Source organism: Mirounga leonina, unplaced genomic scaffold, assembly GCF_011800145.1.
Source record: "Mirounga leonina isolate KUSES-001 unplaced genomic scaffold, KU_Mleo_1.0 Mir_268, whole genome shotgun sequence".
In the NCBI taxonomy this organism is placed as follows: Eukaryota; Metazoa; Chordata; class Mammalia; order Carnivora; family Phocidae; genus Mirounga; species Mirounga leonina.
The window spans coordinates 9,683,679-9,755,767 of NW_023270649.1; the positions used below are offsets into that span (position 1 = coordinate 9,683,679).

General features: G+C 42.6%; 1 protein-coding gene, 1 long non-coding RNA gene and 1 pseudogene across 2 annotated transcripts; 1 reads left to right on the forward strand and 2 right to left on the reverse strand.

Moving 5' to 3' along the window:
* Window positions 1-5,440: 5,440 nt before the first annotated feature.
* On the forward strand, window positions 5,441-24,657 carry LOC118026720. The gene is made up of 5 exons (XR_004683664.1): window positions 5,441-5,869; window positions 6,034-6,238; window positions 20,960-21,068; window positions 21,234-21,507; window positions 24,603-24,657. It is a non-coding gene; the product is annotated as an uncharacterized LOC118026720 (long non-coding RNA).
* A 4,552-nt stretch (window positions 24,658-29,209) lies between these two features.
* LOC118026648 lies at window positions 29,210-52,817 on the reverse strand (annotated as a pseudogene).
* A 777-nt stretch (window positions 52,818-53,594) lies between these two features.
* Window positions 53,595-54,526, reverse strand: LOC118026655 (ER membrane protein complex subunit 2-like). The gene is given in 2 exon segments (XM_035029619.1): window positions 53,595-53,813; window positions 53,816-54,526. Coding segments are annotated over 2 exon segments (879 nt in total). The 5' UTR covers window positions 54,510-54,526; the 3' UTR covers window positions 53,595-53,628.
* Between the last annotated feature and the right edge of the window lie 17,563 nt (window positions 54,527-72,089).

The following is a 72,089-nucleotide window of genomic DNA, read 5'->3' on the forward strand; positions in this document are numbered from 1 at the left end:
CCTCTTCTTCTTCCTCCCCTCTCCGTCTGCCCTTCCCCCCATGTGTGTTCTCTCTCTCTCTCAAATAAATAAATAAATAAAATCTTTAAAAATAAAATAAATAAAAACAAAAAGACCTGGGGTTTCAGGCATTATATGAGCATCTGATCCCAGCCATTAATTCTTTGTTTTGTGTTTTGGGGTAATTTTTGAGCTCCATGCCTTTCATCTTTTCACTATGGACCAATACTATTAGCTTGATTGTTCCGTTTTTCAAATATCCAGCTCCTTGCCTTTTACAGCTGGCTTTGGATTGTTTCAAAGGTTAAATGAGGTACTTTCCATGATTGGAAAAATACACAGCAGAGGTTGGGGATGCTGTAAGCTTAGGAATGCAAGGAGATGACACTTCAGGTAATAACACAATTCATCGAAACCCCTGATAAGTGCTGGGGGGATATCTATAAAAATTAATAGGTTATCTTTACATTATTTGTCTGTTTTAATTATTTGCCTTTTTCTTGAGTCTTCATGAATAATGGTACTGTGAGCCTGACCCTTTTAGAAAAATGCTACACTACTGTAATTATATTTTAGAGATACAATATTATGTGAAAAGTCACCTTGATACTATTCAGACATATTGTATTATGTCCGGGACAAAGATCTTCGACGAATGCAAACTTTCCTGACATTACTCATTACATTTAGTGTAGCTAGGTTGGCTGTGTGCGTATTTTTAGCTCCACTAGATAAATTAAATTGGATTGTGTTTTTTATGTTTTTGCATTTCCAGACCTTCAGGATTTTCTGAAGTCCAAACTCTGCTTATGTGGTAGCTTGAAAATATGTCTACAAATTCTTTGGTATTGCTTCCTGAAGAGGTTGAGTCTGATTCCTCTCCCCTTGAGGGTGGGCTCTACTTATGACTCACTTCTAACAAATAGAACGTGACTAAGGTGATGGTATGTGACTTCCAAGACTAGGAGCTAGAAGTATGGCCTCTCCTTGCTCTTCTTTGATCACTCATTCTCAGGGAAGCCAGCTGCCATGTTGTGAGAACACTCAAATAGCCCTATGGGGAGGCCCACTCAGCAAGGCACAGAGGCCTCCTGCCGACAGCCATGGAAGCAGATCCATCGGCCTCAGTCAAGCCTTCAGATGACCGCAGCCTTGCCGATGTCCTAACTACAAAATCTCGAGAGACCGTGAGTTGGAATCACCCAGGTAAGCTGCTCCGAAATTCCTATTCCACAGAAACCGTGAGGTGGTAAATGCCTATTGTTTTGAGACACTGTTTTGGAGTAATTCGTTAGCAGCAATAGATAAATAACACAACTTACCACATAACTTTACTGCTGGAAAACTCTCCTGAGAGATTTTATATCCACACCATGTAGTGCCTACCATAAGTAGGGTCTGAACTTCATGGTAGGTTCATAGTGGTGAGGAAAACCAACCCGGGGAGCGCCTGGGTGGCTCAGATGGTTAAGCATCTGCCTTCGGCTCAGGTCATGATCCCAGCGTCCTGGGATCGAGCCCCATTATCGGGCTCCCTGCTCGGCGAGGAGCCTGCTTCTCCCCCTCCTACTGCTCCCCCTGCTTGTGCTCTCTTGCTCTCTCTGTTAAATAAATAAATAAAATCTTAAAAAAAGAAAAAAGCCCGGAATCTGCTATGGGGCAGCTTATCTTTGAATTCCACAAACATGGAGTAAAAGAAAAGGAGCCAAACCTTTGTGATGTTGAGGAAGTTACTTAATATCACTTGCCCTTGATTTATGAAATAGAGAATAATATTTACTTTGCATTGTTGTGAGGCTGAGAAATGATATTCAAGTACCTAGCACGAGTTGTCACTCATAAGTGCTTGCTATTATTAGTATAGAGGTGGATTTTCACCGGCAGCTTTTTTTTTTTTTTCAGACTTCTAGTTAGAGCCCCTGCATGATGCCAAAAATGTCCAGTCATTGCATGACTGTGGAAGGCAGCTTTGTCATTGCTAGGTTTGAAGAGTTAGTAACTTTACTAGGAAAAGCTCTCCGCTGTCTTTCTCAGAACTGTTGGTTTGAAAACCTCACAGGTAAATGATGGTGCCATGGTTTAGATTTGACTGAGTACCTCTCACAAGCTGGTTGTAAATATATCTTCTCGCTACGAATCATTTCGAATAATAAATAAGCAAAGTTGTCACTCTGACGTGCCAACATACTAAATGCCATCAGCCATTTTGTTGAAAGGTAGAGGACTATTTCTCATGCTGGACCATGTGTGTGACATTTTATTCCAGAGCCATCCTTTCACCATTTAGATAAGTACTTATCAATCATCACATTATTTAATCCAAAATTGCACGGGTTCCTCCTTTCCTCAATTATATTGTAGGTTCAACTCCATCTCATCAATTATATCGATTTCTTAAGCTGTTGAGACGAGGGGATCTGACACGTACTCACTTTATCCACCTCTGCTCTAATATTGCGGGAATTATCAAGAGAAAAAGCTCAGAACCTAAAGTTTAGGTCGAAGATCAGCAATTTTAAGAACCCAAATGTAGATAATCGGTGCACAAGGTGAAAGAATTAGATGGTGAGGAACAAGACTGTCGCTTCTGGCCGGAGGGCAGCTCTCCCTGGCTGCCAGGTCCTTATATGCATAATCGCAGCCCCTGGTTCGCTCTGTTGTTATGGCAACCACCGCTGTATATCACACTAAAATCTGGTATTGAAATGTACTAGAAGCACAAAGCATACATTTTTCCTATTTTTCCCAAGTTCTTTTTTCATGGGTTCATGTAGCAATCCAACATGAAACATTTATTGGAGCTTTAAAAATCATAAATCCATCATCTCCCACTCTGAGATTTAGAACTAGCTTCTCCGACTGTAATAGCAATTCCCCACCAAACGGATGGAATACATTTCAAACCATTAGACTTTCTTTGCAAAGAAACGGGGGTGGGGGGGGAGGGATTGCCCTTGGCGATCTTCTGTGAAGCTCATCTACATCACTCGTTCCCTGATGTAAGCAGAATTAGTCTTCAGATTCCAAACTGCCGAGAGAGAGAGAGAGAGAGAGAGAGAGAGAGAGAGAGAGAGAGAGACGATGTGGGGGGATTTTAAATGAGGGGTGACAGTTTTGCTTCTTTTCCACAAGGAACAGGTCAATGTTGAAATTCTCGAGCTGCTCCGTTTAATTCACACGGTAAAGTCAGAGGCTTCTTGAATGAAGAGAGCAGCCACTAGCTATGAGACAGACTGTTATCAGAATTGCTGGCATTCAAATAATGCGGAGAAGGCTGTAGATTAGAGTTAGATACAGAGCACTAAAACTGATTTAAAACAAAAAAAAAGCTTTCAGTGACCTAATTCAGGAACTACCTAGGATGCCTCCCGGAAAGAATTTTGCATTAAGCATTCAGATCAAGAGAAAGACCCACATCCATTTATCTGACACATTTAATTCACAACATTATTCCTCTTTCTCTAGGGAAAAGATTATATAACCGAAAATATCATAACGAATGGAAGTAGGACACAGGAAAACCCCGTTGTCGAGAACATTGCTGGTCCGATGTGAGTTCTTGCAAACATTTCTTAGATGCAAACCTAACAGCTGTTTTCAACATTAATATTATTATAATACTCATTGCCAAGACTAGACTGTATTGCTAAGAATTTGTGAAGAACTCAAAGATTTGGAGTTTTAAATCTGCTTTTTCAATATTGGAGATAATCCGCTGGTTGCAACATCCTTGCCTTATAATTTTTTTTTCATGGAAAGGCCATTGCAATCATCTGGACAGTCTCATCAGAATACAGCTTGAGAGGAAGGAAAGATCTTCTTTTAATAGCTAAACAACCCTAGGATCGCATTTATAAACTTTAGGAATGGAAATAAAATTAAAGGTTGAATGAATTAAAATGTCCTTGAGCTAGAAAGTAAGATAGGATGGAGGGGAGAATGTCATCCGATTTATTTTGCTTCCGTTCAAATACCGTAAGCAAACTCCAGCTACTCAGAGGCCTCCTTAAGGCAATATCCCCAACTAGAGGTGGTAGAGAACGGAACGAGGCCACAGCAATCCCCAGTTGGGCCACTGTCGAGGAAGCTGCTGACCTAGTGAGTTTCTGGAATAGGTATGCGGTGTCATCAGAGAAAATCGCCCTCTGCCTGCACAACTAACATCTGACTTTCCTCATGAGGAGTCGCGTCAAGCAAGCTCTTGATTAAGCAGGTTCTGCATTCCTACTTGGTCTATTAAACCAAGGACTGTGCTCTTGGCACTGGGGTACCCAACCTGAGCCTGAGCACAGATCAAGGCACACCCTGGACAGTGTAAACTAGGATATTTTCATCATAGCCAAAAGCTCTGTTCTAAATGTAGAGCAGGTGATAAAAATTAATCAAGATTAATGGATTGGCTTTAGAAAGGTTCCTTGAGATAACATGCAAGCTTTGGATGCTTTAAATTATACGACATCTTCCAAATGAAACATCACATGTTTTGGTGGCTAAGGGAGAAATCAATAAAGAAATAAAGGCTGCATCTAATCATAGAACCTATGGGATACTTTTCAGATTTTTAAAAATTTCTTCAACAAAAATGCATGGCTCTTCCCCATACCAGATACTGTGCCGGGCATGCATTCAAAATCAAAGAGGTATACATCCTAGCCTCATGGTATGCTCTAAAGAAGGTCAAACAACGAGATATGAATGAGCAATACGGGTGATCAATACCACACAGGAGACCCTCCTCTGGGTGTGCAGAGGTTCTCTGGACCCCTTCGCAGTAAGGGGGCATTGATGCCCCAGCTGTTGGGAATGTTCCCTACTTACTGCTTTCAGCTGACGCCCTCCCCAGCAGGAGAGCGCACTGGATTAGCCATGTTTTTGCATAGTAAATCTATCCAGGTATAAAAGGAAGGATTTCTTCCCTTCTCTGGGACGTCTCAGAATTTTCAGGAGACATAAACCACTGGGCAGCCATAAGCGCAAAGAGAAAATTCAAGGGAGGCAGTGATTAATGTTTAAGAGAGGGAGGTCATAGCAAAGCAGGTTTTCCTTATTTGATGTAACTGATTTTGCGACGTTTGGGGCTTGGGGTTGCAAAGGAAACAGTGTTTAGAGACATGGTGAGTTCAGAAGGAAAATCCAGTGTTGGCCAGAAAGAGATTAAAGGCTCAGCTGGGGCAGATAGAACAAGGCACCCTTATCCCTGTGATTGAGAAAGGTCTTCCTTTCTTTTAAGATTTTATTTATTTATTTGTCAGAGAGAGTGCGCACAAGCAGGGGGAGCGGCAGAGGGAGAAGGAGGCTTCCCGCCGAGCAGGGAGCCTGATGCGGGGCTCGATCCCAGGACTCCGGGATCACGACCTGAGCCAAAGGCAGACGCTTAACTAACTGAGCCGCCTACGCGTCCCTCTTTTGGTGTTTTAATGTATTATTGCTTATCCTAGAATTTTGAGATTGAATTTAAAGCTTTCTGGTTTGAGCCCGTTCTGCACTTAAATTCAGGAATGTCCTCTCTGCTTCTTTCTCCACCTCTATCTGTGTGTGAAGAGTAAAACCCACAGATAACTCAGTCTTCTGACTGGAGGGAAAAAATCATCCAGTTCCTTGCTGGTCGGAGTGTGGTCCTTGGACCAGCGGCATCGGCAGCATATGGGGGCTTGTTGGAAATGCATGCTTTCACGCCATACTCTGCACTTGCAGAATCAGAAGGTGCACTGTAACAGGACGCCCAGGAGATTCGTGCGCATGATCAGGTCTGAGAAGCAGTGTTCGGATTCAGGGGTCCTCAAAGTTGAATGTTCAGCAGAATCAGAAGAACGAAGGGTGACCTGTTGGACTGCAGATCGCAGGGAGCACCCCCAGACTTTCTGATCGAGTAGGTCTGAGGTGGGGCCCAAGAATGTGCATTTCCAGCCCATTGCCAGGTGCTCCTTCTCCTCACTAACTGGGGGACCAGGGTTCCTCTCTGCCGCTCACCAGCTGCGTGATGCCGGGAGCTCTCCTGACCTCTCCAAGACCAAGTTGCTTTTTGTGTTACAGGGAGTGATGCTAACTTCATGGTGAGAATGTGAAGACCTTTTGAAACGCCAAGCACCTGACCCAAGTCCCGTCACAGAATACGCTCTTCAAATTGGGGTCTGCAGACCAGCAGCACCAGCGTCCCCTGGGAGCTTGGAAGACCTGTGGTGTCTGCCCCCACCCCAGACCTGTGGCAGCAGACTCTGCAGCATCACAAGAGCCTCAGGTGAGAATTATGAGTGTTAAAGTCTGAGCGGAGTTCTACAAGCACGTGGGTCCTCATTTCCCAGTTCCATGTGAGGGTACTGAGGCTCAGAGAATAGGGGTTTCTAGCCCCAGACCAGGCATCGGAAGCTTGAACCCCTAAATCTCCCCCATTGTTCCCACTCTCTCCGATTGCAGCTGCACCCCGAGGATTTGATTCCCCATCTCAGGTGGGAACGCTCACCCTCACCCCAAGCGCAGGTTTGCAGCGCCCTGGGAGGCACCCAATGCAGAGAACGCGTATCCACAGTGAACTTGCCTCCTGACCTGGGGCTCCTCCAAGAAATAGATCGAGCCTGAGAGGAGAGAAAGGATTTCTGTACCTGAGGGTTTGCTTGTTGGACTTTGTGATTTTTTTGTGTTGGATCTTCACGCTGAGGTTCTACGGGAATCCTCGTGGGCAGGAGAGGAGTAGGAAAGAGAAGGTATAAAAGCAAAAGCCACACAGGGTATAAGGAGTCCCGTGGGGAAAGACAGACTCTGGGCTGCCAAGGAGAATGACTTGCTCACAGGGAGAAACTGGGTTCTTTTAGAACACATGGTGCAGCTAAGTTCCCACCACAGAAGTCAGCCCCCTCAGTGTTCTGGTGTGGGATTCTTTGCGAACAAAGTGCTGTTTGGGAATCATTACCATTTGTAGCTCTTTTATTGTACGAACCAAATGAATCCTTCCTGAACATTCTAACGAACACAATACAGAAGTGACTTTAGCAGAGTTAGAAAGGTAGCATTTCTTTTTTTGCATACTGATGAGTACTGACATCTGAAAAGTAATCTGACAGGAAATATAAAATAACCAAATTTATTTGATAATAAAATTCTGGAAACTGTCCTTCCCCCATAAGTGCATGGCTAATTTTGTCATCGAACTTTCTCTTTGACACCTCTTGCGTTGTGACTGAAGGAGTCTGCTTTCATTTCATTAGACCTCATGGACCCGGGACTCCTTGTTCTTTCCTTGAAGCTGAGGGAGGCTGGATGCACATAAACAAGCCGTCATCCCAAATACCATGGCTACAAGATTTACACTGCCCATTATAGTGGAAATCAGTACAGCAATACTCATTTTAGAGCTAGAAGAAGTTCAGAGATGGGAAGTAATTTATCCAAAGTCATGGCCTGTCCAGGTTGGGGATATGCTTAAAATTTAGATCCCTAGTCTGAAGCCTCTTCATATAAAGCATAGACATAAAAATGGTGAGTTCCAAGTAAGAGCTAGATTTTAAACTTTGAGTCTTGATTTCTTTGCCTAGCTATATTTTCTCCTCCCTGGCCCTTAAGCATTGACATCTCCTGGATATAGCTTCCGCCCAGAAGCAACTTTGGGGAAAATGGATTTCAGCTGGGCCTTAATCAAAAGCCCCCTTGTGAAAATTTGGCCTCCAGTTCAAGACTGAGCAGAGCCCCTTTGGATGAATCCACAACTCAACTCATTTAATGAATGAGGGATCTCAGAAATTTGCCTCCTCCCACTCCAATCCCCAAATACACTCCGGGATTCAGTGCGATGGGAAAATCAAACAGTGACTGCCTCTAAGCAGGAGAGGATAGTGATTTTTGGCCGGGAAGGAAGGAGCAAGGGGGGAATTTTCTGGAGGGAAAGTAATGACCATTTTCACCGGGGTTTGGATTAGGTGGCGCGGCGCACATTTGTCCAAACTCACAGATACACTGAAGATTTGTGTGTTTCATTATATGTGAATTTTAGCTATCCTAAAACCTTGGGTAATGAAACAAACTCCCCGGGAAAATATTTGGGATGGTGACAGGGTTAAGAGCTAGAAATGTTAAATTTGCATTTTTATCAGCTCTGTCATCATCCTCACCAACCACAAAATACAAAAGTCTTTAGACCACGTCTGTAGAGGGTGGGGTGGGTGGAAGTAAGAAGAAGCCAAAACCTGTATCTAAAGTACACGATGCATGTTCCGGGGCAATTGTCTTTCTGCTGGCACAGCCAGGAAACCAGACCTTTGCCCTGAACGGAGCAGGCTTCCTTTAGCAGCTACTCCTTAGGTAAAAATAATCACTAGGGTTGTGGGGGGGTGTGGAGGGCGGGGAAGCTGAGGGGCGGGAACTCCGTCGTGAAGCCCCTGGAGGAAACCCCGTGTAGGGTGGTGGGAATTGGGCATCTCCGATTCTCTGATGTCTTCCCCTAAGTAAACGTAGAAATGGGTCAAAAACTGGCAGGGAGGAGAGGCCCTGCTTCAGGATAAAATCCATTACATTATGGGTTTGGGAAAAATTTAAAAAGCATGTGGGTAAAGAATAAATGTTACTAAGACTGTATTGTTTGAGGGTCTTCCTGTTCGCACTTTGAGAATTACTCTGTTTCCCCAGTTTACCAGTGTGGTGCGCTGCTTTTATTATCATGCAAATTTCAAGCCTAGAAAACACAGAGAATAATATAACAAAGAGTAGTATACCCATGATTCAGTCTCGGAGCACCCAGCTGGCTCAGTCCGTGGCACTTGTGACTCTCAGTCTGGGGGTCGTGAGCTCGAGCCCCATGTTGGGCGTGGAGCCTACTTAAAAAAAAAAAGTATGTTTCCATGATCCAGTCTTGTCGGATTACTGTTTTTTTCTTTTTTTAAGATTTTATTTTTGGGGCGCCTGGGTGGCTCAGTTGGTTGGGCGTCTGCCTTCGGCTCAGGTCATGATCCCGGGATCCTGGGATCGAGCCCCGCATCGGGCTCCCGGCTCAGCAGGGAGCCTGCTTCTCCCTCTGACCCTCTCCCCTCTCATGCTGTTTCTCTCTCGCTGGCTCTCTAAAAAATAAATAAAAAATAAAATCTTCAAAAAAAAAAAAAGATTTTATTTTTAAGTAATCTCTACACCCAACGTGGGGCTCGAACCTACCACCCCAGAGATCAAGGGTCACCTGCTTCACTGACTGAGCCAGTCAGGCGCCCCGGGATTACTTCTTTTTCGAGATTGCAAGGGTGTTTTACTTTGTGATCAGTGATTATTAATAACTAAATAGTTCAAATGAATCAGAGTTGTCCTTCTATGAACACTTATATCCTCTTGGCTTTTTCCTCACCTTTATGTTATATGTACTTGGATATAGGCGTTTGGACATGATAATTGGTAATTGGATACTCTCCTGTTTTCCTAAACAGGTACATATATCTCTATGAGTGACTGCTCTTAGCTTTTGCTATTTATAATTTATAGAGATTTTTTTTTTTTTTTTTTTTTTTGCTTAAGAGACTTATTGTTAAAATACTTGAGGCATATCTGCTTTTTTGCTCTACAGACTCTACAGTCTGGTTGCTTTATAATTTTTTTTTTCAGCTTTATGGAGATTTAATTGACATATAACACTGAGATTAAGGTGTACAACATGATGATTTAATACACATATATATTGTGAAATGATTACCACAATAATGTTAGCAACACCTCCATGATGACTTTTACAAAAATTTGTTGTTTACTTTTTGTTGTTGTGATGAGAACACTTAAGGTCTATTCTTAGCAACTTCCAAGTATATAATACAGTATTGTTAACTATAGTCACCATGCTGTACATTAGATCCCCAGAAATTATTCATCTTATTACTGTAAGTTTGTACCCTTTGACCACCATCTCCCCATTTTCTGTATCCCCTAGCCCCTGGCATCCACCAATCTACTCTCTCTTTTTTTAAGATTTTTAAAATTTATTTATTTGAAAGACAGCACACACGAGCAGAGGGGGGAGAGGGAGAAGCAGACTCCCTGCTGAGCAGGGAGCCCAATGCGGGGCTCGATCCCAGGGCCCTGGGATCATGACCTGAGCTGAAGGCAGATGTTTAACCAACAGAGCCATCCAGGCACCCCACCAATCTACTCTCTGTTTCTGAGTTTTGCTTTTTCAGATTCCACATATAAGTGAGATCATATAGTATTTGTTTTTCTCTGATATATTTCACTTAACATAATGACCTCAAGGTTCATCAATGTTGTTGCAAGTGGCAGGATTTCCTTCTTTCTCATGACTGAATAATATTCCATTGTGCATTTACTTATGTATATAATATAATATCCATATAGAAACATCTTCTTTATCCATTCATCCATCCAGAGATACTTCAGTTGTTTCTGTACCTTGGCTATTGTGAATAATGCTGCAATGAACATAGAAGTTCAGATATCTCTTTGAGATCCTGATTTCATTTCCTTTGGGTATGTACCCAGAAGTGGAATTGCTGCATTGTAGGGTAGTTGTGTTTTTAATTTTGTGAGAAACCACCATGCCGTTTTCCACAGTGGCTGCACCAAGGGATACTCCCACCAACAGTGCATGAGGCTTCCCTTTTCTCCACATCCTCTCCAACTTCTGTTAGCTCTTGTCTTTTTGATACTAGCCATTCTATCAGGTGTGAAGTGACAGCTCATTGTGGTTTTGATTTGCATGTCCCTGACGATGAGTGAGTGACGTTGAGCATCTTTTCATGTGTCTGTCGGCTGTCTGGATGTCTTCTTTGGAGACATGTCTATTCAGATCCTCTCTTCACTTTTTAAAATTGGATTGTTTGGATTTTGCTATTGAGTTGTATGAGTTCCTTATATATTTTGAATATTAACCTCATGTTATAACACTATCAGCAATTTCAAAATTTTAAAATGGAAATCTTTATTTGTAATGTAAGTCAGCCGTTCTCCAACATTTAGTCTTTTTTTTTTTTTTTTAAAGATTTTATTTATTTTTTAGAGAGTGAGCGAGAGAGAAACAGCATGAGAGGGGAGAGGGTCAGAGGGAGAAGCAGGCTCCCCGCTGAGCGGGGAGCCCGATGTGGGACTCGATCCCAGGACCCTGGGATCATGACCTGAGCCGAAGGCAGATGCTTAACCATCTGAGCCACCCAGGTGCCCTCCAACATTTAGTCTTAAGAATCATTGACGACTCCAGAAAGCTCATGTTTGTGTGGATTTTATCAATTGGTGTTACCAGGTTAGAAATAAAAGTGGATAAAAATGTCTAAATACTTATTTATTAATTTATTTAAAATCACAATAGCAAACCCAATATATGCTAACATAACACATTTTCATGAAAATAACTATTTTCTTAAATAAAAAATTTATTGGGAAAATGGCATTGTTGCACATTTTTGCAGTCTTGTTCATGTCTGCCTTAATAGAAGCTGGATTCTCATATTTGCTTCTATATTCAATAGATTTCTTTAAATGATTTTATTTATTTGAGAGAGAGTGAGAGAGAACGAGAGGGGGGAGGGCCAGAGGGAGAAGCAGACTCCCCACTGAGCAGGGAGCCCAATGCGGGACTCAGTCCTGGGACTCCGGGATCGTGACCTGAGCCGAAGGCAGACGCTTAACCAACTGAGCCACCCGGGCGCCCCTGTATTCAATAGATTCTGAAACATTGTTTTGTTCAGAAAATATAGAGGAAACCCAGCCTCCCAAGGATAAGTATTTGGAAATAGGAGGAGTATATTAACAACTTTTTCAGGTAGTTGTGGATATTCTTCTTTGGTAGTACACCAAGTTGTGACGAGTGGTAGTTTCTTGAAGAAAATATACGTTATGAGATTTGAAACCATAGTAATGACGTTTTTGTACTCTGTTACATTAAAATTCATTGGTTTATCTTACATTTTGAATGAATATTTTACCCATGCATGATTTTGTAACATCGTGTGTTGGTCATGAGGGAAATATTGTTTCATTGAGTTACGCAGATCTTCCTTATACAGTATAAAATAAAATCACACTCATTAATGCCACTGATCTCCTGAGAGAAGTCTTTAAATGATGGGAAGCTGTCAAGTCCATGGGGCATATTCACGTTTTCTAAAATTGTAATTGTCACTTGAAAACTCAAGCTCAAACTCAAATTTTATTATTGGCAGCAAATACTGTCAATTGTTTTCCTCAAACTGACAAGCCCATTTTGTTCATTTTTGAGAAAATGTCTGCCTAATCCTCAACTCTGTAAAAACCCCTGGTTGTCAGTTAGCCTTTCAAGTTAAAATAGTATCACGTGAAAACAGCAGCTAGTTTACCTGGCAACTCAAATATTGGCACTTCAAACAGTCGCTGAGTGCTTTTCTTTTAAGATTTTATTTATTTGAGAGAGAGAGAGAGCGAGAGAGTACGAGTGGGGTGAGGGGCAGAGGGAGAAGCAGACTCCCCGCGGAGCAGGGAGCCCGATGCAGGGCTCCGTCCCAGGACCCCCGGGATCATGACCTGAGCCGAAGGCAGACGCTTAACCGACTGAGCCCCCCAGGTGCCCCCGAACAGTCACTGAGGGCTTTTCCTTGAGACAATATATGAACACTGGTAGGCAGCAGAAAGGATTTAGACATACTTCTCATTTTGTCACACAGAATTTAAGAACATGTGTACTCAAGGGTTGAAAGATAGTAAAAGTAATAATTTTACTGGCGTTTGTGTTTTCTGCAAGTGCATGGTGGTGAGAACACAATCCCCATTAGTACAGCGTGCGCCAACGCCTTCATTCAAGTTCAGGTTCCAGCACCTTTACTCCCCACTGCTTTGTAACACTAGTGCAAATATCAGCATGGTGAGAAAGACAAATAACATCTTTGAGGCATTAGGAGAATAGTTTTGACTTCACAGAACCCTTGAAAGGGTCTTGGGGACCCCCCAGGTATCTGGGGACCACACTTTGGTCAGAATTTTGGTGTCAGAATTTTACCTATTTAGCATTAACAGATGAATTTAGCATTCTTTTACTCAGGAATTACATGTGTCTATACACCACAATGTGCCGGCAATACAATGGTGGGCAAAAGCAAAGTCTCTGCCCATATGGAATTTCTATTCTATTGGGTGAGACAAACTGTAATCCAATCATTGGGTAACTGTAAACGTATAATTGTCATAAGTGCCATGAGAACCACAGTAGGGGCAGTTGGCTTAATCTGTGGGTGGGAGGTTGAGATACAGTGTTCCTGAGGACCTAATGTTTGCCTTAAAACCTCAAGGGTCAATAGGTGTGAGCAGGTAGAGGAGGTGGCGATAGTGTTCCCAGGCAGCGGGACCAGCATGTGCAAAGGTCCTGAGGCAGGAGGGAGCTTGGCATGTTGCAGAAATGGGAAACAGCTCTGAAAAGGAGGGAGGCTGATGGGAGATAATGACAGAATGGAAAGAATAGATGCGAATATATTGTAGTCCCCACTAACATTTTGGCTTTTATGCAGAGAACAAAGAGGTGCCATTGAAGTGTTTCTAGAAAGGGTGGCTTGATGGAATTGGCAGTATAAGAAGATCACCTGGGCAGCAGTGTTGAGAATCAATGGATGATGTTGGGGGGTTGGGCAGATGAATGCAGGGAACCATTTTTCAGATGGGGAGACTCAGAAATGTTGATGTTTGCCAAGAATCGCACCACTCCCAGTCTTAAAACTAGACTTTCCACACTGTTTTTATTTTTCAGCTCCATTGAGGTATAATCGACAATTAGAATTGTAATATATTTATGCTATTTTTTTCTTCAAGCAACTGAATGATATTTCTGATATAGAGGCTTCTAGGTTTGGGGGGTGGGCGGTCACGGACACCTCTGGGATTCTACTGACAACTAATAACCTTCTCCCTAGCAAGGTTCACATTTGCACACACACAAAATTGTCACATTTCTAGAGGTTTTCTTTTGAAACCCATTCAGAGATTGCCCAAGACCATTTGAAACCCAAGGTTAACAAGGCTTATTCTAGGGCCTTTCAAAGCTATCACTGGTGTTAAGTCTGGTCACTGGTAGATTTTTTAAATAATCATCAAAAACACTAACCACTTTAGATTTCCAGATTAAAAATGGGTTACTCTTCATAGAATTACCATGTAACCAGCAGTTCCACCCCTAGGTATGTGTTCAAAAGAATTGAAAACAGGTGTTTAAACAAAAACCTGTACACACGTCCATAGCAGCACTATTCACAGTAGCCAAAAGGTGGAAACAACCCAAATGTCCTTCAGTGGATGAATGGATAAACAAATTGTGGTCCTAGGCATACAATGAAAGTATTTGGCAGTAAAAGGGAATGAGGCCCTGCTGTGTGCTACAACATGGATGAACCTTGAAAAGACTATACTAAGTGAGAGAAGCCAGATACAAAAGGCCACACGTTGTATGATTCCATTGATATGACATGTCCAGATAAGTAAATCCTTAGGCAGAAAGTAGGAGTGGTCGTCTGGGACTGGGGAGGGGACAAAGGGAATGGCTGCTTTGTGGGTACAGGGTTTTTGTGGTGATGAAAATGCTCTGGAATTAGATAGAGGTGATGGTTGCGCAACATTGTAAATGTACCAAAAGCCACAAAGTAGACAGTAATAGATGGGCTTTTTAAAGACTTTAAACCCGACGCACCATTCTTTGTATTTGTTCTTTTTGGCCTCTTTCCTGAGCTGCTCTGGGTCAGCTATTCCTCCCTTGTCGACTACAGCAGTGGTTCTCAGAGGTGGGGGCGGGGAAGGGGAGGTGGATTGTTGGGACTCCCAGGGGACATTCAGCAATGTCTGGAGACAGTTTGGTTGCCAAGACCTAATGCTATCTAGTAGATAGAGACCAGGGATGTTAAATATCCTACGATGCACCAGACAGCCCTCATAGCAAAGAGTTCTCTGACCCCAAATGTCAATAGTGCCAAGGCTGAGAAACTCGGGATTATAGTATTGTTATCGTATAATTGAAAATGCCAATACCTACTTATTATGGGCGTTCTTATGGAGACAGCTCCCATTCTCTTGGTCTCTAGGGCTTGTGATGCCAAATGCTGAAACAGCCCCAAGGAGAGGGTTCTGGAACTCTATAGGGAAATCAAAGACCTCAGCCTTGTTATTTGTGGATCCCACAAAGGCTATATCCCATAAGGTCCTAGGGACAGCATGGAACTAGAAAATGGAAGTTAACCCTTCCATGTCTGGCTGCATGGTGTCTGCATGCTGGCCACCTGGCAAGGATGAGCGGATAAAGAATACAGCATAAGAACATGATCTATAAAGGAAGGAATGAGCATAGCACCATTTTTCTTTATCATTTCAATTATTCTAAGAATTGCATCGTCCATAATTTCATTCTGAACCAAGGTTTATTTATTGATTTTTTTTTTTTATTAATCTACTTATAGAAGGTTGGTCCTTTTATCTTACAAGGAAAACACTGGCTATATGGATCAGTTTCATTCTCTTTAATATTATTTGAATATTGGTAAAAACAAATGCTTTTAAAACAGGCATGATCTTGAATGAGAATCAGATCCTCCATTTTAAAAACCTTGTCACTGCCTTTCTTGAAGGGAGCAAACCCATACTGCATAAAATGGCAACAGATTCTTAAATATTCTCCTTATTATTCTGCAGAGAGATGACATGTTCAGAACACCCTTAACTACACTTACTCACATTACTTTAGAAAATACCTTAGGGAAAACCTTCAGTAATTATTTACTTGCTGGAAGATTTACTCTCTGAAAAATTATGCTTGGTCTCTCCCTAGCTGGCGAAAAATGTCACAACTAGGACATATCATGTTGAACACATTGTTTGACAATTTGGAGGTCACATGGGGGAGGGGCTTCATTATAGTTCCTCTCTAATGGGTTTGGCAAATGCATCTGTACCTGTCCCTGCAGTGGTAAACTCCCCAGCAGTGACCATCCAGAATAAATGGAAAAATCACGTTCGAGGACAGGGAGCACTTGCTTATGTGAATTCACTCATACTGAAAATGCCAGGAAGTCAAATTCACATTTTTCTTCATCTAGGGGTCTGGCTAACCCTTTCTAATAACAGTGCACACTTCTATGAGGCCACTGAGGCCAGGACGTCATATGTTTGTGATTGGAAGACTATGGCTACAAAAGGAAGTGATGTATTTGAAAGAAATTAACAAATACACACGAGGGTGGGTGTGAGTTTCTCAGCATGGAAACGGATTCTGTCCTCAAATGGTTGCGTGGAAACATCTGTTTCAAACCATTCTGAACTAGGAAGAATGTGGGGACCAACCATATGGCTTACCTCACCCTCTTGACCTAAGGGATGGTGTCTGGGCAAGGGAGGAAACAGAAGTGGCCTTGGAATCACATCCTTTTAAAAACAAAACAAAACAAAACAAAACAAAAACCATGTCCTTATGCTTTTTTGAAGGGTTTCTTCACAGCATAAAATTCCCCAAATATCCTCTTTGTGTTTATTTTTTTAACCCCTTACACAGTTTCCTCACGGTTAGTATCTTTCATGACTGTGGCATATTTGTCAAAACGAAGAAACTGAAATTGGTGTAATTTAACCAAGCCCCAGACTTTATTTGAATTTCACCAGTTTTTCCATACTGTCCTCTTTCTGTTCCAGGATCCCATCCAGGACACTACATTGCATTTAGTCATTATTTCTCCTACTCTTCCTTCTTGGCTTTTGATGACCCTCTCTTCTTTTGCCTGACTATAAGCTTCAATGGGCTCTTAAGAAGCCCTTCTAAACATACCAGGGCCAACATTTCAATTGTGTCTATTGTAAGGGAGAAAAAAAAAACTTTCCCTCTACCTTCTCAGTCCCTGCAGTTGGGTCCCACTGACAAAAGACAGGTTAACAAGGGAAAAACTGAGTTTATTAACACGAGCAGAGTGTGTATATGTGGAAGAAATTCAGTGATAACTTAAAGTGGTGGTTAGAACTTAAGCTGTTATGGCATCTTAACAAGGGCAATAGATTTGCAGAGAGGTGACAAGACAAAAGGAAAACAGGCTTAGGCTTTTAGGGGTGACAAGCCACAGTAAAGTGAATATATGTGGGGAAACTAATGGAAGATAATGGTTAGCTAGTGAAGTTTGTTATGGATAGATTCCTCTCATCTCCAGACTAATAAGAGGCTACGGTTGTCCCTGGTGCTTAGGAGTCTAAGAATTGTCCTCCTCTTCCTGGTATGAGAGAAAGACACCTTTACAAATGGAATTTTATGTTCTGCTCTGAGGCAAATGGGGAGAAGGCAGAGAGCTATTTTTGGCATCTGCTGTTTCTCAATTTTCTTCAGCTCAAAATCTTATGCCAAAGTAGTTTATTTGGAGGTGGCATATTCTGATCCCCTGCACTATAATTCAAAAAACAAATAAACCAAAAACGAACAACAACAACAAACAATTTTAAAAACCAATAAAAAAAACTTGGGAAAATTTAAAAATTCAGTCAAAAGGCTCTCCTGGTTGCCATTTTACCTACATAAAATCAGTCATCATCCATTTAATGAATTTATTTTCTACGATTTTTAGTGCCTGTTCTGGCATAACTCAACATATAGCTGGATCTATCTCATGGGTCAGAACAAGAGGTCATCAGGCAATAGGAAGGACTAGACTAGGCCAGCAAGGTATTAGAAACTAGACTTCTGGACTGGGAAAGGACAGAAATTTGGACCAGACCATGCCTAACTATATGAGGGGAAGTTCAGAGAGCGGGACCATAGAACATCTGGGAGACCCCAGACAGGTAGCATCAGAAATTAAAGCAAATAGTAGGAGCATGGGGACAAGGGGTTGAGAAAGGTGGGAGGGCAGATGGACTGGCAGTGAGTGCCAGACAGGGTTAGGTGATGTGCAGGAGCCAGTCAGCCATGAGCAGGAGGTTGGCCAGAAAGAGCAGAAAGGACATCAGCCTGGCCTCATGCTGCCTGTGAATCAGAGGCAGGATCCTGGTTTGAGATCTCAGAGCTTAGGTTCTGAGTTGTATCTCTGGCAGGGTTTGACCATGCAGGGACTACCCAGAACCAGGATACCCGGGATACCAAGGTAGAGAGGTGAGCACAGGAACCCCAGCATTAGAATTAGGGCAAGGTAAGAGCAAGGTCAGAACCCAGGTTAACCTGAGATTATATTAACTTCCCTACCAAAAAAAAGATACTAAATTCCCCCTGAATAGGAAAAAAAGTTACCACTAACTCTAACTCAGAGTTTCAACCTTGGCGCCAGTGAGATTTGGGACTGGATAGCTCTTTGATGCCAGGGCTGTCCTGTGACATCGTAGAATGTTTAGCAGTATCCCTAGCCTTGACACACTAGATGCCTACAGCACCTCCATCCCCTGCCAAGGTGTGACGATCAAAAATGTCTCCAAATATTGCCAAACGTCCCCTGGGGACAAACCCACTCCTGTTGAGAACTACTGCTCTAAAATGAGGCTGACCCAGTAAGAGGCATTAAATGGCCTCAGTTTTAGTAGAAAAATGTCTGGGGGAAGAAAACCAGGCCAGTTATTACAACCCAGAATAGGAATCAAGGGAAGTGACGCACCTAGTAAGGCAGTGTGGATGCAATGGCTCCTTCATAGAGAGCCACTGCATAGGCAGGTGTTAGAAAATGTTGGTCTTCAGTGGAGGGAGTCTGGGACCATAAATTGCCTTGCTCCATATCAACAATATATATGGTAGAAGTGGGTATGTATTCACTGATTTAATGGGTCAAATGAAATTGACTTGTGCTTAAAGCAATGTTGGACACATAAAGCCAGAAGAAATGAAAACTGTCTTTGTGTTTTCATACCATGAAAGCCATCCTAGCCTTAAAATGCTGTTGCCCAATGTGGGACGTATTTTACTGAATAATGCCCTTTTGTACTCTTAAGTTTTTTTCCGTTGAGTCTTATAAAGGCATTGTGTAGAACTTTTTTATCCCAGAAAATAGTGGTCACTGAAGCATTTTGGTGGACTTGTTACCACTTATATACAGTTCTAGTGTAGATTTCTCTGATTTCCTGTGTGGTATTGATGTTTGGGAATAAACTGCAAAGAGCAATGATTGCCATATACTTTGCTGCTTAAATCCACGTGAATTTCTTAATTTCATGCCACGTTGCACCATTACACTGTGGTTGGCAACTTCCAAAATGGCCCCCACGATCCCCACTTCCTGGTAATTGATGTGGGAAACAAAGGCAGAAGAAAAATCATTAAATTTCCTTACTACCTACAGCCCACTGACAAGTCCTTGAAACAGGCAGAGTGACATTCCTCTGAGGACTCAGCTGCCTTGCTGTTAATACTCTGCAAAGGGCAAAAAGGCAATCTTAGCTCAACCCCCAGGATTCTCTAAGTCTACTTTAACATACAAAAATTCCTTTGGAAACTTCCTTTATCTCTACCCCCCAAGATGCATGTTGACATTCATCCCCCAAGCATATGACCCACTGATATACATCTGAAGGGTCTCATGACTGAGTTTTTCCTAAACAGTAATAAATGACCTTTCCCCAACAATAGCTAGCCCCCTCAGGATCCTGGAAATCTTGTTTCCAAAATACCTGGGAGGCTTGTGCTCTCCCTAACCCCCTCCCAACTTGAAAGTATATAATGGGCCACTCCTCATGACCCCAGTGCAGCTCTTTTCTGCCCACGTGTCCTGTCCCCGTGCTTTAATAAAACCACCTTTCTGCACCAAAGATGTCTCAAGAATTCTTTCTTGGCCATGGGCTTTGAACCCTAACGTCTCTCCTACATCAGTAGTCACACCTTGTGTGGTCCCCTCCCTTTGCATGATGGCCGGACCTAGTGACTTGCTGTTGGCAAATAGAATATGGTGCAAGTGATAGGATATGGCTTCCAAGATCAAGTTCTAAAGATCATCACTTCAGCTTTGCCTTTTCTCTGGCTCTTCTTGCTTGCTCTCTCTGATGGAGCCAGATGCCATGTTGCAAACTGGCCTATGGAGAGACCTATGAGACAAAGAACAAAGAAAGACCTCTGGCCAAAAGCCAGCAAGGAATTGAGGCCTTCAGTCTCACAGTACGTAAGGAACTGAATCCTGCCCACAAGCACTTGAGCCTTCAGATGACTCTAGCTCCTGGCCAACACCTTGACCAGAGCCTGCGAGAGACCCAGCTGAGCCACTCCCAGATTCTTGACCTGCAGAAAGTGTAAAATCATAACTATTGTTATTTTAACTTGTTACATTTTAGGGTGATTTGTTAGGCAGCAATAGATGACTAACCCATACACTAAGGTCATTCTGCACTTAGATCTGTGGCCCTATTCTTGTATCGTCCAATGAGGCAACACACAGCTATGAAGACAAAACAATGAAACTTGAACTCCAGCTCCTGATGGGTAGAGAGGGGGCCCTGAGGTAGGAGGATGGCAACTGACCATGACACACAGATTTTAAGGCTGCTGAGAAATGAAAGAGAATTACCTGCGGCGTGGAAACAGGAAGTCCACCATTTGTAGCCATAAGACAAAAAGACCCGAGTGTATCTAATCTGCCCAACAGGGGGAAGCGGGAGGAAAGAGAAAAGCAAGGAGCAGCACCATGAATACCAGGCGCAGTCTGCATTGCACAGTGGGGAAGGGGCACATCCAGGCTTTGAGGAGCACCAAGGAGTCCTGGAAGAAAGTGACGATGGTGGTTTCAGGGGAAATGTGAAACATGCTTAAAAATAGATTTCTAAAATGTGAGGCGTGATAAGAAGTAAAACATCTCTAACAACCACAACCGCAACCCCCACAAAAGAAGAAGCCTCAGCCTCCCAGCCCTCTAGGTGACTAAACTATACTGGATTTTCTGGACAATTCCATAGGCCCAACAGACAGGAAAGAGCGAGAGAGTCAGGGATGTGAGAGTCCATTCTTTGTAACTGGACAAAAACACTTAAAGACAATAAGAGTACTATTTATTGATCACGGTACGAAGCAGTTTACCATTTCTTGAAACTTCATGTTTTGCAGCTGAGGAAGCTAAGCCCTCACAACCAAGGTGTGTGACTGGTGGAGCCAGCGGAAACCCAGGTCACTTGATTCCGAAGCGCGACCTTTACCCACAACCGTGCAGCCCAAGGTACGAGCAATCCGAACAGGATGGCCCTTGAGCTGAGCCATCCTGGGGACCCTTGCTGGGCCATGCTGGCCGGATCGCGGGAGGCGAGCATGGTGACCAGGGAAGGAGGGGACCCCACGGTTGCTCAGGTCACTGTTGACTGAGTATATGCTTATATACTAACAGGTCGTGCAGTCCTGTCCTTTGGTACTTAAGCATCCCATCAGATGTACCAGTGCAGGTGGGCGGAGAGCAACTCTGTTCCCAGCCAGTCTGGTCCCGGGCCTCCTTTCTGCAGGGTCCTGTCTCCACTTGTCACACAAAACCTGGATGTTTATTTCCAGCACAAACTGACTAAAAGTGAAGGAGAAACCAGACTGTCTGTTCTCTCGAGCATTTGTAGACAGACAACTTTTAAATAGAAGCACCCACATGGGATTCTGAAAGCTGCGCTGGCATGGTGAGTTCTGGTCGGAGATCCCTCTAGAAAGAGAAAACTCGAGCGACCGTCTTGTCTCGTGAAAAGGGGTGGGGCGTGGGATTTGGCTGTTTAGGGAAAAGCTGGTCTCTTCATCTCATGTAAAATCACAAGGCCATGGTGTAAATTTATTTTTTTTTTAAGATTTTTATTTATTTGCGAGAGAGAGAATGAGAGACAGAGAGCATGAGAGGGAGGAGGGTCAGAGGGAGAAGCAGACTCCCTGCCGAGCAGGGAGCCCGATGCGGGACTCGATCCTGGGACTCCAGGATCATGACCTGAGCCGAAGTCAGTTGCTTAACCAGCTGAGCCACCCAGGCGCCCATGGTGTAAATTTAAAGTAGTCATAGAGTCGCCCTCCTCCAGCCTGGCTGGTTCATTTACGCCGAGTGCAGAATAGAGGGAGAAAGCCGTATATTTGGCCTTAGGCTGGGGGATGCCACTGACCGTGGAATATAAAGAAGTGCTTCTCCACCCTAGAGTCACCCTCCAAGGATTTTGGTAATCGATCTGCGGTGTGGCCTGGCCACGAGATTAAAATCTCCCCCGATGATTGCCATGTGAAGCCCAGGGTGGGGATCACTGATCTAGAGGGATGACAGGACGTTTGCAGGCACCACAGCTTGGATGGGGTTTTGCCACTTACGAGTTGGATCGAGGAAATGACCAGATTAGCCCGGCTCGTTTTCCCAATAAGCCACCCAGGTGTTGGCCCAGCTTTTCCCCTCTGGTGCGTGGAGGGAACTGTGGTCTGGTCTTCGTGACTTGCCTCTCTGTTTTGTTTCCCCTGTTTGCACTCGAAGGGAGAATTAACGCTTGAACTTCTTCTTTGTGCTTCCGTTTTATCATCCTCAAAGTGAGAAGAATAGTCAGGGATCGGTAGCGGCTGTTTTTGTCGCGGTCCTGCAGGGACATAGCTAATGAACCGGCCGGGGTGCTGTTGGAGTAGCATTTGGTGGCGAAAACTTGCAGAACCAGGGACAGTAGCAAGGGCGTGAAGCCCATTGCCTGGGGCATTCTAGCATGGCTGTGCCGGACACGGGAGAGAGACCCACACCCTGGGCTAAGCGAGAGGGTTAGGGAAGCCCAGACCCCTCCATGTATGAAGGTTCCTATAGAACTGTAACATGACAGAGCAAAAACCTTCCTGGTTGTAACTGAGCTGATATATGCAAGAACACTTCAACAGTTACAACATTATGCAAGGGAAGATGGAATTATTGTAAGTCTCCTATGTTTTCATGCATCCCATAGTCCTACACACCCTTGTTATTGCTCCATGTTGGGATTTTCCGGGGCCATTTTCCAGATAGCGCAATATACCATTTCTCAAACTTTCATGTGCATGCCAATCACCCAGGGCTCCTCTTAAAATGTAGATTCTGGTTCAGTGACCTGGATGGGGCCTGAGATTCTGCATTTCTGTATTTTCAGCATCTCAGTGATGCTGACGCTCCTTTTATAAAGAAGGTACCAAGCATTGTTCTAGTTGCTCCTCAAGGCACACATTATGGCCATCAAACGTTGCCCATTGCCATCTTTCTCTGGTGTATTGGCCTCCGTTTAGGGGGGCCAGATGAAACACGTATGTCCCAAACACACTTAGGTAAAAGTTTACTTCTCGCTTGTCTGAAATTCAAACATAACGGGCTTCCGGCTAAATCCGGCTACGCTAAACCCCACTAGCCTCTTCCCACTTGTAATCTGCTGCCTGTAATCTGTTGGGGCAGCAGGAGTTGAAAACAGAGCTTGAAATGGGGGCTGCCAAGTGTAAGAAGCCCTCGATGTCCCCCCCCCATTTACACTTGCTTCCCCATCACGTCACACTATCTCTATTCTGACCAAATCTGTTTCCCCAACTCCTCATACCCGAGTTCTGAGACTCTGACACCCAGTTGCCTCCTCACCATCTCTGCCGGACTGTCTAGTGGGATTTCAGAACTAACGTGCTCAAAGCAGGACCTCTTGACTCCCGGGCTCTCCCTGGGTTCTACCAGCTTCTCCTCCCCTAGCCTGCTTCCCCGTTTGTGGCACCAAGGGCCAGCAACCTAAGAGCCATTTGGGGTGATCTTTTCCACACGCACCCCTTTCCAGTCCATCGATGTGGCCCTGGTGGCTCTCTCAGAACATGGCTCCAGTCCATCTGTCCCTCTGTTAAAAAAGGAAATTCAGCTGAGTACATTTTAAAGCTCTTACTGACTTTATTCACTGATATTCATGACTCACTGAATACGCAGCATCCGTTCTAGCAAATAGAATGGAGATCCAAGAGCTGTACGGTATGAAAGACGTTTGTAGGTGGAAGGGGGCGGGACAGGGAACTTCCTGGGGAGCACTGGATTGTTTCAGGCAGTCACCTGCCTTTGGTGGCTGGCAGGGGTCCATCAGGCCAGTTACTTCACCTGTGCTGACCAGGTTATTCTAGATTGACTGGCTTAAGATCCCACTCCCGGGACAGGCTGAACCTGTAAGTAAGCCAAGTGATATGTCTCGGTTTGGTGATGTGGGCTTCACACAAGTGACTCCATTTTGGGCCTGTGGCTCCCTTTGGCCACCCCTCATTCCCACTGCTAAAATCCCTGTCTAGGCAATCACGCCCTCTTGCCTGGACCAGTGCATGGACTTACCTGGTCTAGACTCTCTTCTTGTCCCCTTGCCCCCCACTCCCCACAGAGCAGCAATCAGATATACCCCTCACCTCCTCCCTCGCCAGCTGGCACACCCCAAACCCCATAGCAGTTCCCTGTTGGGATTATTGACTAGAAGCTGGTTAAGTCTGCAACAGAGATTCCGAACTGGGGGTGATTTTGCACCCCCCACCCCGGGGCAATGTTTGGAGACACTTTGGGCTGTTATCACTGGGGGCATTACTGGTATCTGGTGGGTGGAGACCAGGGATGCTGCTGGGACAGCCCACGCGCGGATGCCAAAGAATGTCCAGTCCCAAATGTCAGTCATGGAGAGGTGGAGAAATGGTGGCCTGAGGTGAGTGGGGTCCCAGTGCTGAAGATGAAAGAGTGAAGGACGGTTTCATGCTGACACACAGTGCTGCATTAATGAACACCTTCATTCTCCAGCTTCCTGCAGCTGCCCCAAGGGGGACCGCTCCTGGCTGGACAGATGCTGCAGAAGACATCAAGACACCGTGCTGAGAGCCTAGTGAGCTCCCAGCAGGTACGCAAGCGTTAAGTGGGATGCTTAGAGTTGATATAACATTGAACAAACGAAACCCCTAGTAAAGCGTAAAACAACTGAAAACCAGAGCCACGTGCGCTGAAGGGCTGTATTTCCAGAGGTCCCAGGGGATGGCTGATGAAGGCCTTGAGCCAACGGGCCCCGCCGGCTGCCCAGAGAATTTGCAGAGAACAAAGGCCTCTGATTTTCCCCCCCAAGCTGTTAGCTTTAAGTGAAACAAGGGTAAGAAAGTTCCCTTTGGTGTCTCTTGACGATTAAAGGATGATGTAGGGAAAGTGTTTTGATTTCTCACAAAAACCATGACATTTTTTTTCTTCCGTTGAAACATCTTTCCAATAACATTTCAACAAATTAACAAGGGCAACTTCAAAATGTGTGTTTCTTCCACCTTAAAAAAAATGTGACAACAACTGTTGTTCTTTTCCACTTCATTAAGCTGAACAGGCTTGAGATAAGGCCGGCCTTTCCTGCTACTGAGTAATCCCATGGAGTCTGAATAAAGCCACCAAAGAACTAATAGTTGCTAATGATCTCCCTCCACTAGCTTTCCTGTTAGCCATTTTTTCCTGTTAGCCATGTTCCCCCTGCTGGGCAGGAAGCAGTCTATGGCGTGGTTTACCAGAGAAGCCCCTCTAATCTCCTGTCACTTGATAGGCAAAACCCAAACCTATCTTTGTCCAACAGCACTCAGGAGCCCCACAGTGACAAATAGACGAAGTAACATGGCGGCGGTCCATGGGGTTGGTGGGAATGCAGAGGACTCCATGAGAGACACAAAATGGATGCCTTTAGGAATCAGATATTTAGGGGTTTAGGATGGTGAAGGAGTTCTCAACTCTGGCTGCGCGTTAGAATCACCTGGAAAGCTTTTTAAAAGTACCAGTGCCTGGGCTGGGCCCCACTCTCAGAGTTTCAGATTCAGTTGGCCTGGGGAAGGCCCAGGGCATTGGGATACTTTGAAAGTTTCCCAAGTGAGTCTAGAGGACACTGAGGGTTGAGAAGTACTGCCCTAGCCCAGGATTTCTCCACCATAGTGCTGGTGGTATTTTGGGCCAGATCGTTCTGTGCTGTGGGGGAGGCTGTCCTGTGTGCTTAGGGTGTTTAGGAGCATCTCTGGGCTCTACCGATGGGAGGCCAGTAACATCCCCTCCTCCTGTTGTGACAACCAAAAATGTCTCCAGATATTGCCAAATGTCAAATGTCCCCTGAGGGACAAAACTGCCCCCCCCCCCGCCCCGCCCCAATCCCCTGCATTGAGAATCACTGTCTTGGCCTTCGTGTGCAGAAAGGACTTCACAGGTGACCACACCGATGGTATGGTTGGGGGAGTGGGAGTGGAAGTTCAGCTCTCCGAAATAAAGACCTAAGGAATGAAAGAACTGTTCACGGTCCCATCCTCAGCCTCAAGGTGGGATCAGTGGTGCCTTCCATAACTTTACACTGAAATACCTTTCCTCTCAATTACAGACATACACAGACTACATTGGCTCTGTAATAAGTTTTGGTCTATATATTGAATATACAAATCCATAGCCAAAATTGTTTGTATGACATTAAAGATCTATCTCTGAGAGAAGAAGAAGACAACGCATTCCCTCCCTAATCGAGTTATGTGTTCCCATAGGTGGCCACCTCCCCTCCATTCCCTGCTGCTCCTGGGATAACTTTCCCGCTTTGGGGACTCCAACATCGCTGTCCCCAGCCACCAGTCACATGTGGCTTGGAAGATTTCAGCTTAAATTAATATAAGGGAGATAAAAGTAGAAATTCAGTTTCTCAGGCACACGAGCCACATTCCAGTTGCTCAGTAGTCAGGCATGACTAGTGGCTACGATATTTTAATGCCGGAGCGAACATTCTCAGCATGGCAGGGAGTTCTGTCGGATAGCCCTGTTTAACCGTAGAGCTTCTGGTGACATTTTCACACTTACATGTCCCTGCTAGTGCCCCACTGCTTCTTGGACCAGATTAGCTTGGCATTTAGGATGGTTCACGACATAACCCCAGCTGTCCCTTCCAGAGCCCCCGCTGCCCCTCTGTCTCCCATGTACAGCTCACCACCCGAGAGCAGAGACCACCACGCTCTTCCACCTCCATGGCTCTCCCTGTGCTGTTTCCTTTGTTGTGAATGCTATTTCTCTAACTTCTTCGCTAGGAAAACTCACTCTTGAGCCTCAGATTCAGTTCAAAGTCATCTGCGTTCATGTCTCTAACGCGTAAGGCAGAGCTCCTCAAGGTCGAGGAGGGGCTCCCGTCCTCTTTGCATCACCGAAGGCTAGCACTGTGTGGGCACCCACATCTCAAGCAAAGAATTAATCAACTAGCTAATGAATGAAGGCGGCATGATAGACACATTTAACACCACGGAAGTCCCAACAACCCACACTTGGATGAAACTGATGGTGCCTCCTTGCGAGAAGAACATCTGCCTTTTATTTTCCGAGCAGAGTGAGCAGAGCTGGTGACTCCAGGCTGGGATAGAAGATAAATGCCCTTAAAGCTTGTAGCTGATGGGTTGATAGTCTCGGAGAGTAAGAAAGAAAATAAAGGGGAAATTTAGCGCTCTCCTATGAGGATTTCAACTCTTCTATCAGTGAAGCAGAAATATCTCAAGAGAAAGAATATTTAAATAGTGAAAAACCAAACCAAAACAAAGGCAACAACAACAGAGAGGACCAGCTTAGCATTATAGCTGCAGTGTTTCTTCCCTGGACCATTCTTAACTCTCTCTAAAGGGTAGTTTGTCTCTATTACAGACCCCAGTGTTGTATCTTACACTTCCTTTCTTTTTCCCTCAGCACCTAACACGGTGTCCAGCACACAGCTTCACCTCCTCCAGGAAGCCTTCCTTGACTTCCCCTGACTACCCCTCTTCTATGATCCGGAAACACCACGTACACTGCTTCATCATGTACTAACTTGTCTTACATACTGTCTCTTTAATGTCACTGTGTTTTTCCTCAGGTCAGAGACTATATCTTACTCTTCTTTGAGTTTTCATGGCTATTAAGAGTGTCTGACACTGCAATAGATCTTTGATAAATGAATAAACCTTGGCAGTGGACAATCCAGGTTTTAAAGGAGAATGACAGTATTTCTTTGCAATAGTTAACAGTATTAGTAGGAATTTTTAGAATTTGAAAGGAGGAGTGGGGGAAACTTTATGACTGTGAATTTTTTTGGATTTAAAAAAACCTTTGGGTGGCTTAGTTGGTTAAGCATCCGACTCTCAATCTCAGCTTGGGTCTTGGTCTCAGGGTTGTGAGTTCAGGCCCTGCATTGGGTTCCATGCTGGGCGTGGAGCCTACTTAAAAAAATAAATGAATTTGTTAAAAAAATAAAAACAAAAACCAAATCTTTGGCGTTACTTGGTCTGGATAAAGGCACAACGATCATTAAATAATTCTAGCAAGTAGAGACAATTCTAGAAAAAGAATCCATGCAAGATTCCGTTTAAACCTGTTGATTTCAATCCAATGAATAAATATTGAAGACTTAGGATGAGCAAATAACTCTGCCAAGAGAGAAAAAAGAAAATACTTCTGCCACTTAACGTTTCCTAATTCTGTGACCTTATGATTCTGAACGCCTACAGAAGGTATTTTTAAACCTTGGCAGTCACATGGGGTAGATTTACATGAAGAACCAGGCATGATGGAGTCAGACCTTGCTCTCATCAAAGTTGCACTACGAAGTGATGCCAACGGGTCATTTTCAGATTCAGGCCATCGGTTTATGGCTTCACCCCAGAGTGGGCTAGACAATCACGTGCCACTTGGCAGTTTTCAAGCTGCACGTTCTTGCTGTCTAATGTTCTGTCCCTTCCTCCAGCAGCCAGATGGTTAATTGCCCTTCCTTAAGCACATGCACATGCACAGAAAAGGTGTGAGGAAGGGCCCAGGGAAGGGGAGCCTCTCACACAGCCCTGCCGAGTCACAGGATTGTCGACCCAAGGATGGTGCCTGAAAGCCTTTTCAGCCACACAAAACCCTGGGTTTCTTCATTAGCATATCAGAGGTGGCGCAGTGGTGGGAAATGCCACAGGCAACAAAGGACACAGCTCAGTGGCATTTTGTCATTGGTGCTTACAGAAGCAGAAAAAATGATCTTCAGGCCAGGGCTGCAGTGATAGACAGATGTTGACATATTTCCTTGGGTGACCAATGTCTGCCCAGCACCCCGCCCTCCACTTGATATGTACTCCAGGTTGCCCATCCCCCTGCAAGAGCACAGTGCCTGGACCAGTACACGAGGAAGAGCCGTGTACCAGTCAAGACCTTCCTCTAGCTAAAATGAAGACATAGTTTCAGTTTTAACTTCATTGTGACTGGAAGGGACTTGCCCTTTTTTTCCAGACTTGAGAGCCTTAGCGGAAACATGATGTGACGATAAATAGGAGAATCCATTGCCAGTAGCTAATACCATCACAGAGACTGAATCACTGTTTATGTCACCGTAACTCTTGTCAGGAACCTGCCATCTTATCATTTCATCCTGAAAGGGAGGAAAGGCGTTTAGTGACAAAGTAATTTCACATTCTCATTGTTAAATGATTTCCCTTCTGTGATCCATACTCTCTAGCAGTGGTTCTCAACCGGGGGGGATTCTGCCCCAAGTGGACACTGGGCAGTGTCTGGAGACATTTCTGGTTGTCACAAGTAAGGGCTGTGCTTACAGGCATCTAGTGGGTCAAGGCGAGGGATGCCGCTCAGCATCCAACAATGCGCAGGACGGCCCTGTGTGACAAAGACTTCCTTGGTTCAAGATGTCAGTAGTGCCGAGGCTGAGAAGCTCGGCTCTGTGGCCTTTTTTGTGAATATAATTTACAAATTCCCATCAAGACAAATTGCTACTGATGAACGGGCACCTCGAGGGACTTAGGTTCGTTCCCATGTTCACTATATTAATTTGGAATATGGAACCATTCTTGACAAAGAAACAGGACCTACAGGATAATTTCTCATCTTTGGCTGTATCACTGGAAGATTTGATCTAAGCAGTGGGTGTAAAATTTTAGAAAATTGTATATTGAGCACAGAGGGGTGAAAATTTTCCTACGCGCAGTAATTCTGCTTGCTTACAGCCAACAACGTGTCTTTACTTCACGCTCAGCTGAGTCTTAAATATACTCCAAATGGCATGAAATGTGATTAAAGAATTCTTCCTCCTCACTTGGAAATATTTATAACCTCTTAGAATATGACACATTGGGGTAAAATATACATTGTTCAAATATGCATGCATTATATATATTTTTATATATATATACACACACACATATATAATTAAATCTATATCTAAAATCACATGTTGTAGTAGGTTTATGTTATTTAATATCATGTTTTCCCAAATCAAAATTTTTTCAGTTCGATATTTAGAAATCAGAATGTCAGTAATCTCATATATACACATATGCATCCACATATATAAATAGATACAGATGTATAGAGAATCATATACAGCTGACCCTTGAACAATGTGGCTATTAGGGGTGTTCACCCCCTGTGCAGTCAAAAATCTGTATATAATTTTTGACTCTCCCAAAACTTTACTACTAATAGCCTACTGTTGACCAGAAGCCTTGTCGATACCATAAACAGTTGGTTAACACTTTTTTGGTATAGGTATTATATACCGTATTCCTGCAAGAAAGTAAGCTAGAGGAAAGAGAGCATGATTAAGAAAGTCATAAAGATGAGAAAATACACTTACAGTAGTGTACTGTATTTACTGAGAAAAAAAATCCGCATATAAGTAGACTCATGAAGTTCGAACCTGTGTTGGTCAAGGGCCAACTGTGTTGTTTTCCTTAGATACCAGTTGTTCTACCCAAGTAGCTAAACCACTCCAGATCCCAAACTCTAAGGACTATTGATCACTAGTTATTATATACATTGCTTTATAAGTTAGCTAAGTACCTTCTTTGCAGTGTCAAGTAGATGTTAGATGCCAGGGGAAAAAAAATGATAGACGATTATAACGAACTTTATAAAGAGAAACATAAAATAGAGACCAAAGTGAATTGCCTTAATCCATCTTCAGTTATCTCATAGTCTGTAGAATATATGGTTTTTTTCCTTAAAAGTTCCTAATTAAAATTATTCTATTGTTTAAAAATCACTCAGGCCTGAGACACTGCCCAAATCAGAGTATGTGCTCTGGTGAAGATATTTCATATTTCACCATTTGAAAAAATAGTTTTCCTTTCTGTAAAGCACAGTGGTTCATATGAGAATCAATTGAGCTTTAAAAGCATACTCAATTCTTAGGCTTCAATCAGACTGATCAGATTAGAATAACTGAGGATGACATTAAAACAAAATAATACACACACACACACACACACACGTGTACACACATCAGGCCATTCTACCATGCCTCCATAGTGGGAAGGCTGGCTGGAAACCCAGTTCTAAAGCACAGACTACCAGAGACCACCAAATTGGCAGGTAAACTGGGCAAATATTGCCCCATAGAGACGGTAACGACATTTCTCTGTCTTAGTCTGGTGGAGGCAGGGAGTGGAAATCGTCCAGGAGAATACTTTTGGTATGTTAACAACTTAGCAATGATTCATTCCTTTTTTTTTTTTTTTAAAGATTTTATTTATTCATTTGAGAGAGAGCGCAAGCAGGGGGAGCAGCAGAGGGAGAGGGAGAAGCAGACTCCCCACTGAGTAGGGCGCCCGACGTAGGGCTCAATCCCAGGACCCTGGGATCATGACCTGAGCCGAAGGCAGAGGCTGAATCGACTGAGCCACCCAAGCACCTGCGATGATTCATTCTTTAAATTGCCATCTTGAATGAGAAGAGCACCTTGGTATAAAGTAAAGAATGCTTGGGGTGCCTGGCTGACTCAGTTGGTAGAGCATGCGATTCTTGATCTCGGGTTTGTAGGTTCCAGCCCCACGCGGGGTGTACAGATTGCTTGAAAATAAACAAACAAACAAGGATTGCTAGAATCCAGGCAGTGTTCTTAAATCTGGCTCTTTCTCCGACTAAGCTATGGGTGAGCTCTGTCAAGTACCTTCATTCTGCCTAGCCTCAGTTTACTCACCTATAGAATGAGAGGGCTTGGTTATGTGATTTCTACTGTTTCATTTAATTTAGAAAGAAAAATAACTATGAATTTAGAAAAAAATTAACGAATTTAACATTTTATATTTTTTATAAATTTATAAAGCATTATATGACAAAATAATATACAATTTATAAAGGAATTTGGGGCAATCTGTCAGAAATATATTTCGTCCTGTCATGAAAATGGGCCTAGTGTTTTGGTTATATGCTATTTCTATAGCTTGCTATATCTTAGACTGGTGATTAGCAAATTTTTCTGTAAAGGAGCAGATAGTCAATACCTTAGGCTTTGAGGAGCAGGCTCCAGAAAATTTCTGTTGTGTAATCTTTTCTTTTTAGTCATTTAAACATGTGAAAAACAGGTGACGGGCAGGATTTGCTGACCCTTGTTTTAAACAATAAAATTTACATTTGCGTAAAACCCAAATTGCTTGCTTTATGACAACAACAACCAACCTACTAGAAGCTCTTGTTACACGTTGTTACATGGAAGCTGAATTTAGACAAAAAAGAAGCCCGCTGAAGTTGATCCCTAATGCCTCCTGGGGCCAACCAGCCATCTGCTGGCTGACCAGCTTATCCAGTTTTAGCCCTGAAGTCCCAAGTCCCAGGAACCCAGCATGGTTGGTCACCATCCACATAAAACTCTTGGACAGGTTTATTTCATGGGAAATCTGGGACCCAAATTAAAAGGTAAAAAGTTTGAAATGGAAACGCTTTTAGGAGCTTTGATACAGAAACAGCAGGCCAAGACCCCAGCTGGAAGACTTTAAAGGGAAAATTACAAGAGACTATTTTTGTAGTCCTTTTTTGGATCAAGCTTGATTGAGCCTAAATCTGCCTTCCAGTTACAAGTCCCAACCCAACAGGCTGCAGATGAGGAAAAGGCTTATTCACAGGCGTGGCAGGTGGTTTTGAGTACAAGTTTATACATCCCCTGGAGATGATAAATGCTAGATGTTAGGATGAAACACAGCCCAACTTTATTACTCAAAAGTGACAGAGTTTATAATTACTTCCTGGGTTAGTCTGAGAAAGACACGTGGCACGGACCTAGCTGTGAGCCTAACTATGAATACAAAAAATTACTAGTTGGGACTGCTTTGGAAACAGCCAGGAATAAAAGAGAGAACAGTATTGTCAACATGCTTCTATGTGCATTATTATCATTAATTTGAATCTTTAAGACTGCAAACTCGAAACTCAAAGGCCATTTTTCTCTTAGGAACTTGCCTTGAAATTAGGTACACTGACCCTAGGGGAACTTTGTTGTGACCACATGGCTTTCCATTTGTACTTTATAAAAACAGGAACCCTTGTTAAGACATAAATAGTAAAAAGCAGATCTGATAGCTTGAGTAAAACAAAATCCAGGAGATAATTTAGAATCTTTTGCAATATTTTTTTCATTGTCATCAGTTTGTTCCCGTTCTGATCCTAGTTTGGAGTAGTGGTAGTGTCTTTACGACTCATCCTATTTGGGCCATAAAAGCATCTCTTTTTTTCTCGGCATCAAAACCTCTTGCATCTTTGGAAGCTATGGCTGTGGGTAGTTCTCTTTAGAATCTACTTTAGCAGAATCAGTGATGCTGGAAAATACTCACACATTTCTCTTAAATGGATCTTCCTGCCCCTTCCATGGTATTAAATCCAGGGGAAAGAGGGGACACCCATTTAGGGAGTGACTTGATATCTTGATTCTACAAGAAACCCAGCAATGAGTCTTTCCCTAAGTGGAAACTTTGCTTCTTTGTAAGGAGAGAGGGGTGGGGTGTTAGGGCCACAAACTAGGGAGGTTCGGAGTGGAGCAAGGTATCATGGGGGAGCAAACTCATTCACTCAACTCCGGAAAGCAAGTGGATATCCACTTCCTATTCTACCTGGTGACAAAGCAGGAAGCTCTTAATCATGTTCCATTGCATTTTAGTATCTAACTTCCAACACCACTGGGTGAATGTAAGTTAAGTGTTTCAAGATTAGTTTCTGAGCTACACCTAAGTAGAGGAACTGCTCTTTCTCAATGGCCTATGTAAATAGATGAGGACTTAACCCTGCTCCCTTACAAACTCCTCCACTGAACGATGGCTGACAGTGAGCCCCATCCAAACCCAACTTTGAGGCCTGAGCCAAATGCCCCAACTCTCCCTGGCCCTCCGTGCCTTCCACTGACACCCCCCCCCCGGAGTCCAGTCCCTGGCTTCAATATTGTTCACAGGAGAGTCCATTCCCTGGCCCCCTGCTACTCTCTCAGGTCAATCCTGTTGCCCTTTGCTACAAGATCTCCCCAGGCCACAGTCCCTCTTTTGTGTATTTTCTCCTTCTTAGACTAGTTATTAAACCATAGTCTCTCAGCTCAAGCCTTGCCTTCTGGACTCTGCCCTCTGATGCTGGGGCTGGAACTCTGCAAACCTCATGGCCCCTTTGCCATCTGTCCCCCTGATTGGCTGTCCCAGTAAGGGTGCTAGCTGGGGAGAGAAGCACGAGGGACAGAGGACGTGACTTCTTCCCATTTGCTTGCTGGTCCTGCCAGGGTCACCCTGGCCATGCTTCCTTGCCCTGTAGCTGTTGCTTCCAGGAATAGTTGGTTCCGATTTCCAGTATTATTCTCCATCCCCTTAAAGGTACCAACACCAGCCAACTAGCAGCTGCCTCCTCAGAGGTCTGGAGCCTGGCTGTAAAGGCCTCTGCTCATAGATTTGGGGTTCTGATAGCCCCAACTTCTCTCTGCTCCTGTAGGCCCGGGAGTGACCACTGCTTCCAGGAGCAGTGACTACTTCTGTGTCACTACAGTCTTCCCTCCATGACTTCTCAGTCCTCTAATACCTATTTCACTAAACTCTCTGTTAAAATAACTGGTGTGTTTCCTCCTTGTTTAGTTGCTTCTCTCTTTCTCTCTCTCTCTTTTTTTTTAAGTTTATTTATTTATTTATTTATTTTTAGTAATCTCTACACCCAACGTGGGGCTTGAACTCATGACCGTGAGATTAAGAGTCGCATGTTCTTCTGACTGAGCCATCTTGGCACCCCTTTTCGTTGCTTCTTGACAGAGACTCTTCTCTGTAGGCTTCTAAGGTTCAGATTCCTCAAACATGTCATGTATCAATAGGAGGGAGCCTAGAAACATCCCTTCCAACTTATCCAGCATTGACTGTCCCCTCACTGGGGTCTATGTGCTTATATAAAGTGGTCCCCAAAGGGGGTCCTCCTTCTCAGGTCCACACACCCCACATAAACATGCCTGCTGCATGGATTGGCCACACGCCAATGGTTCTGCCCAAGGGTTCTCCTTCATCTTTACTCAGAAAAAAATCAACCTGCCTGCTAGGGAACCACAACAAATAGCCTGGATTCCAGAACATTCCTATCATTGATTCCATCCATAGCAGGATGACCTATATCTTATTCAGGGTCAGCCTGCTTCCCATGCTGACTATTTGGGAGAGTTGGCCCCTTCCCAGAAGGCCACACACTAGGTGATCAGAGGGCTTCTAGACAAGCCCTAAGACTCCTCATTTTAGGTCCTTGAGTCCCTTCTGAGATACACCTAGAGTCTATAAAATGGACCTTAAAAATTATCTATCATCTATTCCAACCTTTCATTTTAAGGAGGACCTATACATTCTATATTTCTTTTTAAATGACAGTTTTGGGCAAATAAAAATTGGCTGAATAGATAATTCACAGAACACTAATATTCCCTTTGCCCGATGCTGTAAAACAGCCAAGGTATTCAAAGGAAATCTTATAAAATACATTTAGACCATGCACATCTTCAAGCCATGGGGTTACAATCTCAACAAATGCCAGGTTTGGGAACATGTAGATTTTATGGAAGAGCACTAAAGCAATTTTCCTATGATTATTCAGCAGCTGCCACTCCTGAAAATTGTAATTGCAGAGAAATAGAATGTTCTTACATCATGATGAGGGGAGGCAATGTTCTGTAATCTGGAGCATGCAATCCTAGTGAGGAGTACAGCATATAATCTGAATATCTTGAATATAAAATGAAAATATTGTTAGGGCATATGAGGCCAGCATTCTTCAGTTAGTCAAAATCGTTGACAATATTTTGGTCCTTCGAACATCAGTGGTCACATTCTGATGTGATCCCATGTAATCCTCTGTGTGTTCTAGTTTTGATATTTGATTATGACATTCCCACCACTATTAAACAACCACGCTATGTACATTTAAAAAGCACTTTAAACAATGAACTCTTTCTTTTCCCCATAAATGTACAATAGCAGCCCAAGTTGAAAAACAGGGATGGGTCTCCGCAGTAATGTTTAAATGTCTTCGTTCCATTCATGATGTTAGTGCTATGGTTATCTGTTCGTTTTGTATACGAACATAACAAACTCCCCCAAATCATAGTTTAAACCAGCAAACATCTATTATCTCACCACGTCTGTGAATCAGGAAGTCAAGAGCACCTTAGCTGGGTGATGGCTCTTGGACCCTCATGAGGTTGCAGTCAGGCTGTTGACCAGGGCTGCAGTCCCCTGAACATTGGGCTGGGGTTGGAGGATCAGCTTGCAGGCTCCCCCATGTGGTTATCGGCTCGCCTCAGTTCCAGGGGGCTGTTGGCCAGAAACTTCAGGTCCTCCGTGGGCCCGATCAAAACAGAACAGTCTGTTTCCCTCAGAACACGTAATTTTTGAGACCCTGCTCACAATTCTTTTGGATATATACCCAGTAGTGGAATTACTGGATCATGTAGTAGTTCTAGATTTAATTTTTGGAGGACTTGTCATACCCTTTCATACTGCTTGCACCATTTTACCATCTTGTCAGCAGGGCACAAGGGTTTCAATTACTCCACATCCTCACTAGTACTTGTTTTTCTTTTCTTTTCTTTTTTTTTTAAGCCATCATAATGGGTGTGAGGTGGTATCTCATTGTGGTGTTGATGTGCATTTCTCTAATGGGTGAGTGATGTTGAGCATCTTGTCATGTGCTTGTTGGCGATTTGGAGAAATGTCTGTTCAAGTCTTTTGGCCATTTTTTTAAAAATTTTTTTTTATTTTTTAAAGATTTTATTTATTTGACAGAGAGAGACAGAGCGAGAGAGGGAACACAAGCAGGGGGAGTGGGAGAGGGAGAAGCAGGCTTCCCGCTGAGCAGGGAGCCCGATGCGGGGCTCGATCCCAGGACTCTGGGATCATGACCCGAGCTGAAGGCAGACGCTTAACGACTGAGCCACCCAGGCGCCCCATCTTTTGGCCATTTTTAAATCATGGTATTTGTTTGTTGTTATTCTTATTGAGTTGTAGTTCTATGTTCTAATTATTCACCCCTTATCAGATAGATGATTTGCAAAGATTTTCTCCCATAGGTTGCCTTTTCCCTTTGTTGATTATGCCCTTGGATAGACCAGCTTTGTTTTGTTGGTTGGTTGGTTTGTTGATGTCTGATCCTATTGATTTGTTACTCTTAGAAAATCCTTTTTGACTAGACTCAGACTTGGAGGTAGAAGCTCTCGGAGAGGACAACCTCCGTCTCTTGGCAATCTGTTCCTGGAGTTTTCCTTTGTCCTCCTTCATCCTCTTGGCCAAAAGTTTAGCATATTCTGCAGGCTCGTCCTTATTTTTCTCAGTATGCTGTTTCTTCAGAGAGATACACCGTCATTTGCGTTGGCAGACACGTGGAATAACAAGACGCTGAATCTTGGCCGCTTTGGTTCTAGGTTTCTTACTGTCTTTGTTTAGGGCCTTTCTCACAACATACTGGTGGACATCACCTCTAGAGAAATTGAAAAGTTTGTGGATTCTGCTGGCTCTTTTGGGCCCCGGGTGATGGGGCACAGTATAATCAGTGAGTCCAGGAATAGCCTTGTCCTCTTTTTTCACAATGACCAAGCTGAGAACATTGAGATTGATATCCACAGTGCAACCCTGAGCAGATTTGCGCTTTCTTTCCCCAGTCCTCCTTGGTCTGTAGCAGGGAATGCCCCTACTCAGGCACAGGTGGACATGGCCATGGGTCAAGACACCCTGCTTCCTGGGGAAGTTTGTTTCTCATTACCACCACCGATTTGGACCATGTAACCCTTCCATTCTTTACCCAGAGCATCAGCAGCAACTTCTGTAGCCATATCCTTCTTCTTCTTCTTTTTTAATTTTTTAAAATTTAAGTTCAGTTAGCCAACATATAGTAGTACATCATTAGTTTTTGATGTAGTGTTCAATGATTCATTAGTTGCGTAACACCCAGTGCTCATCTGCTTCTCGTAAAAGGTACGAAGTTTGCATTCATTATTCACTTTACTGAGTTTCTGGCAGCCAGTATCTGGGAAAGAGATGTTCATCTTTATCCTAAAGCTGCCTACTGCCTCCAAGGCACCACAAAAAAAGAGGGATACACAAACGCTTTTAAGTTTGGTAGATTTGTTTCGTTTGTCTATTTTTGCTTCTGTTTTCAGGACTTTTGGTGTCATTTCCAAGAAATCATTGTCAAATCCGAAGTCACGAAGCTCTTAGCTTTATGCTTTTGTCAGGGAGGAAGACCGTGTCCTCTGCCCTTCAAGGTCCTTCGGCTAAGAGTAGAACTTAGAATCAAATTGACATGAGACAGATTAACAGGAGAAAATCAAATTTAATAGCATAGATACAGGGAATCCACACAATGAGATTCTGAAGACCATGAGGTGATGTGAAACTTATATGAGCTAAGGAAAAATGTTGGGGTCTGCTGATACAAAGGGGAGAAAGCTCATTAGCAAGAAGGTGAAAGGAGATGTTTGGAAAAACAAGATTGTTCTATTATGCAGATGAGTTCCTTCCATAAAAGGGGCCTCTGTTCATACTTTCCCTCCTGTTGCAGGCTCTCCTTTCCAATGTAAATGTAGGCAGAGCACCTTTCCTGCATCCTGCATCCGCTGGCTTTTTATTACTTTTAACTCAAAATGATCTTTATGTCAAAATGGCACATTTTGGGGTGTCTCATCCTGTACCCTTTCATTTTCTTCTGGGAGTTTTACAGTTTTGAGTCTTAAGTTCAGGTCTTTAATCTACTTTTAGTTAATTTTTTTATATGGTATAGGAGAAAGGTTCAACTTCACTCTTTTGCATGTGGATATCCAGTTTTCCCAGCATTATTGGTTGAAAAGAATATCCTTTCCCCATCAAATAGTTTTGGCACCTATATTGAAGACCATTTGACCACCTATCTGAGGGTTTATTTGGGGGCTTTCTATCCTATTCCCTTGGCCTACAGGTCTGTCTTTATGCTAGTACCACACTCTTTTGATTACTATAGCTTTCAAATATGTTTTGAAGTCACAAGGTGTGAGACCTCCAACTTTTTCAAGATTGTTTTGACTGATTGCAGTCCCTTGAGATTTCACATGAATTTTAGGATGGATTTTTTTTTTTTTTGGTCTGCAAAAAGTGCAATTGGGATTTTGATAGGGCTTGCATTGAATTTTCAGATTGCTTTGGATAGTATTAACATCTTAATACTAAGTTTTGCAATCCATGAACACAGATGTCTTTCCATTTACTTATGTCTTTAATTGTTTTTTTTAAGATTTTATTTATTTCTTTGAGAGACAGAATGAGATAGAGAGAGAGAGCATGAGAGGGGGAGGGTCAGAGAGAGAAGCAGACTCCCCACCGAGCAGGGAGCCTGATGCGGGACTCGATCCCGGGACTCCAGGATCATGACCTGAGCCGAAGGCAGTCGCTTAACCAACTGAGCCACCCAGGTGCCCCATGTCTTTAATTTCTTACAGCAATGTTTTATAGTTTTCAATGTGTAAGTCTTTCGCTTCCTTGGTTAAGTTTATTCCTAAGTATTTTATTATTTTCAGTGCTACTGTAAATATTTTTAGATTTTCTTTTCAGATTGTTAACTGTCAGTGCATCGAAACACAATTGGTTTTAGTGCATTCACTTTGTATCTTGCAACTTTGCTAAATCATTTATTATTTCTAACACTTTTTTGTGGGGGTTCTTCAGCGTTTTCCCATATAAGCTCAGGTCCTGCAAACAAAGATAATTTTACTTCTTCCTGTCCAATTTGAATGCCTTTTCTTTCTTTTTCTTACCTACTTTCTCTGGCTGGGACTTCCGATACTATGTTGAATAAAAGTGGCAAAAGAGAGCGTTCTTATTTTGTTCATGATCTTAGAGGAAATTTTTTGTCTTTTACTACTGAGTATGGTGTTAGCAACGGAGTTTTCATATGGGATTTTTATTATGTGGAGGTAGTTTCCTTCTACTCCTGGTATGTTGAGTGTTTTTTATCATGAAAGGGCTTTGGGTCTTGTCAAATGCTTTTCCTGCATCGATTGAAATGATCATGTGGTTTTTGTCCCGTATTCTATCAATGTGTTATATTACACTGATGAATTCTCATATGCTGAACAACTCTTATATTCCAGGAAAAAATCCCGCTTGGTCATGGTGTATAATCCTTTTGATGGGCTCTTGAGTTGGGTTTGCTGGTATTTTGTTGAACATTTTTGAGTATGACATCATCTTGAGTAATTACATCTACAAAGATCTTATTTCTAAATAGGGTCACATCCTGGGACTTCAACATCTCAAACCCCTATGATTTCCACCCAAAATGCCCACATGCATTATTTATTTTGAGTTCTGCAGTTCCAGAGAATTGCTTTTCCTTGTTTACAGAGGCCCTTTGAGTGCAAACCATTTGTATCATTCCCTTGGTTTTCCCGCCCTCCCCCGCTGGTGTGGAAACCAGCCACTTTTGTACAGTGAACTCATTTTTAATTCAGGAAAAAAAGAAAATAAATGATTGGTATGTAGGTCAGTTCCTAGTTCTGTCTCAGAAAACAAAGGACCAGGGCTCAACTAGCATAGCATTCAATTATTCCTTCATATGGCCTTTGTACATATGCTCATATGCATTTCACCTCGCTCTTTCCTGTTACCCAGAGATAGTAAATTTCCAAAGATCTGGCTCAGGTTAGGTAAAAAGTCCAAATTGATCACATCTTGGATGAATCTTATTTGATGCTTTTGAGACTCTTCTGACCTCACCAAACCAGATTGCTTTCTCTACAGAGATGTGGATTGTTAAAAATGAACTTCATATGTTTGTTTTTATGAAATGTGTTTTTCTGCCAACCGGATGATTACTGTAAGATTTTAAGCATATTGTTGAGACTTTAGTACAAGACCTCTCAAAACACTCAAGGACTGCATAGGGTCTTTGGTTGCTTTCTGGTATCTTTCTCTCTAGGAAGTCTCCCTGGTGTCCTGACCTCCTTCCCATGCCACCCTGGAGCTCTGAGCAATTTCCTACAGCTTCAAGACCATTCTCTTGCACCTCACTGATTGAGGCCTTCTACTCAAAGCTTCAGCATGTTGGAAATAAATTTTCCACTGTGGGAACATTTTCATTTTTCAAATTAAAATTGCAGCACAGTGCTATGGTTAGAAGAGTGGCATTTCTAATTAAGGTGACATGAAGTCACACACATGATACAGATGAATCACTTTATGGTGGTTGCCACACTTGACAGACAGAGCAAGATGCTTCTGAAAAATTAGGCATTGGCTTGCAGCATCTGTCCATGTTAAACTATTCTTTAAAAATGCACATATCCAACCTTCTCTTGGGAGATTAAGGAAGTAAGAGAATGACTTTTATAAAATCGAATATCAGATTTTCTTAGGAATCAGGAAGAAGGTTATGATGTTTCTTTAGAAAGGACTTCTTATTTAGAGCATTTTGTACAGTCAGGTACTGGAGCCAGCCCACACTGGCCCATAAGGTCTAATTCTTAAAAACGCAGGAATTTTGTGAGTTGATTGACATCATGTTGGTAGCTTGAAATTGGCCATGGTGGAAGTATTTACACCATGGAAATCAGCAAATGCTACAAACTAGGGCTTTTGCCAGCACACCATTGATTTTGTCCCTTCTTTTTATTTTTTATTTTATTTTATTTTATTTTATTTTATTATTTTTTTTTTTTAAAGATTTTATTTATTTGAGAGAGAGAGAATGAGAGAGAACACATGAGAGGGGATAGGGTCAGAGGGCAAAGCAGACTCCCTGCCAAGCAGGGAGCCCGATGCGGGACTCGATCCAGGGACTCCAGGATCATGACCTGAGCTGAAGGCAGTCGCTTAACCAACTGAGCCACCCAGGCGCCCTTGTCCCTTCTTTTTAAATACAAGCAATGAACACTATGCATGAAATGCCTGCCATGTCCTTTTTAAGGATGGTGGACCCACCAAAAAAACCAATATATATATATATATATATATATATATATATTCCTAAAGATAAATATATATATGTGTGTGTATATATATATTTTAATGGAATGCATAACCTATTTGAGAAAAGAAAACAAAGAGGAAACATTATCCATGAGGATGAAAGGAGTCCAGAGAAGGGAGAGAAAGCAGTGGGCGCACATATGGCAGAAATTTCACGAACGTGTCATACTTTGAGCTAGGTCTTGAAGTATAGGTAGGAAAGGAAAATGAGCAATCAAGCAGAGAGAAGGTCATGAAAAAGAATTGGTAAGCAGACAGAAGGAATCGAATCTGAGTAAGAACAGCAAGCGTGGAATGAGAGAGTGCAGGGATATGGGGAGCTCGCAACTGTGTGAGGCACGAAACAGTCTGTAAAGCCTTTCTTACACATCGTCTCATTCTTTTCTTCAAGCCTGAGAGATGAGGGCAACTGAAGCTCAAAGAATCAGTGTGACCCAGCTGGATGAGCCCACGTTTGGAACAAAAGAGGAGTCTTCTATCCCTTGCTCAGCTTTCTTCCCACTGTCCCATGTTGATTCTGCTCATCTACGTCATAAGGCATGTAACACAGAGAAGCAGCCACGAGAAAGGATTCTAAACAAGTAATAATGCAGTACACCCTGGTTTGCTTTAAATGTGCAGCTATGATGTTCTGGGTGGCTTTGAGTGTTAGTAAGGTCTAAGTTCTTCTTTTTCTTTTTTTTTTTTTTTAATTTTATTTATTTATTTGTGAGAGAGAGAACGCAAGAGAGTACAGAGGGAGTGTGACAGGGAGAAGCAGACTCCCCACTGAGCAGAGAGACCAACGTGGGTCTTGATCCCAGGACCCTGGGATCATGACCTGAGCCGAAGGCAGACGCTTAACGACTGAGCCACCCAGGCGCCCCAGTGAGGTCTAACTTCTAAGTAAAATTGCTTTCAAGAGTTCAGATACAATTTCTGTGCAAGGCGTCCAATATAGCCCATAGCTTCATTGTACTCAACGCTAACTCTGGGCAGGAAACAGAATGATAATCAGGGCTCAATTTCTAAGAAAAAGCACAGAACAAGTAAAAAATAATACTATCTAGACTATGAGGGTTGGATTCTTGGGTCCCCTGAGAGTCAACTTTTATAAAAGAAATATTTTTGTTCTTTTCCCCATACCATACACTAACCTTCAAAAGGGATAAACAAGAATTAAACTTTGGAGTTTAAAATTTTCCAGTAACCCGAATCCCACAAACAGTGTTGAGCGAAAGAAACCAGACACAAATGTGATACTTGATGATTTCCTTTCTATAAAGTATGAAAAAACAGGAAAAACTAATCTGTGCTGTTAGAGGTCAACCTTGTGATTAATGTTGGTGGGGCGGGGGGCCCAGGGCCAGGAAGGGGTCACGAGAAAGCTCCTGGGGTATCGGTGATGTTCAGTTTCTCCCTCTGGGTGCTGTTTACACAGGTATGTTCACTTGGCAAAAATTCATCAAGCTTCCAAGTATAACGTGTTCAGTTTTCCTTATGTATGTTATACTTTAATAAAAAGGTACTTAAATATTTCCTGCAAAAAAAATTAAGTAGGATAGAGCCAGGATTACAATACTTTGAGAGACAAATAATGTTTGATGCTGGAAAAATGCTCAGTGATAAGAGAGTAAGGGACTGTAAGTCTTGCTCCAGCAGATGTTGGGGTAGAGCAGTGTAAGGAGGTTCTGTGGGCAGAGGGCCATGTAAACAGGAGGGATGGGACATTCCAGCCTTCCGAAGGGGCGCCAGATTGTAGCTGAAGGATGCTCGAGAGGATTACAGAAGCAGTAGGAGGCCCGAGATGACATGTAATGTATGATATTGAAATATAACCGATAACATCAGGATCCGGCCCACTCTGGGGCCATGTTCCTATTACTCAGCTGATTGGTTGCCCTTTCATACCTTAATTCAGAAGGAAATTATTTCAGATAAAGATGGCAAAGGACATACTCACACAGGCAAAGGAAGATGTTCAAGTTTTAGTCACTCAGTGAATAGGATACAATTTAAAAAGCAGGGCGGAGGGCCCCTTGAATCTCACTCTCTGATTGCTCTTCATAACTTTAGCAAATACTCAAGGTCGTGGGATTTTTTTTTTTTAGCAGAAAGGTTTACAATTTAAGAGACAAACTATCTTATCTTCCTTTTAGATTTTCCAAGCCTATTCTTTGCTCAAGTTAGATCATCAGAAAGTTCTATACCATGTTAGGTTAGTATCTTACCTCTTTGGAGCAGGTGTCTGATTTTTTTTTTTCTGTGCTTCGGAGCCCATTGGTGGTCTGGTGAAGCCCATAGGACCTTGCCCAGAGTAAGCATTTAAATGCATAAACAAAATGCCAAAATGCATGGAGTTGCAAAGAAAACCACTTATACTAAAATTCAGTTAGCAAAATATTTCGATACAGCAACCTATATGCTTCTTAATTAAAGCATGAGAAACAGGAGCTGCCTGAATTCTTTTTTTTTTTTTTTAAAGATTTTATTTATTTATTTGACAGAGAGACACAGCGAGAGAGGGAACACAAGCAAGGGGAGTGGGAGAGGGAGAAGCAGGCTCCCCGCAGAGCAGGGAGCCCGATGCGGGACTCGATCCCAGGACCTTGGGATCATGACCTGAGCCGAAGGCAGTCGCTTAACCAACTGAGCCACCCAGGCGCCCTCTTTTTTTTTTTTTTAAGATTTTTATTTATTTATTTTAGAGAGAGGGAGAGCACATGTGAGCAGGGGGGAGGGGCAGAGGGAGAGAGAAAATCTCAAGCAGACTCTGAGCAGAGCTCAGAGCCTGACGCAGGGCTCCATCTTCGGACCCTGAGATCATCACCTGAGCCAAAACCAAGAGTCGGATGCTTAACGCACTGAGCCATCCAAGAGATGCCTGAGTTCTAATAGCAATTGTACTTTCAAAGTAGGAATGAGAACATGAACTTCTGAGATACTGGCAATAACTGTATCATTGATAAGAAAATATCTGTGATAGGGGCGCCTGGGTGGCTCAGATGGTTAAGCGTCTGCCTTCAGCTCAGGTCATGATCCCGGGTCCTGGGATAGAGCCCCTATCAGGCTCCCTGCTTGGCAGGGAGCCTGCTTCTGCCTCTCCCTCTACTGTTTCCCCTGCTTGTGCTCTCTCGCTCTGTCAAATAAATAAATAAAATCTTAAAAAAAAATATCTGTGATATTGGTTAACAGTCTCCATTTTAGAACCTGTTTTTGGCCTATATTCATGCTAAATAGCCATTTGACCATAACGTTCTTGATTTTTTTGTAAAACTGTTTAAATCATTGCATAATGTGTAATTCAAGGTCTTACGAATAAAGGATCTAGATTTTAGCAGTAAGAGCAATCGCCTCTGTAAACTAAGAAGCTTCATGTGTAACTGGCCTGCTTACATTTTTGCCCAGGTTAAATTTTCCATTTATTGACAGTACAAGTATTAACCTATGTGGCTTGCATATTCGGCTTCTCTGCCTTTGTACAATTTTCATTTTCTGCTGCTATTGTACGCACCCAACTTTATGTGTGTTTTTATTGGAAGCTATTGTGTATGTGTGTGTGTGTGTGTGTGTTTAGAAGTGTGGCATAAATACAAAAGTAAGAGTCATTGTTCCATCATACCCAGGGCCACCGAGCCTCTGTGAGGATCTACGTCTTGGTCTCCAGACCCTGTGATCTTTCCTAGCCCCCAGTACCTGCTTACCACTTCATTGTTTGCTGACAAAACTAACCAACACATCTGATATTTAAGCCTGGAAAAACAAGGGTAAAAGGTTTTGTTTCTGGAGACAAATGAAAATGACATATTTTCAGGAAGGAGGTTCAGAGCTAAAAGCACATGGGAGCAGGCAGGCAGAAGGAATAGAATCTGCTAAGGATAACGTGTACATCAAATCTCACATCACTTAGGTGTGGAAAGAAAGTTTCATTTCTGCTCTCCTTACTAAAGAAAGGGTGAAATGGTCTTCAGGTACAGCAGTTTGGCTTTTTATTTAATCTGTCCATCAGATGAGGGTTTGAAGGTACCCTGTGACAATTCAGACACATTAGAAAGGTGGCCAGTTCAGGAAAAGACTAACCCCACCCCCACCCCCCGCCCCACAAGAGAGCACCAGTGAGTTTCTCTATTCTCTCTAGAACATTCTTGAGATTTAAAATTTCATGTGGAGGATTGGAAGAACAAGTATTGTGAAAATGTCTATGCTACCTAGAGCAATCTACACATTTAATGCAATCTCTATCAAAATACCATCAACTTTTTTTCAAAGAAATGGAACAAATAATTCTAAAACTTGTATGGAACCAGAAAAGACCCCGAATAGCCAGAAGAATGTTGAAAAAGAAAAGCAAAACTGGCGGCATCACAATTCCGGACTTCCAGCTCTATTACAAAGCTGTCATCATCAAGACAGCATGGTACTGGCACAAAAACAAACACATAGATCAATGGAACAGAATAGAGAACCCAGAAATGGACCCTCAACTCTATGGTCAACTAATCTTCGACAAAGCAGGAAAGAATGCCCAATGGAAAAAAAGACAGTCTCTTCAACAAATGGTGTTGGGAAAATTGGACAGCCACATGTAGAAGAATGAAACTGGACCACTTCCTTACACCACACACAAAAATAGACTCAAAATGGATGAAAGACCTCAATGTGAGACAGGAATCCATCAAAATCCTAAAGGAGAATACAGGCAGCAATCTCTTTGACCTCAGCTGCAGCAAATTCTTCCTAGACACATTGCCAAAGCCAAGGGAAGCAAGGGCAAAAATGAACTATTGGGACTTCATCAAGATAAAAAAGCTTTTGCACAGCAAAGGAAACAGTCCACAAAACCAAAAGACAACTGACAAAATGGGAGAAGATATTTGCAAATGACATATCAGATAAAGGGCTAGTATCCAAAATCTATAAAGAACTTCTCAAACTCAAGACCCAAAAACAAATAATCCAATCAAGAAATGGGCAGAAGAGATGAACAGACATTTCTGCAAAGAAGACATCCAAATGGCCAACAGACACATGAAAAAGTGTTCAACATCACTCGGCATCAGGGAAATACAAATCAAAACCTCAATGAGATACCACCTCACACCAGTCAGAATGGCTAAAATTAACAAGTCAGGAAACGACAGATGTTGGTGAGTATGCGGAGAAAGGGGACCGACCCCTCCTACACTGTTGGTGGGAATGCAAGCTGGTGCAGCCACTCTGGAAAGCAGTATGGAGGTTCCTCAAAAAGTTGAAAATAGAGCTACCCTATGACCCAGGAATTACACTACTGGGTATTTACCCCAAAGATACAAATGTAGTGATCCGAAGGGGTGCATGCACCCCAATGTTTATAGCAGCAATGTCCACAATAGCCAAACTATGGAAAGAGCCAAGATGTCCATCAACAGATGAATGGATAAAGAAGATGTGGTATATATATACAATGGAATATTATGCAGCCATCAAAAAAAAAAGAAATCTTGCCATTTGCAACGATGTGGATGGAACTAGAGGGTATTATGCTGAGCGAAATAAGTCAATCAGAGAAAGACAAGTATCATCTGATCTCACTGATATGAGGAATTTGAGAAACAAGAAGGAGGATCATAGGGGAAGGGAGGAAAAAATGAAACAAGATGAAACCAAAGAGGGAGACAAACCATAAGAGACTCTTAATCTCAGGAAACAAACTAAGGGTTGCTGGAGTGGTGGGGGCTGGGAGGGATGGGGGGGCTGGGTGATGGACATTGGGAAGGGTATGTGCTATGGTGAGCCCTGTGAATTGTGTAAGACTGATGAATCACAGACCTGTACCTCTGAAACAAATAATACATTGTATGTTTAAAAAAAAACAAAAAATGATAGTAGGAAGGTAAAAATGAAGGGAGGGAATCAGAGGGGGAGACGAACCATGAGAGACTATGGACTCTGAGAAACAAACTGAGGGTTCTAGAGGGGAGGGGGGTGGGGGGATGGGTCAACCTGGTGATGGGTACTAAGGAGGGCACGTATTGCATGGAGCACTGGGTGTTATGCACAAACAATGAATCCTGGAACACTACATCAAAAACTAATGTTGTAATGTATGTGACTAACATAACATAATAAAATAGAATTAATAAAAAATAAAATTTCATGTGGATAATTCTATCCTTGATCCCAGTTTGTTTTCTTCTACCAGTTCTACTTCCTTCAAATACACACACATCCATATCACAAATTGGATTATTCCAGGATCTGAACATTTTGAAATGAATTCATGATCAGGAACAAGAGTTTACCTTGAGGTTGGAGGAAAAACAACAACAACAAAACAGCACAAGCTCTTTGTCAATGTCATATATCCAAATATTTGAAAACCTTGGTAAAGAGCAACCATAAGATTTAGAACTAATTTGCAGTGTAGTTGAATGTAGGATTTATTGTTATGTGAGAAAGAGTGGTTTCCAGCAGACAGGAATTGCCTTTGAAAAAATATTCCAGCGCAGAATAGCATTGGGTATGCTGGAGGACCCCAGGCCCACATCCTGTTGTTGAAGGGCACAGCAGAGGGTCGACCAGAGCTCATCTCTGGCTGTGGTGTAATTTCCTCTCATGTTCTAATCTTTCCACCCCCATTTAAATGTGATTTTTTTTTTCTTGTATTGATTTCAATTTTAAAATTCTAGGCTCAGGGAAAAAATTAGAAGAGTGATATATTCATTCTTTTTAAAGATGTTAAAGTGACAGAAAAAGTCTTAGCATTCTGATTTACGAAGTTCAAGGTACTGCCTGCATGATAGATAACAAATCTATTTGCTGGGTTGGAAAGGGGCCACGCATGACAGCCAGGGAGAGTATATGAATTGCATGATAATTTTCTTTGTCCTTATTTAGCAAATGCTGTGGGTGTAATTTTCTTCTCTGTTCAGCTTAAGAGTGACCATGACAATGGATGACACCAATTTAGAAGCAAGGCCATCCTTAAATATGTTCTCCATATGTCTGCCTCTATGAAAGTGACAGTGACAGTACATGACCCCTCCCTAGAGGTGGGACCATTCTTAATTGTTCTCTTTATTGTTCCACCTCCACACTCCAGCAGGAGCCTGGGTCATGCCACATGGGCTTTTTGGATAGCCATCACAGTCAGCTCCTAAAAACTTTTAAACCTGCATGTCCACTCTAGCCAGCCAGCAAGGGTACAGGATGACCTTCACTTTAAAATGGTCTTCCCTGGGGCTCCTGGGTGGCTCAGTCAGTTGAGCGTCTGCCTTCGGCTCAGGTCATGATCTCAGGGGTCCTGGGATAGAGCCCCACATCAGGCTCCTCGCTCAGAGGGGAGTCTGCTTCTCCTTCTCCCTCTTCCCCTCCCCTGCTCGGGCTCTCTTTATCTGTCTCTGTCTGTCTGTCTCTCAAATAAATAAATCAAATCTTAAAAATAAATAAATAAATAAATAAAATTGTCTTCCCTTGCGGCCAAGGATTAAGAAACCTGTCAGAGTCCCCTGGAGAAGTTCATGACTCGAGGGTAGACATTTTAACAGTTTTGTCAACGAACAGACCAAAAATTTTCTCCCTACCGTTTCCCCTACCTATTGTATTTAAGGCTTCCTGAGTTAATGCCCCTCTCTATTGTAGCCTGTACTCCATGCATCCCACAAATCTCTGGGTCTCCTGAGATGTGTGCCCATATAATTGGCACATTTTCAAACCAACAGAATTAACTATATAGACACAAACCCACTCTACTGTCCTTTGTTTCTGTATAAGACAGAGTTTTTACAGGACTTTCTCTTCTTCATTTGAGAGTGAAGCCTGGTATAAAAGCATGCAGGGAATTTGATTATTTAGAGAAGTGATTTCCCCATTTTTTTCAGATCTCACTCAAAATTCTTTAACACCTCTCCACTGCCTATGAGGGAAAACCTAACCTTTTAGCCTGGACTTAACAGCTTCTGTGCTCTGGCTTCTGACTCCTCTCCCCCAACCTGTCCCATTACATGTTACAAGCCAGCAGTACTCATTGAGAGTCATACCCTCAAAATGCAATGCTTTCTCCCTTCTTTGCACCTTCATACATATCATTTCCCAAAATGACTTCCCAGATTTGTGTGCCTGGGAGAGCAGTAACTTTCCTCAGTGTTTTTCAGTCATGGATGAATTCTTTAGAAAATAACTCTAGTGCTTAGTCCAAATTGAATTATTTTAATATTCTTATGAACAAGTTTAATTTTTTTAAAAGATGTTATTTATTTAAGAGAGAGAGCACGAGTGGGGGGGGGGCAGAGGGAGAGGAAGAAGCAGACTCCCCACTGAGTGGGGAGCCGGATGCAGAGCTCGATCCCAGGACCCTGAGATCATGACCTGAGCCGAAGGCAGACGCTTAACCAACTAAGCCACCCAGGCACCCCTGAGCAAGTTTAATTTTTGTATTTCTGAATATATCTGTCTTTTGCAAACCACATCCCATCACTTTTAGAGAAGGAAGAGGGCTATCATTCCAAAATTGCTACTGTTTGGTGTGATTTGACATATCTCACTCATTTAGCACAAGCAGAAAAAAAAATTAAAAAGAAAATTAGCAAGCTAGTTCCTTTCAAAAACAATCACCATCCCCAATGGGGACAACATGTGTACGTGCCTAGTAGGCACCTGCTCTGTGCTGTGTGCTCAGTGATGGTGGCGGTTATTATGTGCTTCCTCTTTTAGGAAAGGCTGCCTTATTAACTCACCTCACACAAAGGCATCTGGAGATGACACTACAAGAGGAAATAAGATGGCTTGCCAAACGCTTCCTTCCATTTAAGTACAGTCCATGAGATTTCCTGACCATTCATCATAAACAAAGAGGTGTTTGCAGCTTCAGGAACTCAAAGGATATGCTACTGTTGGGAAGGAAGAATTTCCTCTCTCTTCTAGGTCCTTCTTACTAGACTAAGAATCAAATTGACATGAGACAGATCAACAGGAGAAATTTAATTTTATGCTTACAAGAAATGCACACAGCCATGAAATTCCAAAGACAGACATAATGAAGTATGTATGTCATCCTGAATTAAGGAGAAGGAAGTAGGCATCTGGGACTTCAAAGGGAAGGAATGCAGTTTACAGGATGAAGAGTAAATGTTTGATAAGCAAATGTTTGCTGGGCCACTCAGAAACAATGGGACATAGAGGACTTTGATCAAACAGGTCTTGCTAGCTTCATCCCTATCGTGCGTAGTTCATATCACAGTGTAGTTATGGCGACAGCTGTTTTCCTGGAGCAGGTCCTCTATCTCAACTCTTTTTAGGCAGTTGAGAGGGCGGTAAAGAGCTCTTTCTGAATCTGCTTGCATTTAACTCAAAATAACCTTCATGCCAAAGTGGCCCATGTTGGGGCAGCTTGCCCTTGGCTCCTACACTACCCATGACACAGACCCCAAAATTTCTGTCCCACCTTTGCTCACTCCATTTGGTATTGCTATGTAATAGCTGCTTCTCTACTTTTCTTTTTTTCCATAAAACGCAGGCTCTACCTGTACCCCCAAAGCCTTCAGATAGACTGTTCCAGGACTAGCCAGCTAATTTGCAGGTTTAATCACACAACTCCACTCCTACGCTACCCCTTATCTCCTGGGTTCTGTGAGTCCCCACCCCCAGCTGAATCACTCAGCCACAATCACGTTAATTGCCTCCACCTGGCTGATTTTCCTGGGGCAGGCTGCCTTTGTCAAGCAGTAGGCGACATGTATTTATGCCATAGCATTTTAGTATCCATGGTACAAATCAACTCTTCTGATTTTTCAGGCATGAATTAAAGTAACAGCTTTCTGCATTATAATAACAGCAGAACCCGAATTAACTGCAAATCTCAATAAACAAGTGTTGTTGGAAACCAACCTCCGTGCTTCAGAACCAAAATATAATACGAAGATGGAGTCTGGGATAAAGAGGAACAATCGCTTTATTGCTTTGCAGGGGCAAAGGAGGCTGCAGCAGGCAGTGACCTTCAAAAATTGCGAGCCTTCCGGGAGGAAGGGGCTGGGGTGTTTTACAGGGAAATACAGGGTCTAGCAGGTTTCAGCAGGGATTGTATATGTGTTGCCAGCTTCCTTAGTTATTTTCAGGGTGGTACCTGAAACAGAAAGCTAAGAAGGGAGGAGGGGAGGTTTGCGGAAGTGAAGAAAAAGGTTACTTTAAAACTGAGCTTCACTGAAGCATTAGTGCAGCCATTTTGGTTTTTGGTCAACTGTATGCTTTGAAGCAGTTTCACAAGTATATTTTTATTTAATTTTTATCCAGCTCAGGATGAACTTAAGAAAATCATTCTGTTTTCAATCTTTAGTTTTCATGCTTTTGTAAGCACCATACATTCATTCAATTAGGTGTTTGTTTCGGCAATTAAGTCTTGTAGTATGGGTTCATAATTATCATTATTTTTTATTTTTTTATTTTTTTAGATTTTATTTATTTATTTGACAGGGAGAGCACAAGTAGGCAGAGCAACAGACAGAGGGAGAGGGAGAAGCAGGCTCCCTGCTGAGCAGGGAGCCCAATGCGGGGCTCGATCCCCAGACCCTGGGATCATGACCTGAGCCGAAGGCAGGCGCTTGATGACTGAGCCATCTGGGTGCCCCTGGGTTCATAATTATGATCACAGCTATTCACAGACTAGGCCTCTGGGAGTTGATAAAGGAGACACAGAAAATCGGACCTTCTTGGTGTAGATTGGCTGGCTGTTGAACAAACCCCTGTCTTCTGCCTCTTGAGCACCCACATTTCCCAGCTGCCCTTTGAAGTTTGGTGTGGCCATGTGACTATATCCTAACCAATGAAATGCATACAGAAGTGAAGTGGATGAATTCCAAGCCTGGTACATTACAATCCTCCACGTACCATCCTTTGAATTCTTTCCTATTACCTATGACCTTGGAGGCCATATGTTGAAAATGGCAGAGCCACAAGTTAGAAGAAAACTAGGTACCAGAATTGGTGCTTGGAGCAATGTCACCCACCTATCAGAAACACCCCTTTTGGACCTTGCATGAAAAAGAAATAAATCTCCAGTTTTTCTAAGCCACTGAGATTTGAGATGTATATGTTGTAGCATAGTTTTACCTTAAATAGTAAAGATTTATACTGTGCATTTAAAAATAAAGTGTTATGTTTCTCCCTAATAACGGTAATATATTTTCATTGTCTACTATTGGAGAACACTCCACACTGACACATTATGTTACCTGAAAGATGCTTTTATTTATTTATTTATTTATTTATTTATTTATTTATTTATTTTTTAATCTTCAAATGCAAGTTTAATAAATCACATGATTTATTTATGGGATTTCTACATCAGGTTGTGGTTTAAAAGAAGCTATATATGTGTAATATGAAGAGAATGATGTACAATCAATATGAATCTTGTTAAATCTCTCTTCCGTGGACTTTCTCCATCTTCCTGCTTAGCAATAAAAGGCATTTTTAGGTTTATATAAATATTCTTTACAATTGCCCTCTTAACAAAAAATTAGTATATAAATAGCACTAGGCATTTAGTAAATAAATCACAGGCCTGTAAGTTCAGTTGTGCAGTTGTGAAATGTAACGTGAAAGAGTTTGAAACCTTAAGACTGGGTGATCTGCAGTGTTTCCAACATGTCTTCCACTGCCTTAAGAGAGTATTTGGTTTCCTTCTTACTTCGACCTGCAAACTGATAAGCTCTGTTTATTTGACTAGCTGCTCAACTAGCATATTTCATGTTGTCCTTTTTTGTTTTTGCACTTGCTTTTGGATTAGAAGCAATATGTAAAGCCCAAACAAAGCTCTCATATTTCTGTTGTTCAGTTTCAGTGCCTGAGCAAAATACTTTCTTGAAAGTTCGAGGTTTTCAAGTCCACCTTGGGTATATTTAACTTCAGCACACTGCTGACAGTGTAAGTGGTTGTGTGGATTAGTCATCATTAGCTCCTCTAAAGAAAAGGCTGCTTTAGCATAGTCATGTTCATTGATATAAAGTTCTGCAAGTTCATGCCAAGCTTCTTGGTCCCCAACAAATTGTTCCAGATACTCATTCAGTTCCCGAATGGCCTCCACATTTTTCCCCTGGGCTTTTCGAATGGCAATCTTACGCTTTCTTGCAGCAGTGTTAGTTGGATCTTCTTGTAAAATTCTATCATATAGTTGTATAGCATCATCATATCTTTCCATGGCTTCAAATCTCATGCCAGTTAGTCTCTTGACTCTGTGACTGCCAGGGAACGGTCTTCTTAACTCCTGAAGACAAAACAATGCCAAGTCATCTCGACCATAGTCTAGGGCTGCAATCATCACTTGCTCATATATGATCCAAATATCATCTCCAAGCTTAGAAGCATATTCATTCATTAATTCCTCTCCAACTTCCACAATTTGCTCACTGTTTCGTGAGTTTTCTTCTCTCCATTTTCTCATTTTATCTCGCATTTCTTCCCAAGTGACATCGTAAAGCTCTGAGACCTTCGCCATCTTCTCAGAACCTGGAGGCAGGGCTGAAAGATGCTTTTAGAAATAAATCTCTGATAATAATTTTGTTAGTCGGTCATAACATCCTTTCTTTTTCCTGAACATGGAAGGTAAAAACAAAAAAAACCGAACCCCCCCCAAAAAAAGACCCCCTCAATTAAGATGCATTATTCTAGTTAATGTTTTAACAATGAGTGACAAAGTTTAATAACTAAACTAACTCACGGTGAATTAAGCAATCTTGGGAATAGTAACTTTCTCAGGTCCCCAAGACATGATGCAATATTTCAGTGACATTTCCATTTTACAACTAAGATACAACTTAGGCTCTGCTCGAAATTCTCTCAACATACGTCAGTACATGCGGAAATGGAAACTCTCGTGCCGATGAGATTGGATGTATTAAATTCTTGTTTCTAGGACACAAATATATGAAATGTCCATGCAGTGCTATGCCCAGCTTTCCATTCAGTGTCACACTCTGTCAGACAACTTGAGGTGTGTGGTCGGCTGCACTGTGCCTTCTCTCCCTCAGCGAATGTTCATGAAGCACTGACTGCCAATGGTCTAAGCGCTTGGGGCACAACACCGAGTGAGCAACAGTCTTGGTAATCGAGGAGCTTAGAGGTCTGGGCAGAGGGCAGCTAATTCCTGTGAAGAAGGAGCTGAGAAAATCATCAAAGACAAGAGTCTGATAGAAATCTGGAAAGGTTGGGCAAGAGTATAAGGATAAATGAAGGAAAGGCATCGCAAGTTGAGAGACTACCAGGGACCAAGACGTGAGATTTTGAATGATGTGAAACCTGTGGGGAATGAGGAGTTCATTTTGGCTGGTGTTCAGGGGAAAAGTGGGGAGTGCAGAAACAGGGGTTTGAGGAGCTAGACTGGGGTCAAGTTATGCAATCTTGGATGATATTCTGTACATCCTGAACATTTACTTTCTGTATACAAAGAGAGGTCAACAGATAGACAGTAATAGAGGATAGACATTCAGCAGAGCAGTGAGTGATCCTATCATGTCAAGTTTAGGGGAAATCATTCTGGCAGAGCATGGAGGATGGCCTAGAATAGAGATGGTATTCCGGAAGCACCGAGGCCAGTTAGGAGGCTGTTGGAGTATTGGAGTAGAGGTGGCACTTGATTTGGGAGATGTTTCTGAGATGGAATCAGGACTCGTTGGCTGTTTGGGTGTATAGGGGCCCAGGGCAGGCTGCCCTCAAATGTGCCACTTTGGCATATTGATTATTGTAAATAAAAGCGACTTAAGGGGCAGCCTGCACAGAAGGACTCTCAGACTCTCCTCTGTCCTCCCGAAAGCAGGAAATAACTCTCCCATATGACAAGTACCCTTCCTGGGGCAGGCAGGAAAGAGACATCCTGATCACCAGAGATGGGAAATTTTGAGCCCAGAAGGCTGTATAAATGACCTGTGGTGTCTCTCTTGATCAGATGGGGGTCCCTAAACATGGGGCAACCCAGTTGGGTGGAAGCCGGTGGTACAGGCAGTGAAAGAATTCACCTGAAGCAGAACAAAGGAGCTAGAAGTTTATTGGATACACTGCAAGAGAACAGCAGGCAGGACAGCAGAGGGGACACTGTCTGCCAGGAGGCAGTGTTGGGGGCTGTATTTAAAGGGGGAAGGGGGGCGCCTGGGTGGCTCAGTTGGTTAAGCGACTGCCTTCGGCTCAGGTCATGATCCTGGAGTCCCAGGATCGAGTCCCACATTGGGCTCCCTGCTCAGCAAGGAGTCTGCTTCTCCCTCTGACCCTCCTTTCTCTCATGCTCTCTGTCTCTCATTCTCTCTCTCTCAAATAAATAAAATCTTAAAAAAATAAATAAATAAAGGGGGAAGGGAAGGAGGTCTGGGAATATATGGAATTTTCCTTTTTTGGTACCTGTACTCAGTTGCAAGTAACCCGCTGGTCCACTAGAACTTAGGGAGATTTTGAGATGAGTCAACTGATGGGCCTGTTTGTGTGTAGCTCGGTGGTCCCTGTGGGCCCTTTGGCCTTGCTCTACATCCCATTGCTCAAGCCTGCTACCTAAAAGCATCCTCTACACAACCCTTGTTACTTTTTAGTAATTTACTACCCCAGTCCAAATTCTGTCTAGAATTCCTTACTAATTGAAGCTCCCAAATTCCACTCTCTTTGCCCTGTCAATTCCTCATAGATTAATTGTCTCTTTGTCTACAAAGTCTAAAAACTCCCTGCCTTGGTCATTCTCTTGGGTCTCAATTTCATGACTGTAAACATGTAAAAAAACTGGGATTTTTTTCTCCTGTTAATCTATCTTATGTCAGTTTAATTCTTAGTCCCGTTGGAAGACCTTGAAGAGTAGAGAAGAATGCTTCCTTCCCTTCAGGTGGAAAGGAGAAACAGAAGTTAAAGATGCCTGAGATTTCTCGCTGGGAAGTCTGGGAGGATGATGACATTACTAGCGGAGGGAGGAAATTTGGAAAGAGAAGCCGAGTACAGAGGGTGAAGCCAAAGAGGTTGGTTCTTGACGTGTGGTAATAAAGGTGCCTGTGGAATATTGAGGTTGAGCAAGAACTCAAAAAGTACACTGTGGCTTACAGTCTCAAAATGTAATAGTTCATACTAATTGCAAATGGGAAAAAGGTACCTTTACAGTGGAGAAGCGCGGAAGACACCGCTTGAACCTGTTGATTAGTCAGCACCAAAATGATGTCTCCTGGTAGAATATGTTGACAAGGACACAACATCACTTACAAAATTCTCCTGCCAGAAGTTCATAACCTGATTGTAATCGTGAGAAAACATCAAACACCCCCCCAACACGTTACTGAAACAAGACTTCAGCTGCCTCCACGTTGACCTCGAACTTTCTAGTTGGGTTCTTTCCAGCTTGTCTCTTGGCTCAGGCAGAAGACCCTGAGGGCAAAGCATCCCCTGATGGAGATTGAAACTACCCCCTCAAGCAACAAGGACCACCCCGAGCCAGTGAGACCCCGCCTGTGATTGACCCCAAGACCATGATGGCTTTGCCCTTCGCTGCCCACCTGCATGTACCCACCCACCTTTGCCCCACATTTTCCTCTTATCAGCCTGGATTGGATGCATGTCCGGCTGGCACTTTGGAGATAGTCTCTGAGATGCTAGTCCGCTCTCTTCACTGGTGTTGGTCTCACTGAATAAATCCCTTTCTCATTTCATTCACCACCACTGCCTTTGGATTTTGTCAGCGGCAAGTGGCCAGATCTGGTCTGTTTGGGACCCCTCAGCCAGGTGGTCTTGCACCCCTGCGTGCCGGCCGCATTACAACACAGCTGCCCTGTATTCTTCAACAATGTCAATGCCATCAAAAACCAAATAAGGCAAGAAGTCCCCCAGAGTAAAGGTGACAAAAAAAGACAGGACAGTAAAATGTAATGTGTGATCCGGGATAGGGTCTTGGATTGCGGGAGGGGAGAATTCCTATTAAAAAGCATTACTGAGGTGCGGCTGCTGGTAGTGCCTCACCAGACGACTCGGGCTGGGTCCTCGTGCCACTTCCTGCGCTTGACTACATGCACAACATCTGGCCACTCTGCGACCGGAGTTCGGGGCTCACTGTGGGTGGATGCCGGCTTCGTACCATGCACCTGCAGGAACCCACTGCCAGCCCAGATGCGGCTGGAGGCGGACCACTAGTGGTCACATGTATCAGAAGCAAACTAACGTTCCATATCCAAAGGAATTTGGTTGGCACTCCCGGCCCCCACCCAACCCTGACCTCAGGGTTGCGAGTTTGAGCCCCACATAGGGCTCTGTACTCAGCATAGAGTCTGCTTGAGTTTCTGTATCCCTCTCCCTCTGCCCCCCCATGCCTTGTCTGTCTCTTTCTCTCTCTCTCAAATAAATAAATAAATCTTAAAAAAAATTTTTTAATCTTAACAAAAAAAAGATTCCACCCTAAGAAAATTCACTCACAGATGTACTCTATAAATGACTGTTTAATCAAGATAAAAACTTGTAAAGTGGAGGGCGCCTGGGTGGCTCAGTTGGTTAAGCGACTGCCTTCGGCTCAGGTCATGATCCTAGAGTCCCTGGATCGAGTCCCGCATCGGGCTCCCTGCTCTGCAGGGAGTCTGCTTCTCCCTCCGACCCTCCCCCCTCTCATGTGCTCTCTCTCATTCTCTCTCTCTCAAATAAATAAATAAAATCTTTAAAAAAAAAAATTAAAAAAAAAAAAAACTTGTAAAGTAGAAGTGCATGTATTAGTCCTGATGGTGAGTGGGAAAAATCAATTAAAGAAGAAAGTCTGAATAATTATTGTAAATATGGTTTAAAAGCACAAAAATGTTTTTCAAAATTCAACTTTTCACCCATTTTGTTTCTCTAAAAATATTTTATTTTTTTAAAGATTTTATTTATTTATTTGACAGAGAGAGACAGCAAGAGAGGGAACACAAGCAAGGGGAGTGTGAGAGGGAGAAGCAGGCTTCTCGAGGAGCAGGGAGCCCGATGCGGAGCTCGATCCCAGGACCCCAGGATCATGACCTGAGCCGAAGGCGGACACCCAACAGACTGAGCCACCCAGGCGCCCTGGTAGGTAACTTCTGATCCTGAAAGACAAATATCTTACCCATTTGGGTATGGGGTTTTCATAGTTTGAGTTTTCATAGGTAGATCACATGTGTAAACTCAGGGATTAATGTGCCCACTTCTATCCCACGCCATAATATAACAAAATGTAAATTCTTCAGGGCTGTCACTGTTTGTTTGTTTGTTTTTTTAAGGCTTTATTTTTAAGTGATCTCTATCCCCAACGTGGGGCTCCAACTTATGACCCCGAGATCAAGAGCCAGGTGCTCTACCAACTGAGCCAGCTGGGCACCCCGGGGCTGTCGCTGTTTTGAACAGGAAAGTCTGGTTAAGCTATACTGAAATTGGGATTCTGGCAGAGCCGTAGCCCCTGTGAGGAAAGAGAAGTACCAGCATCCCTGAGATGCTGAGGTTTATTCCCCATGATGAGGAGCTGAATTCTTACCAGCCCGTTCCCTCCCTCAAAAATATTTAGTTCCTGCAAGCCTAGGCAGGGTTCTTGGGTAGAGATGAGAGTGATTGCTTTATTGGCTCTGCCCCTCGATGGCTGCATAATTACACCCTTTACTCATGAAGGAAGTGATTATGTAAACACATTACATGTCATTACCGAAAATCACAGCGTGCCTACTTCCTGGCCGCCCAGCTCAATATCTAAATTACCCACTCCACCAAGTTGGGTAAAAAACTGGACCCAAGAAAGAGAATTGGCTATCACAATAAGAATGTTTGCAGAATCTTTTATTTGGGATTAAAGTGCTTTAAAAATACATGGGGGGCATTTAAAGTACGTACGTAATTCCAATATGACCACAGCATGATGATCTTCATTTGTTTGGAGTTCTTTCAAAATTTTATCCATATGGTCATATTGTTTCTAACATCCATCAAGCTGTATATATTTTATACACTTATAAATTTTATACATTATATAACATCATTTTAGAAACACTTTCTCTTGGTTTTACATTTTTATCATAAAATTTTTAACCATATACCATCCCATTTTATTTATACATAATATATATACTTTATTTAACCATTTCCTTGTTATTGGCTGCAAATGCTGTTTTTTTTTAAATTATGAATAACTCTGCTGTAAATATCTTCATACATATGGATTTTTCTCCTTTTGAATTTTCATATTTCCTCAATTAAACTGATGTTGCATCTTAAAAATTGATACTATTTTAGAAATGGAGAAATACAATAATTCTATAATATAGAAATCAGAGTAGAGGGTTTACTGCGTCAAAACAGATTATGATACTTGATACGTGTATCAAAATGTCCTCTAAAAAGATTTTACCAATAACATCTGGAATATATGTGTGTTACTGTTTTCCTACAGCTTTGCCAGCATATGAGATTTGACTTTTCTGTTGACTTTTTGTAGTCTAAATAGATGCAGATTGTTTCCTCATTATTATTTTAATTAAAAAAAAAGATTTTTACTTATTTATTTATTTAATTGACAGAGAGAGAGACAGTGAGAGAGGGAACACAAGCAGGGGGAGTGGGAGAGGGAGAAGCAGGCTTCCCGCCGAGCAGAGAGCCTGATGTGGGACTTGATCCCAGGACCCTGGGATCATGACCTGAGCTGAAGGCAGATGCCCAATGACTGAGCCACCCAGGCGCCCCATTATTATTTTAATTTTAATATATTTAGCTATTTTAGTAGTAAGAGGTACCATCTTGCTTCTTTGGCTTTTCCCTTTCCATGTTATTATTATCAGTTTTGCTGCCATATGCAAAATTGGAAGAAGGCAATGATTTCTTTATAGAATCATAGTCTTTAAGCTAGAATCCTTAGGGATCGTCTGGTCAGACCCCTCAATTTACCATATGATTAGATAAAAACCCAGTGAGTTTCAAATTGCTCAAGATTTTGCAGCTAGGAAGTGGCAGGGCTAAAATTTGAGACCAAAATTCCGGACCTTTCCACTGGGCACACTGCCTCTCCGGTGCAAATTCTATTTGAATGCTAATGACATATCTCTCAGTCCTTGACGTTTAGGCTGGGCAGTATAAAACTTAGGCTTAAAATATTACTAATTCTTACTAAATAAATTAGTCAACAAAGTGAATTCTCATGAAAGAAAATTGACTATATCTGAATACGTTGCACCAAACTCTAAGGCACCTAATCATGCACTCCCTGGAACTGGCTTATGTTATAAAGTCTGAGGTAGATGTCTTAAGTCCAGTAATTCACATTTGTCGGTGATTAAGCCCTCTGAGGACCTGAATCACCATGCTCTTGAATTCTTCTCACTGTAAATTCAGTCTCATTGCTATTAAATATTGATGCCGTGCTTACTTTTTTTTTTTTAAGATTTTATTTATTTATTTGACAGAGAGAGACACAGTGAGAGAGGGAACACAAGCAGGGGGAGTGGGAGAGGGAGAAGCAGGCTTCCCGCCGAGCAGGGAGCCCAATGCGGGGCTCGATCCCAGGACCCTGGGATCATGACCTGAGCCGAAGGCAGACACTTAACGACTGAGCCACCCAGGCGCCCTGTGCTTACTTTTCCAAACCAAATCAGCGCTCAAACTTTACAGCTGAAGAATGGCGTATTTTTAGCCTATCGTCTTTATCATTGTTATTTTCTATCTTTCATGATTTTATAAAATGTGCCAACAATTGTTAACCCAAGTCTCAGGCTTTATCAGTCTGCAACAACAATATTAAGTCACACTTCTGTCTCACACCCAAAGCGTGTCATGAGCTCAAGTCAGCAAAACTGCTGGAAACTGACCCTCCTCAAACTGTTTTTTCAGCTATTTCTGAGGTCCCCAGCATAATGCCTCATAAGTACCCCGGAGTGGTCACCATCTTTTATCCCTGCCTCTTGGTCTTTCTTCTGGACAGTAATGCTGCTGGGCACTGCTGTCCTCCCTTGGTGACCGTAATTGATCTACCCCTGCTGTGGTCTCAAAGCAAGGTTAGTCCTTCTCCAAATTCCTCATATCTAAACTGTGATGAAACTGTACTTTTAAAAAGCCACGTCAGGGACACCTGGATGGCTTGGTTGGTTAAGCATCCTACTCTTGATTTCAGTTCATGGCATGATCTCTGGGTGGTGAGATTGAGCCCTGAGTCGAGTATGCTTCTCTCCCCCTCCCTGTGACCCTCCCCTCCTTCTCTCTCTAAAAATAAATGAATAAACCTTTAAAAATAAATAAATTTTAAAAATTAAAAAATAGGGGTGCCTGGGTGGCTCAGTCAGTTAAGTGGCTGCCTTTGGCTCAGGTCATGATCCCAGGGTCCTGGGATCGAGCCCCACGTTGGGCTCCCTGCTTGGTGGGGAGTCTGCTTCTCCTTCTCCCTCTGTCTGCCTCTCTGCCTACTTGTGCTCTCTATCTCGCTGTCAAATAAATAAAATCTTTAAAAAAAAATTAAAAAATAAAAAGCCATGTCTCGAAGGCTCCAGGAAAAGGAAACTTAAAACGGAGAATAGCTTACAACATCCAGGAAAAGTAGCTATCTTTAGAGATGACAAGTCCAAACTTAAACACTGAAGACTTGCCTAATTCTCAGCAGTCCCTCACGTGGCAGGCAGACGACTCAAAGAGAAATCAGCAACTCCGGGTGTTGCCCTAGCTTGGAGTTCAGGTCCCATTGCCTGCCAACTTAGAGAAAGAAGAAATCCTCCAGACTTTCTCAAGCCCTAGTCTAGCTATATTTTCCTGCCCTGGAGTTGTCTCTCAGAATGACTGACAAGGAGAATACCCATTCCCTTTGGCAGGGGTGAGGGGGCAGGGAGGGGGTAGAAAGCCTATACCCACTCTAGGGTTGGATCTGGGCTTCATAGCTTAAGCAAGATAATTATAATAGTAGGCAGTGTATTTTCTTTTTTTTTTTTTCTTTTCAAAATATCTTTTTTTTTTTATTCTTATGTTAATCCCCATACATTACATCATTAGTTTTAGATGAAGTGAGGCAGTGTATTTTCTGAAGACTGCCTTATGCAGTCTTAAAATTACCACATTTGGGAGAAAAATTTGTTCTTCAGTGGGAAACTGAATTTTCTAGAGTATAGGACACCTCTCTGGGTTATCCAATTCATGGGAGCTGTTTTACAACTCTGCAAATTGTTGATAACTGACAGCAATGCAAAATACTTGTTTATAGACATCAAATTATGTCCTGTCTGATAGAGGGCTAGAGGTTCAATGGACTTCTCTCTTCTGTGGAAGAAACCAGTTCCGTCTCAATGGGCTTATTCATTTCACTATTCCTCACCTATAACTAATATTCTGCACTGATTCCACTTATGATCACCAACTAATGATTTTGATTCCAATTCTGATGTGTGTAACGTTGGGGGGGGGGGTTTCTTTACAGCCCTAAACAATTCTCTAACACCAACTGGTGTCCTACAATTCAACGTAATTTTGACCCTATCTATGGAGAGATAGCGTCAGATCCCACAGGTTAAGGGCTCTGTCATACAAGACTGACCCCCTTCCCAACCTCAGACACCAATGGCAAGTCCAGGTTGTCACCTATGCTTCTGACCAAGCATAGATTGGTCGTTCGAAAGACCTTGTCCTTGGATTCAATTAATTTGCTAGAGCAGGTTACAAAAACCAGCTCACAGAAATATTTTACTTACTAGATCACTGGTCAATTATAAAAGGCATAGCCAGGTGAAGAGATGCAGAGGGCAAGGCGTGGAGAAAGGGCACAGAGCTTCCATGCCCTCTCCAGGTGCTACTCTACCCAATCTCCATTGTTCACCAATTCAGAATCTCTCTGAATTCCAGCCTTTTTTGTTCTTCTATGGAGCTTCATTACATAGGCTTGATTGATTAGATCATTGAACATTGGTGATTGAGTCAACCTCTAGCCCCTCTGCCGGCCAGGAGGTCAGGCAGGTGGGACCAAAAGTTCCAACACTCCAATCACTTGGTTGGTTCCTCTGGCAACCACCCCTCTCCCCTTGTAGATGCTGTCCAAGAGTCACCTCATTAACGTAAACTTAGGTGTGCTTGAAAGGGGTTGTTAACGAATATCAAGACACCTTTATAGCTCTGATCACTTAGAACATTCCCAGGGTTTTTGGAGCTCTGTGCCAGAAACAGACAAAGACCAAATATATATTTATTGTAAATCACAATATTGCAATGACTGTGTCTGTTCTTTGGATTCTCCTTTGAACTGGCTGTAATACCTTAGCATTTTCCTCATTAATGAGTTAAATAAGATCTTTAATACACATTCATTTTTATATCTGTATGAGAGTCATGATTTAAAAAAATTATTTTTTAACACCATGAGTAGGACCTTACAGCATGGTTAGTTTTTGCTAACTCATATCTAGTTGAGTTCCTTGTTATATTTTTCTATCAAAATGAGGAATAGAGGGCGCCTGGGTGGCTCAGTCGGTTAAGCGTCTGTCTTCGGTTCAGGTCATGATCTCAGGGCCCTGGGATCGGGCCCCGTGTCAGGCTCTCTGCTCAGCAGCCAGTCAGCTTCTCCCTCTCCCTCTTGATGTCTCTCAGTCTCTCTCAAATAAATAAATAAAATCTTTTTAAAAAAATGAGGAACAGAGATGGAGTCTGTGGATCCCCCTCCCCCACTCTTGGCATAATATTCACACATGCACAATACACATGCACGTACACACAATTCCCCAAAAATAAGCATTAATTTTTAGGCATAAAACAGTCTAAAATCCACATTCAAGAAGAAAATACTTTCTAATGTAATACACTTTCTAATGTGATCCACCAAGCAGAACATGTGCTGTCTCAGCTTGAAGGGTCCTTCCTTTGGGTTATTTCCCCATATCCAGAAATTCTTCAAGAATGTTGAGTGCTTAGCTTTCATCTATATCAAGGTTTGTCAACCTCAGCACTGTTGATGTTTTGGACTGGATAATTCTTTGTCGTGGGGCTATCCTGTGTATTGAAGGAAGTTTAGCCACACCCCTGGCTGCTACTCACTAGAGGCCAGCAGCACCTCACCTCCAATCGTGACAACCCAAAATATCTCCAGACATGGCCAAATTTCACTTGGGGGTGCACAGTTGCCCCCAGTTGAGAACCACCAGTTTATTTTATTAAAAGTCTCTCAAATGGTTCCTATCAGAATAAAGGGAGGGTCTCCTCAAAGATAAGTGAGTGAACCCAACTGATATGTGGCACCATGAATTGCTCTTAGTAATGGTGCTGAGTGAACACAGAAAGTTGCAGAATGCTTGCCTGGTGTAATACTATTTACGTAAATCTTAAAACCACAAAGCCTTATAATGTGTATTGCTTTTAGAAACATGCATATGGAGTAAAAGTACAAAACCATGAATATGAAGAGTACACACCAGTTTAACAAGTATGGTCACCACTGGGAAAAGAGGGAGGGAATTAGGACAGGCGAGGAGTACAAAAGAAAAGTCAACCGTATCTGCAATGCTTTGCTTATTTTTAAAAGGAGACCTAAAACAAATAACTGCAAAATGTTACCACTTTTCCATTCCAGCTAGTGCATATGCAGATATTATGTTACTCTCCAAACTATTGTATTTTTATAAATTTATAAGAAAATATTTAAAAATACAGTTTAAATTTCACATAATGTTCTTCGAAACTGTGTGTTACTAGGTTTTCAATCATCTACTGTTCTACATTATTCATACCTCTGCTTGCCTCCATCATTATAGATAGCTGTGAGCTGGCAGGGTTTCGAGAGCAATCTCCCAGCTCTGATGCTCACGACACCCATAATACTAATGCTGTCCTCTTATATTTGTGGAGTGCTTTATCTTTTCCCAGCCTGCTTCCATCCATCTTCTCATTTTATATTCACACCTTCTATCACCATCCATCTTAGTCTGGACTCTATTCACCACGGACATGTGGCTTCGATGAAAGCTTTCTCTTCAGCAACTACTTTAGTTTGGCTTATCCTAGGAGAGCCAGCTCTGAGCCAGGGATCCTGTTCCAGAGGTGAGCCCAGCAAGCACACCTAAGGGGAGCGAGGCAGGGCGGGGAAGGATGCTGATGGATGGCACACCAGAGAGCAGGTCATGGTTGAGGGACAATTGAGGCTAGATTGGTAGGTGAGCTTTGGGAAACACCGTAGAACATGTCTCAGAGTGCTCCCTACTGAGAAGCAAGTTATTCGGGTGACTTTTCCTCCAGCTCCCCATCTGTTATTGACTGAGGGTTGCTCCCAGAGATGCTAGCTTTCCCTCACTTCCCACCAGACTGGCTCTGGGCTCAAGCAGAAGTCCTCAGTTGTAGAAGCACAGACACTGGCCAGTGGATACCACTGGAATGTACTAGAACTCTGAGTGCTGGGAAGATATGAGCAGAGCCCTCAACACCTCGGCTACAACACCTTTCTACACGTGTGTCCCGTATTTCCGTGGATGTCTTGCATTACAGCTTATAGGGTATTTTTACAAATTAAATCTTATGAGGAAGGGCATATTCTGATTTGTAATTAGAAAGCTCAACTGAATCGACTTACTTGCCAGAGGCTTGAAAGTACGTCTTTTGACTCCAAATCCAATACTCTTTATTTTTATTTTTTTAAGATTTAAGATCTATTTTTACGAGAGAGACAGCATGAGTGGAGGTGAGGGACAGAGGGAGAAGCAGATTCCTCGCTGAGCAGGGAGCCTGAAATGGGACTCGATCCCAAGACCCTGGGATCATGACCTGAGCTGAAGGCAGACCCTTAACCTACTGAACCACCCAGGCGCCCTCCAGTATTTTTTAAATTGCATGGCTGGAGTCTCCTGATACCAGGGATTAGCAAACTATGGTCTCCTGTCACCTGTTTTTTCAATAAAGTTTTTTTTGAACACCAACACACCCATTTGTTTGCACCGTGTCCACGGGTCCTGCTGCAGGAATGGCAGAATCGCATGGTTGCAACAGAGGTCTGCAAAGCCAGATGTATTTAGGATCTGACTCTTTACAAGAAAAGTTTGTCAACCGCCGCTCTATGCTGTAAAACTAGAGAAAAGTTCATATTTTCCAGAGTTTTGAGAACTTTCAGTACGAACAAGTTTGTAAGAAGGAAATATTAATTATTATTCATTAAAATCCCATTTTTATGAAGTGGGTTAGGAGCAAAAAACCTTTTTCATAAAAGCAACTATTGGTCATTTGCCCCCCAAAATATATCAAGGTCCAAGGAGAACCTTGAGGCAGCTTCATCTCATCTATGGAATAAATTGCAAACACCTAGTTCAGACAGAGAAAATTGTAATCATCTATTGTGCCAAACCCCAACTCATTGAAAGTGGTGTTGATGATGATGCAAAACTATGTTCAAACTTAGTGAAAGAGAGGGCCATAATTGTTGAGTAATGTCTGCAGTGGACAGAGGGAGGGACAGTGGTGGCCAATATTGAATGCAAAAGAAAAAGCACAGCTGCCTGTCATGGGATGGGGGGAGGAAATAACAAGAGGCAAGGGGACTCTAGAATAGATAGCCACAGCCCACTCCCCTTCCTGTGATTCCGGGGAGATAAGGACGGCTGATGAAATACACCAAGTGGGAAAAATAGAGCTGGTGGCTTTGACTCCTATGACTAGGGGTAGGCTTGGACAGAGTCTGAAATTGGCAGGCTTTTTCTTTTATTTTCTTTGTTTAATTTATAGACTTTTATTTTTTAGAATTTAATTTTAGGTTTATAAGAAAATTGAGCCAATAGTACAGAGAGTTCCCGCATATCCCCCACCCCTTTCTCCCTCACCCACATGCAGTTCCCCTCTTATTAACATCTTGTGTTGCTGTGGTACATTTGTCAACAATTAGTGAACCAATATTGACACATTATTATTAACTAAAGTCCCTCATTTACATCAGGGTTCACTCTTCGTGTTGTACATTCTATGGGTTTTGACAAATGCATAATATCACCTATCCACTGTTACAGTGTCATATAAAATAGTTTCATTGCCCTGCAATTTCCGCATTTCGCCTGCTTACACTTCCCCTGTCACCCCGTGCCTCCCACATGGAGCCCCTGACAATCACCGATCTTTCGACTGACTATAGGGTTGCCTTTTCTGGAATGTCATAGTTGGAATCCTACAGTATGTAGCATTTTCAGATTGGATCTTTTCATTTAGCAATGTGCATTTAAGACTCCTCCGTGTCTTTTCACGGCTTGACAGCTCACTTTGTAATCAGTGAGTAATATTCCATTGTCAGGATGTGCTAAATTTTATTTATCCACTCACCTCTTGAAAAATATCTTGGTCACTTCCAGTTTTTGGCAATTCAGTGACCTATTTCTTCTTGGGCAAATTTTGAGAGATTGTGTCTTCCAAGGAATCATTCCATTTCATCTATGTTATCAAATTCATGGGCATAGCGTTGTTCATGATATTCCTTCATTATCTTTTTTTAATATTAGTCCACGGGATCAGTAGGGATGGCCCCTCTTTCATTTCTTTTATTACTAATTTGTATCTTCTCTCTCTTTTTGTCTTGATTAGCCTGGCTAAGGGTTATCAATTTTATTGATTTTTTTTTTTCAAAGAAACAACTTCTGGTTTTGTGGGTATTTTTAAATTGTTTTCCTGTTTTCAAGTTCATTGATTTCTGTCGCAATTTCTACTGTTTCTTTTCTTGTGCTTGCTTTAGGTTTATATTGCTCTTCTTTCTCGAGTTTCCTATAGTGGAAACTTAGAATACGGATTTTAGATCTTTTTTTCCTAATATATTCATTCAATGTTATACATTTCTCTCTAAGCACTGCTTTTGTTGCATCTCCCATATTTTGATAAGTTGTATTTTCATTTTCATTTAGTTCAAAATATTTTAAAATTTTGGGGTACCTGGGTGGCTCAGTCGATTGAGCATCAGACTCTTGGTTTTGGCTCAGGTCATGATCTTGGGATCCTGGGATCAAGCTCTGTGTCTGGCTCCCTGCTCAGTGCAGAGTCTGCTTGTCCCTCTCCCTCTCTTTCTGCCCCTTCCCCCCACTCATACGCACTCTCTCTCTAAAATAAATAAATCTTTAAAATTTTTTAAAAATTTCTCTTGGTAATTCTTTAACACATGTATTTAGAAGTGTGTTGTTTAATCTCCAAACATTTGGGGATTTTCCAGCTGTCTGTTGTTGATTTCTAGTTAAAGTCCACTGTGATCTGAGAACATATATTGTATGGCTTCTATTCTCTTAAATTAAGGTGTGTTTATGGCCCATATTGTAATCTAACTTGGTGAATGTTCCATGTGAGCTTGAGAAGAATTTGCATTCTGCTTTGTTGGAAGAAGCATTCTATAAACGTCACTTAGACCCAGTTGATTCTTGGTGCCCAAAGGAAAGGGGACTTTCCTCCCCCATGATATTCATTCCTGGTAGTACTCCTGGATATAAAACCCACAAAAGTGGGGGAGGGCCCCTACAGCTGGGGCAGCAGCAGCTTTTAGCTATCAAATTAGTCTACACTCAGCCTTTAGCAATTCACCAAGTACCATTTTTTTTTAAAGATTATTTATTTACTTATTTGAAAGAGAGAGAGAGCACAAGTGGTGGGGGGAGGGACAGAGGGAGAGGAAGAAGCAGACTCCCCACTGAGCAGGGAGCCCGATGTGGGGCTTGATCCCAGGACCCTGAGATCATGACCTGAGCCGAAGGCAGACGCTTAACGACTGAGCCACCCAGGCGCCCCACCAACTACCATTTTAATGTTCCAACTAGTCTGGCTCCTGAGGTCTCTGCTCTTGCTGAGCTGTGATTCTCTATATTTACATATCTCTCTAGTTTTCAGGATGGTCGTTTTCCCTGTGATCTCAATTCTCTGCTAGATCCAAGAAAATTTATCGATTTTCAGTTTGTTCAGCTTTTTTCTTGTTGTGACGACAAGAGTGATGACTTCCCAGCCCTTTTCATGTCAGAGCTAACAGGGAGGCATGATCAGTATACAACCAGAGGCTGGCCTGTTACAATGCAGGTGCAATTAGCCTCGGGCCCCCTGGGGGACCAGGCACACTGATTGCTACCAGCAGCCACCACCCCTTCACAAAACCACATCTTCAGCTAAAATTGTGCTCTACAAAGACAGTGTTAAAATCAAACTAAATGTAATTTCCAAGAGAAGGATCTTTCAGTGCTATTTGGTTTTATGGTTTGAACCAGACTTCATTTCCACTGTATCAAATCCCAGTGGCCTTTTCAGTGACAGAAGGGATTTCTTACAAATTCTGTGCATTGCAGTTAATTCTTAAGTTGCTCCAGAATATGCTTTCTCTGGCTTATAAGCAGACCTCTACTCCACCTTATGAGTTTCCAGCTCTTTTCCCTTAAATCTGAAACAGCGATAGGTTCCAGCCCAAGAGACCTGCTTGATAAGTCACTCTTCCGAGGATGACTAGGCAGTGGACTAAAGATAAGAATTACAATTTTTATTCAAATTGCTAAATCCATAACTATATCTTTCTAAATTAAGTCTGTTCTGATATGACCTGTCTCTAGATTTCCATTCACAGTCTTACTGATCAGATGATTTAGAGAAAGTAAAAAAAAAATACCATGCTTTTGATTTTTCTTCTTCTTCCTCTAACCCATTGTTTCTCGACTGGGGGCAATTTCATCCCCAAGGGGCCATTTGGTAATGTCTGGATACATTTCTAGTTGACATAACTGGGTTGGGGTGGGGGGTGGGTGCTACTGATCTCTTGTGGGTAGAGGCCAAAGACCCTGCTAAACATTTACAACACACAGGAAGGTTTCCCACAACAAAGAATTATCCACCCAAAATGATCTGGTCCAAGGTATTAATAGTGCCGAGGTAGAACCCTGCTATAATCTGAGAAATTAGCCACCATGGCCTAGCTCTTCAGCTATACCAGAATCCTAATGATCTCATTATACTTATCTCTTTATTGATTTTTGTAGTACAAAGATAATGCTTCTCTTTGGACTATTTTTCCATGAGGCCCAGGAAGTTAGTCTTGAAATGCTGCCCCACAAACCCTACAGGTCAATGATTTATAGTCTCATCTACTTACTGGAGGCCTACTAGGTACCGGGGTCCTAAGAGGTAAACACTGGAAAAATTACAGTCTGTTTAGCATGCAGATAATTCAATAAAAATTAGTAATAACACCAGGTAACTCCAGATCAGAGGTGTCGAAAACCTACCTCCACGCTTTGGAGCCAAAATATGTCTCAAAGACAAGAGTTTGGGATAAAGAGGAACAATAGCTTTATTGCTTTGCCAGGCAAAGAAAGCTAGGGCAGGCTATGGCCTTCAAAAACTACAAGCTCTGGGGGGCGGCTGGACTGGGACTGGGGGGTGTTGCGGGTGCTGGGAGTGCTGGGGGTGGGTGCTGTTATAGGGAAATACAGGATCTAGCCAGTTTTCACAGGAATTGTGCTGCCAGCCCTGCTGGTCATGTCTTTAGGGTGGTACCGGGTTCCTAAAACAGAAGGCTATGAAGGTAGGAGGGGAAGTTTGCAGAAGTGAGGGGGAAAGGTTACTTTAAAATTGAGCTTCACTGAAGCATTAGTACAGCCATTTTGATTTTTGGTCAACTTTAAACTTTTAAGTGGTTTCAGAAGTACAAATAAGATTGCAGAAATAGCCTTGGTGGAGAGACAAGAACCAGCATCTTTAGAACTACTGAGCCGCAGATGTGGTTTACAGATGTTCTAGTTAATCCTCATGGAAGTCACATCAGACAACCTTGCTCCCTCAAATAAAGCAGTCAAGAAGAAAACAGATACCTTGAAGATGGTTTGTCCCCTTCCTGTTAATGACTCAAATATATGCCTTATAGAAATTTACAAGCTACTAAGTGTCTACAGGGGAACATAAAACTCACCCATTATTCCATTCTCAGAGATAACTTTTCAGTGTATGACTTTGCAACTTATTTTTTGCACAAATAATGTATTTTAAATATAATTGAGTTTATTATATATATATATCTCACATATCTTTTCCTCTCCCTACAATATTATTCATGGGTTTTTTTTTTTTTTTTAAGATTTTATTTATTTGACAGAGAAAGACACAGCGAGAGAGGGAACACAAACGGGGAGTGGGAGAGGGAGAAGCA